Source organism: Amborella trichopoda, chromosome 6 (genome assembly GCF_054954075.1).
Source record: "Amborella trichopoda isolate Santa Cruz 75 chromosome 6, AtrichopodaSantaCruz75HAP2 v2.0, whole genome shotgun sequence".
Lineage (NCBI taxonomy): Eukaryota > Viridiplantae > Streptophyta > Magnoliopsida > Amborellales > Amborellaceae > Amborella > Amborella trichopoda.
In genome coordinates, this window is record NC_142341.1 from 42912747 (window position 1) to 42973861 (window position 61115).

A 61115-nucleotide genomic window follows, 5' to 3' on the forward strand; every position below is an offset into this window, starting at 1 on the left:
ACAATAATGAGTTTACGTGAAACATACCAAAGGGAATGCGGGTTTAGAATGCCTGGTGGTTATGACATGGGCATGCATGGTGGGCCTAGCTCAGACATGCATGGTGGGCCTAACTCAGACATGCATGGCCCAACTCGAGCATGTATGGCAGGCTCAGCTCAAATATGTATGGAGGGGTTAGTGGCAATATGTATCAAGAAGAATCAGACGTTGAAGAAATTGTTTCTAGGTTACCTAGGAGTGCCAATATTGCAGGTCATGGGCGTATAAACTCATTTCTCTCAAAGCCTAAGTCACAACAGATGACCCTAAAATGCATGGTTAAAGGTACAAGAAACATGTTGGGGAGATATGTTGGTAAATGGTTCTACGATAAAGGGATCCCCTTTGATGCAGCCAATAGCCCATATTTTACACCTATGGTCAACGCAATCCAAATAGCAGGGCCCGGGGTAAAACCCCCGACGACATATGAGCTCAGTGGGCCAATATTAGATGAAGAGGTGGAAGAAGTTACAATGTGGATTGAAGAATATAAACAGAGTTGGCCAAGGACATGCATTACTCTCATGAGTAATGGTTGGTTGAATAAAGTTAGCAAAAAGGAGTTTTTAAACTTTTGGCATATTCCCCAAAAGGTACAACTTTTTTGTCTAGCAAAGACATATCAGGGACGAAGAAGGATGCAAACTTCTACGTACGACTATATGATCAGATAGTGAAGGAGGTGAGAGATAAGCATGTAGTCTAGTTTATTACGGACAATGCGCGTGCATGTGTTTCTACGGGGCAGCAAGTTGATGGATAAGAGGAAATATCTAGTATGGACTCCGTGTGTTGCACACAACATCGATTTTATGTTAGAGGAGATCGGTGAGATCAAAATGTGAAGGAGACTCTAGAGGAAGTAAGGTTGGTGTCGAGATTTATATACAACCACTATAAAATTTTATTTCTGTTTATAGAACACTCTAAGAGAAAAAAGATAATCAGGCCTGCCATAACCCGCTTTACGACCGATTATTTAGCTGTGGACTCCATTCGGGAATCTGAAGGTGCATTAAAGAGATTGTTTACCTGTGAGGAGTGGTTAAATGACCACCTCTCGAAGTCCAGTACCAGTATAAAAGTGGACTGCATAGTCTCAAATAGGAGGTTCTGGTCTCGATGTTCCAGTGTTGTAGAGGCCACTGCCCCTTTGGTCACGGTGTAAAGAATGGTGGATGCTGACAAGAAAGCTACCATGGGCATCCTTTATGAAGGTATCGAGAGGGCGAAATTAGCTATTGGGGAGAAGTGTAGTTTTGCTAGCAAAGTGATCGAGATTATAGAAAGGAGGTGGAACACCAAATTAGGCGTCCAATTCATTATGCTGGTAAATATATATTTATATAATTAAAACGTTTCATTTTAAATCATTTTTTTTATGAAATTGTAAATGACATTTTTCTATCTATATATTTTCTAGGTTACTACTTCAACCCAAAATTTTTCTATTTGATACTTGAACATCCCTACAAGATTATGGAAGGAGTCAGATATATTATTGCAAGGTTGGAGAGAAGCCATCGAAACCAAGTAGCAGCAATACAAGAGGTATTATTTAATGTTTAGGTAAGAACTTCATTGAGTTGTTATATTTGTGAAGAATAATGCACTGAAACGAAATATATTTGTTTTAGCTTGCTATGTATAGGGATGCTATAGGATCCTTCAGAATCAGACTTGCCAGGAATTCTCGAACTAAGATGGATCCAGTTTATTCCCTCGCCAATATTTTGTTCATCCATATATTTAATCTTATGAATTGTTCTTGCCCTTACAATGCTTTTTGCATTTTAATCCAGCTGAATGGTGGGAGATATATGGTACTGATGCACCTCACCGAAAGAGGATAGCAATCAAGGTGCTCTCCCAGACATGTTTTGCTACTAGCTGTGAGCACAACTAGAGTACATTCCACTGGTTGCACACTGCTAGGAGGAATCGACTCGCTTCGAAGAAGCTTCATAAACTAGTCTACGTTCATTATAACTTAAATATTTGAGAGCAACAAATAAGAAGGAAGCTTGAAGACTATGGGCCGATAAACTTAGACACAATATTTGTCACAGACACAGCAAACCAATCGGTAGTAGAAGAGGAGGAGCCAGTGTTGCACAAAAGAGCGTTCCTTGAGGCAATCGGTGAGGAAGATCTTGAAGAAGGTGATAAGCAGCATGAAAAAGGAAGCAGCCAGCCAACGTATCCACAATTTGTCGGAGATGTCGATGATATTATACTTAATGAGGGGGAGTGGGAAGGGGGTCTAAGGAAAAATGAGAGAGATGATGATTCTGAGGCCACCCTATCCCAGCCATATTATTCACATATCGAGTCCCAACAGCAACAGTGTAGGGATGAGCACGACAGTGTAAGTGAGCTTGAAAGATGGACAAGCTTTGGGGATTTTGGATTGGGAACACAACAGAACACTAACACTCAGGGATTTGGATATAATCAGACGCATGCTAATATCGATGATTCGTTTTTAAATCGAATCAATGAATTGTCAAACGAATTCAATCAATGGCACCAGCGTGACCAAGAAGAAGAACGACGTTGTCTGTCATTTTATTTTTAGATCGTATATTACTAATTGTATGCTTTATTGTAGTCCATGTATGTTGATATACTTATTCCATGATAATTCTATGTTCATCCTTTTGTGTGATGTAAATTAAATGGTAAATAGTAGTTCATACAGGGAAAAAACATACCAATATTCGCATATTCATGCAAAGAAATGAAAATTCTTAATCGAGTACCCTCATTTCTTATTGAATTCCTAAAAACTAATATTTATAATGAATTTTAATAATTTTTTTGGATTTTTTTGAAGCTTTAATCTGACCGATTCCCGATCCGGATCGTCGATTTACCGATCCGGATTGCTTTTTGAGGTGCCCGATCCGGGTCACCGAACCGCTTTGTAAACCATTGCCATAAACATATTTTATTCATTTTTTATTAATTTTTTTGTACCCAAACAAATTTAAAAGATACATTGTTTCTAAACCTCTCTCTCTCTCTCTTGAGATGATTCCCTTTCTCTCTCCCCCTATCAACCTCCCAAACCTCATCCATCTATCGAATTTTTCAAACTCCCCTCCTATCGCCAACCCTGATCAGGCCATCTCCTATCAGGATGAGGCCTCCATGGCCACTTTTTCTTCTGTTTCTCTCTCTTCTCCTTCACAACCAAAACTTCCTTTTTCTTTCCCCTACCGAAACTCGAAAAGAAACTGCTTAAAAATGAGCATGAAGATGGTTTCTTGTGCTACTGATTTCTCCTACTTTGAATCTCTTTGATGTTAAGAGCCTCTCATAACTGGTAAACCTTGCAATCTTTGAAGGGATCGATTAAGAGAATAGGATAAGCTCTTTGATCTCCCCATTTTAGAGGTGAATCTCTCTATGTTGAAGCTTTTGCACCTCATTTCCTTCAATTTTTTTCTCTCTATAAAATTGACTCTCTTAGTTCCAAGGATGACTTGAACGCGAGAGTGCTCTCTCTCTATCTCTAAACCCCTCTCTTTCTTAACATGATTATTTTTAGTTGCTGTGATTTGGGATAAGAGAGACTATGATTAAGAGAGATGGATTTGGGAGAACATAGGAGAGAGAGATTCGGGGAAGCATGGGGAGAGAGGGATTCAAAGAATCATAGGAGAGAGACGTGGGGAAGCATGGGGAGATAGAAAAAGGATGGAAAAACGAAGAGACAGAGAAGGATCTCCAAAAGTAGAGACAGAGAGGGGTTGGGGAGATTTACATGGAGAGAGATTGAAACACGTGAAGAGAGAGAGATAGAAAAAAGATGTCTTTTTAAATTTGCTTGGGTTAAAAGTTGGAATACAAACAGATAAAGTTATTTTCGGGTTAGAAGATAGGTTTTGAAATTTTGGGTTTGGAAAGAAATGAAAAGTTGAAAATAGGGTCTAAAGAAATATTTTCCCTCTAGTTTAATATTTAATTATAAAATTTAAAGATTAAAACATAGTATGGATCAAACATATCTATGAAATCTTGAAAATCTTGAAAATTGACGGTCCAAACACTATTTCTAAGAATTGAAATCCAGTTTTTTCTCATATCCATGCATCTTTGATGATCAATTTGAGGATATTGAGGCATCAAAATAACCTCTTCTAGTGAAATTTTTGGGGTGGGCTCTAATTTGATTGTTTAGAACCTCGACTCTATATAAAATTTTTCCTAATAGTTTTAGTAAAGTTTTAGGCGCTCCCTCTTCTTAGTAGGTAGCACCGAAAAGAAATATTTCCGACTCTGTCTGGGAACCGAGTGATGCTGCGCGATTGCCTGGTTTCGATGTTTCTTTTTTTTTTTCTTTTCAATTACCTCAATTAGTTTGTGGCTTCAAATTGGTGATTCACCAAGCCAGACCAGTTTCCTATATAGGCGATTAACTTTTAGCCTTACCGGAAGCATAAGATCTTATAATGAGGGGCTGCATATTTTTTGGTAGTGTCTTAAAAACCGACGATTTGTATCCGAATTTGATAATCTGAACTAGGAATCATCTAGGATTAAACTAGTTACATTATGCTATCAATCTCTGCCTGGTACCCCCTTAAAACTTATCGTTTTATTTTCTTTTTATTTTTCTTTTAAACTTAACTATTGTTTTCTTAAGTCTCTCTAAATCCGCAACCCATAAATCACTATTTTGAATTTTAGTTTATTTTTCATATTTACTATTTTTCTAGATTACCTATTTAAAATCTATTTGGACTGATCAGGATTGACAATCCAAAGATCTAACAAAGATATGTAGGGTGGACAATCCACCTGGGTCACCGGTTCCTAAAAATTTAGCTTTTAGGAAACATATTAGTTTGGAATTGACATTTTTTTAATTAAAGGGTGCTTCATGTGTTCAATGATTCTTTTGGGTACTTTAGCATTAGGAATCAAACTTGAAGTGTAGAGTTGCTAGTGTCCACTACTAACTATTCATGACCAAAGCCTGATTTCCAATCCTAGTGAAAGCATAATCATAGGGAATTTTTATGAGAAAAGGGGGAGTTCTTGTAGTCATTTAGATGGGTATTCTAGAGGAAGCAAACCCTATTTTGGTTGGAGTGACTCTTACATATTTGATTCACATGAAACTATGTTTTAGAAAATATTTTTTCATGAAAAAATTCTCTCATGTAGTTAAGTGTGGGAAGATTTTTACATCAATTAGTTGCCAATTGACGTGAAAAGATGCACTAAGACCAATTGATATAAAAACATTCCTAAATTGACTGTATGAGAGAATTTTTTCATGTGAAAAATATTTTTTAGAAAATATTTTCATGCGAGCCAAATGTGCAAAGAGAAAATAACAACAATTTGGTCCTAGCTCCCCGGTGTTTGCGGTCGACTATTTGTTTAGAGAGAGAAAACAAATAGACCAATGTTCGAGAGACGGAGACATCTACAAGTATTGTGGTACCATTCACGTACAATATACGTGTAAGTTATATTCCCATCCATCCAATCTAAATGGGTACACATTTATTATACTTTCTTGCCCAATATTGTTTTATCTTTAATTCTTAGAATATTTGTTGCAAAACTAAATGATTAACTATTTGATATTTTGTTCATGGAAAAAGTTTATATAAGGTTGCAACCTTAAAATGTAGAACTAGGATGCAGCTCAAAATACATCGGAAAAGGCTGTTTAAATGTTGAAAAACCGTCTAATTGAGCATCTCGACATCGAGATGTATGATTAAGAATTATAACACATTATCTAGATCGTCCATTTCAAAATTTTCATATATTTGTAGATCTACTTGATTTTAACCATTTTTAGAGTTTAAACTTTCATAATTAGATATCAAAATAGATTTTGAGATAATCCTAAGAATATTTTACATCAAAATTATACGTTATGATCAAATTCACGTTAATTGGATTGTTTAAGGTTGCAACCTTATGGAAACCACACCATTTATTCATTAAATTGAAATTAACAAAACGATAAATTCACATGAATACCCCCAACTACTGTTATTAAACATTTATTTTTTAAAAAAAAAATTTACATTCACACTCTTCTTTTTCAATTGGTTATTTTATTTTTTATGAATCCTCTTTCAGACTTTCAAAGTCTGAAGTTTACCCTTACAAGAGCAACTTTTTATCCCAAGAGCTTGAGGGTTTTCTCGATGCATAGCTCGGATCTTAAAGAAGCAAAGTTGCTCTAAAAATGAACTGCGGACCTTCAAGGTCCAAAACTTAACCTAATGAATACTAGCTTTCTCCTAGAGATAAATGTTGTTTCAAAACTCAACTTACAAGCCTTCAACTTGGGACTTTCAATATGTGAAATTTCACATCTTATATAATCATCAAAGGTAAAATTTGATAGCTTGAGTGTGTCACAAAGTTCAAGTAAATTTATTTCGAACTTTGAGCTTGATCAATGGAATAAATGCACCCACCCAATTTCACATCCAATGGTCAAGACTAATTGTGACCATCTTGTACCAAAGATAAATGGTCACATTATATGCTTTTCATGTTATACATTATTATATAATAAATGGGTGCGGTTTGTATAGTGCCAAGGATCTAAACAATCAACTTGGAGCCCACCTTCAAATGGTGTCTAGAAGTATGGTTTCAATACTGAAAAGTTTAGTGATAGCCTTAAATTATAATTTCATCTTTAGTTATAAAATTTAAAGTTTCAAAAATAATGTAGATCGTCCAGATCTATGAAAACTTGAAAATCTGAAAAATTGATGGTCCACAAATTAGTTACAAGATGCACTATTTCCAAAACTTGAAATCTATTTTTTTCTCTTATATCCTTGAATCTTGATGTCGAGATGATTAATTTGATGAGGCATTAAAACAACCTCTTCTAGTGAAAGTTTTGAGGTAGGCTCTAATTTGATTGTTTAGAGCTTAGGCTCTATATAAACTTTTTTCATAATATAAAAATTATATAAATAGACTATGTTACTTTTAATGCCGGAGGTCATTATCACTCTTGTCCATTAGATTTCAAATCGGGTAGTTGTGAATGTGTCATTCACTGAGCTAAAAGGACATCCTCAAACGGCCACAAGAATAAAACAAAGGATAGTGATTTCATGCAACGGTTGCATAGTAATATAATGCATCAATCTTCAAAAATTATGTTAAGGCCATTTGTTTGATCCAAATTTTGAAATATAATCTCTTTTCATTCTAATGAACAAACACAAAGGAGAAAATTTTGAAAATGGAATCTAAAAAGTATTTTTTTAGCCCAAATAACATAGGTCGTCCATTTTGATAAGATGGTTAGATCTAGGCATTAAATGGATTTTTTCTTTTTCAATTTTTTCAAATGCCTTTATTATCATTAGATGAACAATGTTAAAAAAAGAAAAAGTGATTTTCAGTTTGTAAAGGCTAATCTTGAAATTCACCAAATGAATGGTCTAGATTCGTTATTGGAGGGGACTCATTTTGACCATATCTAGGGTTCAAATCCAACTTTTTTTTTTAAGGATTGATTATTGAGATGAAGAGAGTGTGTGTGCAAAATTTTGGGTCATACAAATACCTCAAACATGGGTTTCTAGAAGTATGGTGATCACATGCAACGGTTGTATCATAGTATAATGCAACCACATTTCTAGAAACCCATGTTTGTGGTATTTGTATGACTCAAAATTTTGCACACACACTCTCTTCATCTCCATAATAAAAAATATGCTTTTTGTAACGCAAAGGAAAATACTTCTTCAAATTCTGACAAAATCAAGTCGTTCTCTAAGTGCTGTTTTTATTTTATTATTCTTGCAAATTGAAGTGCTTTTCAAATGAATTTGTGAGGCCATCTGGGTCATTAGTTGCAGGGAGATGAGTTTTGTGTGGGTAACCCTATCATGGCTTGGAAGTCTAGGTTTAATCCTAATTATAAATTTTTAAATTTTAAAAAGGTGCAAATTGAGATAAATTTTAAAAATATATAATTCAAATAACTTGTTACAATATGTACTATTTTTATAAAGTAAAATGACAAGCAGAAGACCATTTTTTTGTCTCTAAACTATGGACCAAGTAGGTCAATCATGGGGGAGATGATGCTTAATATTGTTTTTGGAATGAGATGACCTACTCACCTTAGTCATTGGTGAATTGTGAGAAGGGGAAACTGACCATGTTAAAGACATTGAGGAAGTTTGGGTATAATGGATTCATTATTAATCAATTACAAGATTGAAGTTGAAAAGTGGGATAGCTAAAAACATTGGCCTTCATATTCTCAACCCAATCTTCTTACTTGCTTATGTTGTTTTAGTACTTGAGTTATATAACAACATGAGGAAAAGTCTATAAATCAAATTTCAAATCTAGTTATTAGAGTGTCATTGAATAGACTCAGTTCAAAAAATATTTTTCAAACAAATCCCAAGCTATCTAATTTAGCATCTAATTGCTGGTAACTCCTTGTAATAAAAATAAATGGCCTCATAATATACAATCCCATATAGTTGTTACTCTACAAACATGTATTAATGTTATTGCTATAAAACATAGCTCTAAGGTAGGTAACAAAAGGGGAAAGCCTGGCAATGCCCTCTCTATCTCTCTCACTTTAGTGCTGATGCATTCTCTTTCTTACTTTTTTTTATTTTTTTTCTTTTTCTTTTGTTATTACTCTCTCTCTCGTACTTGAGCTTACTCCTTATTCTTGTGTTATCAACCGCCACTTTTGGCACGGTGCTCTTGTTATTTTTCTATTTGTTTGGTAATGAAATAAAGAGATAAATTACAAGTGTATACATACAAAGAAACATAGATTTTAAGTCTTAAAAAATAGTATATTTTACAATACATTATTTGGACCATCTATTTTTAAGATTTTTAAATGTTTATAAATTTGCCTGATCTACATATTTCTATGCTTTAATTTTCATAATTAGAGTTAGAAATAGATTTTGAGGCTATCATAGGGATTGATGGTATCATAATTGCATCTTCTAATAGTGTTGGAGGTGCGCTTTACTTTTTTTTATTTTTTATTTTTGGGTAGGGGGCTTAGGAATCAGACTTGAGTCCAAACCCGATTCCTTTAAGATTAGCGCCTTAAGGAGTCCTTTTAAATGGGAATTATGCCATTTCTAAATGAGAAAAAAAAATAAAACACAAAGAAAGGAACCTCCAAATTACAATAAGGCCAAGTTATTTTTGTAGGTGTGCTTAATTTTTAAGATAACTATTTTCTTGGGGCTGTTGCAAGACTGTGGCTTTTGCCAAGAAGTCTGTTTCCACCCAAGTTTGAAGTGTGATGGCCTGCAAATTAGTTCTTTGAGTCTCGTGAATACTTGAAATAGAGGGTCTAGATAACATGTTATCAAAATTTATTTCTAGAGTTTTGTTTTTATTTATTTATTTTAATTTGTTTAATTTTTTTAAATTTTTATTTTTATTTTAGATCCATAGTTGTTGAAGTCAAGAACCAATGTTGATTCGACCAGTCAAGAACCAATGTTGCTACCAGTATTGTTGACAAGGTTGACAACGTCTTCACTCTAAGTCATTTGTATTCCTAGGATTCTGAAGGTATGCGAGTTTGGTGGTTCAAGTAACTTCCTCTGTAACGTTATTGGGACTCCCGTCGATAATGTTGACAATGATGTTGATGCTTATTCATGTGTAGTTTGTCCCAAATTGGTCGTTATTAATTCCAAATTTTTTATTTAGGATTTTGTTTTACTCTTGTGGCCTTTTGAGGATGTCCTTTTAACCCAGTGAATGACACATGCACAATCACCCAATCTGAAATCAAATAGACAAGAGTGATAATGACCTCATTGTATTAAAAAGAAATAGTCTCTTTATATATTTTTATATTATGAAAGGAATTTATATAGAGCCTAAGTTCTAAACAATCAAATTAGAGCCTACCTCAAAACTTTGACTATAAGAGGTTGTTTTAATGCTCAAATATCATCAAATTGATCATCTCAACATCAAGATACATGGACATGAGAAAAAAATAGACTTCAAGTTTTGGAAATATCTTGTAACTAATTTGTAGACCATCAATTTTTAAGATTTTCAAGTTTTCATAGGTCTGCTCGATCTACACTACTTTAAATTTTATAACTAAAGATGAAAATACCATTTAAGGCTATCACAAAACTTTTCAGTATTGAAACCATATTTCTAGACACTATTTGAAGGTGGGCACCAATTTGATTTTTTAAAGTCTTGGCTCTATACAAACCGCACCCATATATTATATAATAATAAATAACATGAAAATCATATAATGTGACCATTTATCTTTGGTAAAAGATGGTCACAATTAATCTTGTTAATTGGATGTGAAATTGAGTGGCCGCATTTATTCCATTGACCAAGCTCAAAGTTCTAAATACATTTTCTTGAATTTTGTGACACACTCAAGCTATGATTATATAAGATGTGAAATTTCACATCTTGAAAGTCCCAAGTTGAAAGCTTGAAGTTGAGTTTTGAAACAACATTTATCTGTAAGAGAAAACTAGTATTCATTAGGTTAAATTTTGGACCTTGAAGGTCCGCAGTTCATCTTTAGAGCAACTTTACTTCTTTAAGATCCGAGCTATGTGTCGAGAAAACCCTCAAGGTCTTGGGATCCAAAGTTGCTCTTGTAAGGGTAAACTTCAGACTTTGAAAGTCCGAAAGAGGATTCATAAAAAATAAAATAACTAATTGAGAAAGAAGAGTGTGAATGTCATTTGTTTTTTTGAAAAGGAATGTTTAATTACAGCAGTTGGGGGTATCCATGTGAATTTATTTTTTTGTTAATTTCAATTCAACGAATAAAGGGTATGGTTTCCATAAGGTTGCAACCTTAAACAATCCAATTAAGGCGTACCTTCAAATTTGATCATAATGTATAATTTTGATGTAAAATATTCTTAGGATTATGTGAAAATCTATTTTGATATCTAATTATAAAATTTTAAACTTAAAAAATGGTTAAAATCAAGTAGATCTATAAACATATGAAAATTTTGAAAATGGACAGTCTAGATAATGCGTTGCAAGATGCATTATTTCTGGGACTCAAAATCTTTTTTTCTTTCTTAATCATACATCTCGATGTCGAGATGCTCAATCAGAGGGTTTTTCAACATTTAAATAACCTTTTCCGATGTATTTTTGAGGTGCATCCTACTTCTACATTTTAAGGTTGCAACCTTATATAAAATTTTTCCATGGACAAAATATCAAATAGTTAACCATTTAGATTTTTTTAAAATATTCACGTAACTAAAGATAAAGGAAAAAATATCTCTTTAGACCCTATTTTCAACTTTCATTCCTTCCTAAACCCAAAAAACTTCATAACCTATCTTCTAACCCCACAAATAACTTGATTTATTTTTATTCCAAATTTTAGTTCACTCTATAGACTCGTCATGTTCAGAGCCCCTCTCTTCTTCTTCTTACCCACCTTCTCTCAGGGGGGGCGCTAGTGGTGGCGGAGGGCTGGCAGTGGCGCTGGAGGAGGTGCTGGTGGTAGTCGATAGTGAGAGAGGGGTTTGGGAGGTTCGAATCAGCACAGATCATTTTTAGAGAGAGAGAGAGAGCTAGCCGTGGGTTTTTAGAGAGAATTTTTTTTAGAGAGAGAGAAGCAAGAGCGACGCTCAGGCCTGGCGGCGAAAGAATTCATTGAAAACCTGAAGATCTTGGAGGGTGCATTGGGTGACAAGCCCTTCTTTGGAGGGGAGAAATTAGGTTTCGTGGATGTTGCCGTGGTGCCTTTTGTTTGCTGGTTCCATGCCTATGAGGTCCATGGTGGGTTCAGTGTTGCAGCTGAGTACCCCAAAATTGAAGCATGGGCTAAGCATTGCATGGAGAACGATAGCGTTTCAAAGGTTATGCAGGACCCTGAGAAGGTACTCGAGTTTGTGGGGGTTCTCAAGAAGAAATATGGGGTTGAATAGAGAGACGTGTTAGAGAAAGAGAGGGTGTTCATTTGTGTATGTTTTTTGGTTAGGTGAGGAGGCCTTTTTTGTTGTGTTTTAATGGGTGTATGCGACTTTTTGGTAATAAAATGGAAGTAATTGGGGGAGAGGGAGAGGGAATGGGGATCATGTCAGAGGTGTTTAGAAAAATAATGTCTTTTTAAAGTTTGTTTGGGTAAAGAGAATCAGCAAAAAATGAATAGAATATGTTTAAGGAGTTAGGAGATATAATAGAGAAAAATTTGATATAATAAGATAGATTTTGCAACCTTGGATCAACGGAGAAATGAAAGTTGAAAATGAAGTCTACGAAAATAGTTTTCAAAAATGAAACAACATTAGGCAAGAAATTATAATAAAAGTTTATCTATCTAGATTGGATGGACTGGAATACAGTTTACATGCATTATGTACATGAATGGTACCATAATACTTGTGGATGTCTCTGTCTCTCAGACATTTATCTATTTGTTTTCTCTCTCTAAACAAATAGTCGACCGCAAACACCAGGGAGCTGGTGCCAAATTGTTGTTGTTTTCTCTCTGCACGTTTGGTTCGCGTGAAAATATTTTCTAGAAAATATTTTTTACATGAAAACATTATGTCATACAGTCAAATTTAAGAATATTTTTATATCAATTGGTCTTAGTGCATCTTTTCACGTCAATTGGCAACTAATTGATGTAAAAATCTTTCCACTCTACATAAGAGAATTTTTTTATGAAAAAATATTTTATAAAACATGTTTTCATGTGAATTAAACGTGTAAGAGTCACTCCACCCAAAATAGGGTTTTCTCCCTCTAGAATGCCCATCAAAATGACTACAAGAACTCACCCTTTTCTCATATAAATTCCTTAGGCTTATGCTTTCACCAGGATTGGAAATCAGGCTTAGGCTTGAATAATTAGTAGTGGACACTAGGAGCTCTACTCTTCAAGTTTGATTCCTAATGCTAAAGTACCCAAAAGAATCACTAAACACATGAAGCATCCTTTTGGCCTCAGATATCCTATTTTAATTAAAAAAATATCAATTTCAAACTAATACGTTTCCTAAAAGCTAAATTTTTAGGAACCGGTGACCCATGTGGATTGTCCACCCTACATATCTTTGTTAGATCACTGGATTGTCAATCCAGATCAATTCAAATTGATTTTAAATAGGCGATCTAGAAAATAGTAAATATGAAAAATTAAAAAAATTTCAAAATAGTGATTTAGGGGTTGCGGATTTAGAAAGACTTAAGAAAATAATAGATAAGTTTTAAAAAAAAATAAAAAAATAAAATAAAATGATAAGTTTTAAGGGAGAACTAGGCCGAGATTGATAGCATAATGTAACTAGTTTAGTCTTAGATGATTCCTAGTTAAGATTATCAATTTCAGATCCAAATCATTGGTTTTTAAGACTACCAAAAACTATGTAGCCCCTCATTATAAGATCTTATGCTTCCGATAAGGCTAAAAGTTAATTGCCTATATAGAAAACTGGTCTGGCTTGGTGAATCACCAATTTGAATCTACAAACTGGTGAGGTAATTGATAAAAAAAAAACAAAAAAACAAAAAAAAAGAAAAGAAAAAAAAAACAAACAAACATCGAAACCAGGCATTTGAGCAGCATCAGTTGGTTCCTGACAGAGTCGGAAATATTTCTTTTTGGTGCTACCCAATAAGAAGAGGGAGCGCCTAAAACTTAACTAAAACTATTAGGAAAAAGTTTATATAGAGCTGAGGTTGTAAACAATCAAATTAGAGCCCACCCCAAAAATTTCACTAGAAGAGGTTATTTTGATGCCTAAATATCCTCAAATTGGTCATTCGACATCAAAGATGCGTGGACATAAGAAAAAAATGGATTTCAATTTTTAGAAATAGTGCATCTTGTAACGTATTTTTGGACCGTCAATATTCAAGATTTTCAAGATTTCATAGATGTGCTTGATCTATAAAATTTTTGAAGCTTTAAATTTTATAATTAAATATTAAAATATAGAAAAAATATATCTTTGGACCCTATTTTCAACTTTCGTTTATTCTTAAACCCAAAATTTCAAAACCTATCTTCTAACTTCTCAAATAACTTTATCTATTTTTATTCCAACTTTTCACCCAAACAAAATTAAAAAATACATCTTTTTTCTAACTCTCTCTCTTCACGTGTTTCGGTCTCTCTCCATGTAAATCTCCCCAACCCCCCTCTCTCTCTACTTCTCGAGATCTTTCTCTCTATCTTCTTTTTTCCCATCCTTTTTCTCTCTCCCCATGCTTCCCTACATCCTCTCATGCGATTCCCTGAAGCCCTCTTTCCCCATGCTTCCCGGAATCTCTCTCCCCTATATTTTCCCAAATCCATCTCTCTAAATCACAGTCTCTCTCATCCCAAAGCACAACAATTAAAGAGAATCATGTCAAGAGAGAAAGGGGTTTACAGAGCGATAGAGCATCCATGTGTACAGCTCATCCGTAGAATTAAGACAGTAAATTTTTGATAGAGAAAAAACTTGAAAGAAATGAGATGCATAAGCTTTAGCATAGAGAGATCCACCTCAAGAATAGGGAGATCAAAGAGCCTTATCCTATTATCTGAATCGATCCCTTCAGAGATTGTAAGGTTCACTACCTATGAGAGGCTCTCAATGAGATTCGAAGGAGGAGAACCAGTAGCACATGAAACTGTCTTCATGCTCATTTTTGAGCCGCTTCTTTTCGAGGTTTGGTTGGGGAGAGAAAAGGAAGTTTCGGTTGTGAAGGAGAAGAGAGAGAGAAGAGAAAGTCGTCATGGAGGCCCGATCCTGATAGGAGAGGGCATGTTCAAGGTTGGTGAAAGGAGGGGATTTTGAAAAAAATTGAGAGATGGATGGGGTTTGGGAGGTTGATAGGGGGAGAGAGAAAGGGAATCATCTCAAGAGAGAGAGGGGTTTAGAAACAATACTTTTTACTAAATTTATTTGAGTAAAAAAAAAATAGTAAAAAACAAATAAAATATGTTTACGGGATTCGAATATATAATAGAGTGAATTTTTATGTACTAAAATAAGTTTTGCAACATTAGATCAAGGGAGAAATGAAAGTTGAAAATAGAGTATATTGAGATATTTTTCCCAAAATATATTATAAAGCTTTGAATGTTTAGTACTTTGGTGTTATACAAACCGCACCCAAAATATTATTTCACTAAAAGTTCTATAAAAAATTGAAATTATATTTTAACATGTGAAATGAACGATCTCGGCCGTCTGATAAACAGAAAAATTGGGGTCACGTGGTATATTATTTGCTTAAATACAGGGGCAGGTGGGCGCGGACACAAAACTTGAGCTTTCCGAAGAGCAAACCCCAGAACCATAGATCATGCCAAGGCCCTAACACCACATCCACCCATCTATCCGCCATCTTCAGACCGAACACTAACCTTAGATCCACCAATCTCACCTCGGAACAAACCATCTTCAGAGCAAACCCTAACCCTAGATCCACCAATCTCACCCCCAGAAAGCACCATCTTCAGAGCAAACCCTATCCACCTATCTCTCCTCAGAACACGCCATATTCAGACAAAGCCCTCACCCTAGGCCATCACCATCCTCTCCAGAACATCATAGTGATGCGCCATGGGGATCGACTGGATGCGTTAAAGCGCTCGTGGAAGCAAACTGCTCAGAGGCCTTGGGATCCTCCTCTCACCGTTGCAGGAACCTTCAATTCTTTATGGAGTGGAGGAATACTTAGAAAGGAAGGGTTTCAGATCCACAGGGTTCTGGTTTCTCCATTTTTGAGGTGTATTCAAACTGCTTCGGTGGTCATTGCTGCTCTCTGTGCAAGCGAGGAGGGCCTTCATGTGTTCATGACTAAGCTTGGGGCGTTGGAGATTCATCCATCAGAGTTCATGGAGCGCCTTGCTGAGTTCACCAGTAAGAATGAGGTGTTTGATCCTACTAAGATAAATGTATGATGATTCGAGAAAAGCCCTTAAATTTTTTTTTGGGTTTTCTCTCTCTCAAATTTTTAGGTTTGAAATGAACTTAAAACCCATCCAAATTTTGTATCACAGCTTCAAATCCTGTCAACCCCACCTACTACTTTGGTCATTGGAAATCACTTAGAATTAGAGATAACACTTAATATACATATACATGCTAAGGGATACAAAAAGAACCTTTTCTTTTTCAACACTATCTACTGTCGTGAGAAAGCGCTCTTAATTCAGTTCGGTAGAACGTGGGTCTCCAAAATCCGATGTCTTCAAACCAGGATTGAAAGGGACTCTCTCTGATCAAGACCCATCCGTGTCTGGAGCCCAAATCGGGTCTGACAAATTCAGCCGAGGTTCTGATAGACTCGGCCAAGTCCTTAAGCATTAAAAACCAATGGGAACCAGCCATAGTCCATGGTTCGCATGGTTTTGGTTCCTGTCTTGGCATTGTGAGTAACGCGTTGGAAACCAACCATGGTCAGCGGTTCTGTGGTTTTGGTTCTTATCTTGGCAGTCTGAGTAACTTGGGTGAGGCCGAGTTGGATGTGCTGACTTTTGACTCACTGAGAAATACAATCTGTTGAGTTGAGTCTTGTTAACGGGTTCTTCACATTTATAAGTTTTAAGGAAAGGATTGTAAGATTGGCCAAAATTGGGGTTAACCAGGGCATCTTTGTTTGTCTTTCACCTTCTTCTGTCTATTTTTATCTCCATTTGTCTACATCACGAGGTGTTAATGGATATTGAAAGCCTCTTTCTATCTGTCACTTTTCAAAAAAGATAAACAGTGGTGTCTCTAGTAAGTGAGTTCAAGCCAGGTGGGCCAATTTAGGAAAGTTGTCTGACTTTGCGTAGTGCTTTGAACTTGGTAGTGACACAATTCTTGTCTCCTGTATCTTGTTGAATATAATGCAGTTGAACTCTTGAAGGATACATATACAGGACACGCACACACACACAAACAGTTGGTTATTGTTGTTGAAAATTACACTTACACACCTTGCCCGTATTTTGTCCTGCATATTTCGTGATCGGCTTAATTTGATCTTTAGGTGTCCATGAAGTGATAGTGTTTTTTCAATTGGTACTTAACTACATTTGATGAGATACTACTTTCTATGTGTTATGTTCGTCCTTTTGTCTTTTCCCAAAGTTTTCTGCTGATTATCTGTGCATTTTTGTTTCGGTAACGTTGTAAAATTTTGTCATTTTTTCAGCTAAAGCTTGGAAATTTGAAATTTCTTATGTGATGAATTATCATGCCATACCAGTATCAAAATGTAGGTATACCCTGTAAAAGAAATTCCTGCAGATTAATTATGTGATAGAGAAACAAGAATGTAATCGAGCAGAGTATTTTTTTGTTTGGTTTTTGTTCAAGTCCTTCAGAAACTTTCAATGCTGGCACTGTTTTCATTAGCTTTACTTTTCTTTTGCAGGTCTCAATAGAGTATGGACTTTGTGAAGCCTTGTGCGGGTTGTCCATAAAGCCAGAAGTGATTCCTAAAGATGGGAATTGGTTCGCTGATGTTTCTGAGCTTGAAACTTTGTTACCTCAGGGAATTGTTGATCGTTTTGTTGAATGTGTGTACCCAAAGGTCTCTCCTCTCTTTCTTTCTCTCACTTTCCATCTATTTCCTGCTTCATTTTTGTTGTTAATTGGTTGTGTTTGTTTAAAACTGAATCAGTTGATGCTACAGTTCTGTTGTTAATTTTGGTGTTTGTGTAAAATTGAATAGTTGCCGCAATGGGGGGAGAAACAGAAAGTGTGGTGCAGAAGACTCAAAAGCGTCATTCGGTCTCTTGCAGACAAATTCCCCAATGAAAATCTGTTACTCATCACTCATGGTAACCCCTCTCCCTTTCTCTCTCACCCATACACAAAGGCATATCTAGGTTCACCAACGGACAAATCGAACAAAATCAACTTGAATTTGTAAAGTGGAATATCTAATTGCTTTGGGGATAAGCGGTGTGACCTAAAAGTTCAATACACAGAATGAAACAAAAATGGTTTAGTGAATCATCAAAAACCACACCAAAACCGGTGTTAAAGAGACCAAAGAGCTGGGCATAGAGAAGTTGGTGATCCAGTTTCACTTGCCAAGAATATTAGATAGAGAATATACCCCCCCACTCTCTCTCTCTCAGATCTGCGTCTCTTTTGCTTGTCGGTGCAGCTGCAATGGCAGCATTCTCCAAAAAGCCAGTGATCGTTGACAAAGTAGCTTACTGTTCCCATGCATGCCTTCAAAGATCGGCCACTTCTCCTTCTGATTTGGAGGCCCCTAACAAAGAAATCTCGGGGTGTTACCTATTGCATTGAGCGAAAGAGAAAGAACGAAGAACATGCAATAGTGCGGAATACATCCACTAAAAAGAGTCCTCAAAAGTAAATTGGGGGGGGGGGAGGGATAGTGGATGGGCTTGTGGTCTGCTGTTTGTTTTAACTATATTGGATCTCTATGCTCATGCTCTTCTCTATGCTCATGCTCTGTTGAATCATGGGTTTGAGTGTTCTTTTTTTCTTAGTTTTTTGAAAATGTTAACTGGTACAGAAAATGGCCCCGCAACAATGGGGCAGAGGCCCAAATAGAATGGACAGCAAAAAGTTCCCAAAAGCTTAACATCGTCTGTGATTTCAAAATATCCAAGGCCTGGCTCATTTAGTATCCAAATTTATCTTATAAACTGGACCTAATGACTTTCATGTTATTTCTGTCCTGTTATGTTTGGTGATGACTAGGGTGTTCCATTAAACCAAAAGTAATTTGTCTGCCCAATATTGAGAGTAATAGCTAAATGGCACATATATGGAAAATTGGAAATTAGAATGATCATTCTTCCTTATATTGTAAACACAGGTAGAATTTGCAAATTGAATGCATGTTTTAATGCCTGTAACAAGGCAAACGAACTTGGGTGGAGTATTGATGCATTATATAAGACCCCATAAAGCTTTTAAATGAATCTACACTCATTAATTTGGTTTGTTGCTCAATTATGGCGTAAAATACTTGGAAAGAGAGAGAGAAATGAGAGAGAGAAACTATGTTTACTGGACATACATCAACCTAAAGGATCCAAATGCCCATCTAAATCCAAAACAGTAAACAGCCCACCTAAATCCAAAACAAATCCAAAACGGTAAACAAGAAAGCAGAAATTATTAACTAATACAACCTATACGATTTGTATTCAAAACAAAAAGCGCTAATAGGAGTCCAGGGTTGGAGTCGGATAGGTGGGATAAGTGGTCAGCAGCAAGCACTAATTGGAGTCCAGGGTTGGAGTGGGATAAGTGGTCCAGCGTTGGAGGTGGTGCAGAGGAGTCTTTAACTATTATAGAAGCAGAAGGGTTGGAGGTGGTACAGAGGAGTCTTTAACAATCATAAAAGCAGAAAGCACTAATAGGAGTCATTAGGGTCGGAGTCAAATAAGCGGAAGCAGAAAGCACTAATAGGAGTCATTAGGGTCGGAGTCGAATAAGCGGGGTGGTGAAGAAGAGTCTTAACAAACCTAAAACTTCGACGAAGAATCTGATTCCTCCCCTCCACTCGCCCATCCCCATACCCGAACTTGGCCAAAAAACCTATTAACGTGACTCATTTTGGAATCAATGATTCCTCTTTTTCGTCTCCATTTGCTATGGTTCTGGTTCCTCTTATGTCTACCCTTTTGGCTCCTCCTCCTCTATCTCCTCCATTTGCTTTGGTTCCTCTTCTGCTTTCTCTTTCGGCTCCTCCTCCTCCTTCGAGTCCTCTATTTGCTTTGGCTGCTCCAACTCCTCTTGGAAAGGTCTAATTCTATCTCTTTTGGCTCTTCTGATCCTCTTCTGCTTTCTCCTTCGAGTCCTCCTCTATTGCTACGGTTCTTTTTCCATTTGCTCTGGCTGCTCCAACTCCTTTTGCTCTTCCGATATTTTTGGAGTTTTGGGGAGCTTGCCACTTTCTTTATCTGTTCTTTTTTGGATCCATTGTGAGAGAAGATAAAGATAAGAGGAGAGACGGTAGTTCTTTTTTAGTTCCATTGTGAGAGAAGATAAAGATAAGAGGAGAGAAGGTTAAGAGATACGTTCTTTTTTGGGTCCATTGTGAGTGAAGATACAGATGAGAGGAGACAAGGTTTAAGAGATAAAATTGGGGAGGGGAGGGGAGGGGAGGGGAGAGGAGAGAGAAGGGAAAGAATAGAGAGAGAAATGAGAGTAATGAAGAGGATAAGACATACGCATGAGAGATAGGGTCCCCATGCAAATCCTTCTATAAAACCATGGAAGAAGCATGCCAACATGTAAACCATGTCTTCATGGAAGAAACATGTCAACTATGTGTTTATTTACTGAACACTAACTGAGACATGGCAACTATGTGTTTATTTACTGAAATTTTTTGTATATAGAATAGAAGGGTAAAGATATAGAACTTTGAACAAAAAAAAAAAACGGATTTGGAAGCAAAAATGGCGAAGTTTTTTTTGACCTTTTTTTTTTTTTTTTTTTTCTTTTTTGAGAAGTCGTAAAAAAAGCGATTCTAACAATTTTATCAGAGTGATGCGATCTTGTCCTTGAGATTTTCAAAGTAATGAAGTTTAAAATATATTACAATAATATGGTATTTTTATAGAAAAAATCACGTTTTTAAACTATGATTCATATCTACCAAGCAATTCAAATTCTTAAATGGGACATATTGCATTGAGTACTTTATTCATAATAAAGACAATATATAGATCACATGCTATTTTTTAATATTTATTTCAGAAAATATAAATTATAATTTTAAAAACTCAAATTCTATAAAATCTATTAAATAAATAAAGGTGATTGAAATTATATAATCAAGAAAGAATAATAATTAATAAACTGATTTAAATTTAAATCATTACTATTTTTTATTAGAAAGGGCATATATTCCGTGTTTTCAATTATCCGCTGTTTAAAAACCTGGATCAACAACGTGAAACGCCCATCCGGGGAATCGGTTGTTTGGGTTGGTGAGTCACCGACCCGGTCTATGATCCAACCGAAAGAATTTACCAATAAAAAATTACTAGAAAAAATTGAAAAAAAAAAAAATGTGGGGCTGGATTAGCCTGTTCATTGACATAACCGGCATATTCTCTAACTAGCCGTTTCCAATAAGTAGAGGTAATTGCCCTAGTGCCCCGTAAAAATAGATTTGGATGGGGTGATTATTATTCGGATCAACATTATCTTAAAAGCGTTGCAATTCTTTTATCTAGCACTCTTAAGTGTTCAAATTGGTTGCAACTTAGTGTATTCCACCTATGTTCTCGGTATCAAAAGCTTTATTTATAAAAGTGGGTTCCAAAAGAAATTACATTGTTTTAATGTTTAAATTTTAACTTGAATTAATCGTTAATAATTAGAAAATAAACAATTGAATCTTATCCAAAATATAGTGATAACCAAAATTATAATTTGGCAAAGTTTATAATTATTATGTAGTTTAGAAATTCAATGATTTTGTTATTTCCAATTGACTATGTTTTATGAGCAATTATTTCATGCAATGGTTGTATAGTACTATGATTCGACAACCTTCAAAAACTATGGTATGGCCATTTGTTTGATCCAAAATTTGAAATATGCACTCCTTTCATTCTAATGAACAATCACAAAAAAGAAAAATTTGAAAACACAAACTAGAAAGTATTTTTTTAGCCCAATTAACATAGGCCGTTCATTTTTGTGAGATGCTTAGATCTAGGCTTTAGAAGAATTGTTTCATTTCCAATTTTTTTGGATGGCTTTATTATCATTAGATGAACAATGTTAAAAAAAAACAAAATGATTTTGAGTTTATAAAAGTTAAGATCTTAAAATTCACCAAAGGAATGGTCTAGATTCGTTTTTGGAGGGGATCCATTTTGATCATATCTAGGGTTCAAATTGATTTTTCTTTTTCTTTTTTTGATTGATTATTGAGATCAAGAGAGTGATTTTCAGTCATAGAATATTACAAACATAGTTTTCTAGATGTGTCGTTGCATTATATTACGATACAACCGTTGCATAAAATCACTGCCCATGTATATATAGGGAAAAGTTTATATAAGGTTGCAACCTTAAAATATAGAATTGCAGATGCACCTCAAAAATTATCGAAAAGGTTGTTTTAATAATGAAAAATCCTCCATTTGATCATCTCGACATCAAGATGTATGAATATAAAAAAAAGAAAAAAAATTCGAGTCTCAGAAATAGTGCATCTTGCAACATATTATCCAGATCGTCCATTTTTAAGATGTTCATATGTTTATAGATCTCCTTGATTTTAACCATTTTTGGAGTTTAAAATTTTCTAATTAGATATGAAAATAGATTCTAAGATAATACTAATAATTTTTTACAACAAAATTACATGTTATGATAAAATTTGGAGGTGCACCTTAATTGCCTTGTTTAAGGTTGCAACCTTGTAGAAACTATATATATATATATATATATATATATATATATATATATATATATATATATATATATATATATGGAAAAAGTCTTCCCAACGTGTATAGGCGAAAATGAACAGTGACTTCGCTTATCGTCATCACCGTCTAAAGTTTATAGCACAATCATGATTGTCTGGTAGTGTTTCATTTTTCATTTGTTTTTTACAAATCGGAATTATCTGAAATTTAGAGCATGTGTAGATATTAGTGAGGTGCACCTAATAAAAATATATATAAAAATAATTCCTGAAAAATATTTGACCAAAATACCCCCAAAAAGTTTCGGGGGTATTTTGTTCAATTTTTTAATGTAAAATATTTTTTTTTGATATTTTTTGTAGATTCACCTATTTTTTTATGAACACACGTACCAAATTTCAGGTCATTCCGATGTGTAGAAACAAAATGAAAAATGAAACACTACTGAACAATCGTGACCGTACGATGAACTTTGGATAGTGATGAGGGTAGACGAAATCACTGTTCATTTTCGCCTATTAGCGTTTTGTAGTATCTTCATATATATATATATATATATATATATATATATATATATATATATATATATATATATATATATATATAAAGAGAGAGAGAGAGAGAGAGAGAGAGAGAGAGTTTGGAGCATGTGTTCATAAAAAACGAGAGAATCTACGAAAAATATAAAAAAAAATGTTATACATGAAAAAAGTTGACCAAAATAACCCCATAAAGTGTTGGGGGTATTTTGATCAATTTTTTCCATGAATTATTATTTTTATATTTTTATTTGGTGCGCATCATTAAGATGTACAAACACTTCAAATCTTTGATTATTTCGATTTTTTTTAAAAAAATGAAAAATAAAATACTACTGGATAATTGTGACTATGCGAAGAACTTTGAACGGTGATGAGGGTAGAAGAAATCACTGTTCATTTTTACCTATAAGCGTTGGGAATATATATATATAATCTAAACTTCACAACCCTTCAAATTACAAAGGTTCAAGATTGAGAGAGTTGTGAAGCGTTGATTTAGTAATTTTGTAGTCTATTTTTTTAAAAAAGTTACTTTTGTAGGGCAATTTTGTAAATATTACTATAAGACAAATGATACTTTTGTCATCTCCATAAGGGGTAAAGTTTAAATTTTAACTAAAGGACAAAGGGACTCTACAAATAAAGTTTCAGGACACTAACTTCCAAAATGCTATTGTACTTTTGAGCAGTTTGCTTCCACGAGCGCTTCAACACATCTAGTCGATCCCCATGGTGCATCACTATGATGTTCTGGAGTTGATGGTCATGGCCTAGGATGAGGGCTTTCTCTGAATATGGCGTGTTCTGAGGTGAGACAAGTGGATGTAAGGTTAGGGTTTGCTCTGAAGATGGAGCTTTCTGGGTTGAGATTGGTGGATCTAGGGTTAGGGTTTGCTCTAAAGATAGCTTCTTTCGAGGTTAGATTGGTTGATCTAAGGTTAGGGTTTGGTCAGAAGACGGCGGGGAGATGGGTGGATCTAGTGTTAGGGCCTTGGCATGATCCATGGTTCTCGGGTCTGCTCTTGGGAAAGCTAAAGTTTTGTGTCGGGGTCCACCTGCCTCTGTATTTAAACAAATAATATACCATGTGACCCCACTTCTCTTGTTTATTAGCCGATCGGACGGCTGAGATTGTTCATTTCACATGTTAACTTACAGTTTTAATTTTTTATAGAATTTTTAGTGAAATAATATTTTGGGTGTGGTTTGTATAGCGCCAAAGTTTTAAGCAATCAAAGCTTTACAATATATTTTAGGGAAAATATCTCTATAGACCCTATTTTCAACTTTCATTTATCCATTGATCTAAGGTTGCAAAACCTATCTTAGAACATAGAAATTCACTCCATTATATCTTATAACCCTGTAAACATATTTTGTTCATTTTTTACTAATTTTTTTGACCCAGACAAATTTGAAAAAGACATTATTTTCTAAACCCCCCTCTCTTGAGATGATTCCCTTTCTCTCTCCCCCTATCAACCTCCCAAACCCCATCCATCTCTCAATTTTTTTCAAAATCCCCTCTTATCATCAACCCTAGTCAGGCCATCTCCTATCAGCATCAGGCCTCCATGACCACTTTCTCCTCTTTCTCTCTCTTCTCCTTTACAACCGAAACTTCATTTTTCTCTCTCCTATCGAAACTTGAAAAGAAACGGCTCAGAAATGAGCTCGAAGACAGTTTCTTGTGCTACTAATTTCTCCTACTTTGATTCTCATTGATTTTAAGAGCCTCTCATAGCTGATAAACCTTGCAATCTATGAAAGGATCGATTCAGAGAATAGGATAAAGCTCTTTGATCTCCCCATTCTAGAGGTGGATCTCTCTATGTTGAAGCTTTTGCTCCTCATTTTCGTCAATTTTTTTATCTCTCTAAATTTTCTCTCATAGTTCTAAGGATGACCTGTACGTGTGGGTGCTCTCTCTCTCTCTAAACCCCTCTCTCTCTAGACATGATTCCCTGTAGTTGCTGTGATTGGGATGAGAGAGATTGTGATTTAGAGAGAGATGGATTTAGGAAACATAAAAGAGATTGGGGGAAGCATGGGGATAGAGAGAAGGATTCAAGGAATCACAGGAGAGAGAAACAGATGTGAGGAAGCATGGGGAGAGAGAAAAAGGATGGGAAAAATGAAGAGAAAGAGAAGGATTTCAGGAAGTAGAGAGAGAGGGGTTGGGGAGATTTACATGAAGAGATATTGAAACGCATGAAGAGAGAGAGTTAGAAAAAGATATCTTTTTAAATTTGTTTAGGTTAAAAGTTGGAATAAAAATAGATGAAGTTATTTGGAGCGTTAGAAGATAAGTTTTGAAATTTTGGGTTTATGAAGAAATGAAAGTTGAAAATAGGGCTTCTTAAATAGTATAGATCAAGCATATCTATGATATCCTGAAAATCTTGAAAATTGACAGTCCAAAAATACGTTACAAGATACACTATTTTTAAAAATTAAAATCCAAAATTTTTTTATGTCCATGCATCTTTGATGTGGAGATGACCAATTTGAGGATATTTAGGCATCAAAATAACCTATTCTAATGAAATTTTTTTAACCTATTCTAGTGAATTTTTTTTTTGGGTGGGTGGTTGGGAGGGGGGTGGGGGGGCGGCTCTAATTTGATTGTTTAGAACTTTGGCTCTATATAAACTTTTTCCTAATAGTTTTAGTAAATTTTTAGGTGCTCCCTCTTCTTATTGGGTAGCACCGAAAAGAAATATTTCCGACTCTGTCAAAGAACCGAGTGATGTTGCTCGATTGCCTGGTTTCGATGTTTATTTTTTTATTTTATTTTTTCAATTACCTCAGCCAGTTTATGGATCCTAATTGGCGATTCACCAAGTCAGACTAGTTTCCTATATAGGCGATTAACTTTTAGCCTTACCAGAAGCATAAGATCTTATAATGAGGGGCTACATAGTTTTTGGTAGTATCTTAAAAACCGACGGTTTGGTTCAGAATTTGATAATCTGAACTAGGAATCATCTAGGACTAAACTAGTTACATTATGCTATCAATTTCAGCCTGGTTCTCCCTTAAAACTTTTCGTTTTATTTTCTTTTTAATTTTGTTTTAAGCTTATTTATTGATTTCTTATGTCTCTCTAAATATACAACCCATATGTCACTATTTTGAAATTTATTTTATTTTTCATATTTACTATTCTTCTAGATCACTATTTAAAATCTATTTGGATTAATCTGGATTGACAATCTAGTGATCTAACATAGATATGTAGGGTGGACAATCCACCTGGGTCAACGGTCCTAAAAATTTAACTTTTAGGAAACCTATTACTTTGGAATTGACATTTTTCTAATTAAAATAGGATATCTGAGGCCTAAAGGCCAAAAAGGTGCTTCATTTGTTTAGTGATTCTTTGGGTGCTTTAGATTAGGAATGAAACTTGAGGCATAGAGTTGCTAGTGTCCACTACTAACTATTCAGGCCTAAGCGTGATTTCCAATCCTGGTGGAAGCATAACCATAGGGAATTTATATGAGAAAACCCTATTTTGGGTGGAGTGACTCTTACACGTTTGATTCACATGAAAACGTTTTTTTAGAAAATAATTTTTCATGAAAAAATTCATTCATGTGGACAAGTTTAAAAAATAGTTTTGCAAAATTAGTTACCAATTGCCGTGAAAAGATGCACTAAGACCAATTGATATAAAAATATTATGAAACTTGATTGTATGAGAGAATTTTTTCATGTGAAAAATATATTTCAAAAAATATTTTCATGTGAACCAAACGTGCAGAGAGAAAACAACAACAATTCGGCCCCAGCTCCCCGGTGTTTGCGATCGACTATTTGTTTATAGAGAGAAAACAAATACATCAATGTCTAAGAGACAGAGACATCCACAAGTATTGTGGCACCATTAACGTACATAATACATGTAAACTATATTCCCGTCCATCCAATCTAAATGGATAAACATTTATTATAATTTCTTGCCCAATATTGTTTTATCTTTAATTCTTAGAATATTTGTTAAAAATCTAAATGATTAACTATTTGATATTTTGTTCAAGGAAAAAGTTTATATAAGGTTGCAACTTTAAAATGTAAAACTAGGATGCACTTCAAAAATACATCGGAAAAGGTTGGTTAAATGTTGAAAACCCTCTAATTGAGCATCTCGACATCGAGATGCATAATTAAGAAAGAAAAAAGGATTTTGAGTCCCATAAATAATGCATCTTACAACACATTATCTAGACCGTCCATTTTTAAAATTTTCATATATTTATAGATCTACTTGATTTTGACCATTTTTGAAGTATAAAATTTTATAATTAGATATCAAAATAGATTTTGAGATAATCCTAAGAATATTTTAATTCAAAATTATATATTTTGATTAAATTTGAAAGTGCGCTTTAATTGGATTGTTTAAAGTTGCAACCTGATGGAAACCGCACCCCTTATTCATTGAATTGAAATTAACAAAAAGATAAATTTACATGAATACCCCCAACTACTGTTATTAAACATTCCTTTTCAAAAGTTTGTTTGTACATTCACACTCTTCTTTTTCAATTAGTTATTTTATTTTTTATTAATCATCTTTCGGACGATCAAGGTCTGAAGTTTACCCTTACAAGAGAAACTTTGGATCCCGAGACCTTGAGGGTTTTCTCGACACATAGCTAGGATCTTAAAGAAGCAAAGTTGCTCTAAAGATGAACTGCGAACCTTCAAGGTCTAAATTTTAACCTAATGAATACTAGCTTTCTCCTAGAGATAAATGTTATTTCAAAACTCAATTTCAAGCCTTCTACTTGGGACTTTCAAAATGTGAAATTTCACATCTTATATAATCATCAAAGGTGAAATTTGATAGCTTGAGTGTGTCACAAAGTTTAAGAAAAATTATTTCGAACTTTGAGCTTGGCCAATGGAATACATGCAGCCACCCAATTTCACGTCCAATGGTCAAGATTAATTGTGACCATCTTGTACCAAAGATAAATGGTCACATTATATGCTTTTCATGTTATATATTATTATATAATATATGGGTGTAGTTTGTATAGAGCCAACGCTCTAAACAATCAAATTAGAACCCACCTTCAAATAGTGTCTAGAAATATGGTTTCAATACTAAAAAGTTTTATGATAGCCTTAAATTATATTTTCATTTTTAGTTATAAAAATGAAAGTTTCAAAAATACTGTAGATCGAGCAGATCTATGAAAAGTCGAAAATCTTAAAAATTGATGGTCCACAAATTAGTTACAAGATGCACTATTTCCAAAACTTGAAATCCATTTTTTTTCTGATGTCCATGCATCTTGATGTCGAGATGAAGAATTTGATAAAATTTGGGCATTAAAACAACCTCTTCTAGTGAAAGTTTTGAGGTACGTTCTAATTTGATTGTTTAGAGCTTAGGCTCTATATAAAACTTTTACCATAATATAAAAATTATACAAATAGACTATTGACTTTTAATACAAGGAGGTCACTATCACTCTTGTCTATTAGATTTCAAATCGCGTGGTTGTGAATGTGTCATTCTCTAGGCTAAAAGGGCATCCTCAAAAGGCCGCAAGAATAAAACAAAATCCAAAGTAAACAGTTTGAAACTAATAACGACCAATTTGGGAGAAACTTCACATGAATAAGCGACAACATTGTCAACATTATCGACGGGAGTCGCAATAGCGTTAAAGAAGAAGTTACTTGAACCACCAAACTTGCAGACCTTCAGATGCCTCCGAATACAGATGACTTAGAGCGACGACATTGTCAACCATGTCAACAATACAGGTAGCAACATTGGTTCCTGACTGGTCGAATTAAGAAGCCCAACTCCCAGGAAAAAGAGTCAAGGCCCTCCTTAGAACCAACCCATCAAACCCACTTGGCCAAACCCTAAAGGCCAGCACCCTACACCAAATCCTAGACTTTTTGAGCATAAAAAAGCATCCATCTTATATGTAATGCAATCTACTCAAGGACAGTCTTCAACCCCTCTTCACCCTTTGTTATAGCCTCTCTAAGGATCATGTCAAAAAACACAAACCCTAGAATCATTCACATAGTTTATAGCCTCTCTAAGGATCTTGGGGTGCCAGGCTTTAGGGTTGGTGCAATTTGCTCACAAAATGATGAAATTCTCACGACTTCAAGGAGGATGTCTAGCTCTCATTGATATCCTCTCAAACCCATGCAATTTTGACAAGCATGCTTTTGGACATGGAGTGTATGAGGAGATACATGGTAATGAGCAAGAAAAGGTTGAGAGAGAGGCATGAAAGGCTTGTTGGGGGGTTGAGAGAGATGGGGATTGAGTGCTTGGAGGGGGGATCTGGCTTTTTTGCTTTGTGAATTTGAGGCATTTGTTGGAGAGAGAGTTGGGAGGGGGGAGATGAGGCTTTGGGAGGTGGTTTTGAAATATGTTGGCTTGAATGTGTGCCCTGGCTCTTCTTTCCACCATGAGGAACCTGGGTGGTTCAGGGTTTGCTTTGGGAACATGAACCTGATGGCCTTGGATGTCGCTCTTCAAAGGATTAGGGATTATTTCATAGTGCATGGGAAGAGGGTTGAGGGGGTGGGTCTAGAGTTAACAACCCTCTTAAAGGTTCAAGTTAGAAAGGGTTGTGATGGGTGCATTTATCAAAACAATCATTATTTTTTTATTAAAAAATTATTTAACTAGGTAACTTTACCATTAAGCAAACACAAATTTGAAGTTTTTACAAAAATAAAATGGCATTTTGGAAGTTTAGTGTCCTGAAATTTTGTTTGTAGAATGCACTTGTCCTTTAGTTAAAATTTCAATTTTACCCATTATGGAGATAACAAAAGTACCTTTGTCTTGTATTAATATTACAAAATTGCTCACAAAAAAACTTTTTTTAAAAAATAGACTACAAAATTAATAAATCTACCATTCACAACTCTCTTAATCTTGAAGTTTAGATTATCCTTATATATATATATATATATATATATATATATATATATATATATATATATATATATATATATATATATATATATATATATATATATATATATATATATATATATATATATATATATATATATATATATATATATATATAATAGTACCATGGTGTATCATATGTCCTAAAAACCTGATATTGGTTTTGAAAAGTGTAATCTTTTTGGCAGAAACAACTAAGCCTGCCTGGCTTACAGCATGGATAAATGTATTGATATGTTTTATGTGTTGATCAATAGATTCAGAAAATATTAAGACATCATCAATATAGACTATCATGAAATGGTAGTAAGAGTTGAATACATCGTTCATTATTTTTTGAAATTCTGATGGTGCATTCTTTAACCCGAAAGGCATTACATTCCATTCGTATTGTCCAAAGGGTACATTGAATGCAGTCTTGTATTTATCTTGTTCCTGGATCTGGATTTGCCAGTATCCGGATTTCATATCGAATTTTGAAAATATACAAGCTTGAGCAACTCTGTCTAATAAATCTTTTTTATTTGGAATTGGATATCTTATCCATTTTAAAACTTTATTTAGTGGTTTATAATTGATAACCAGTCTAGGAACTCCTCTTTCTTTTTCAGCATTTTTATTCACATAAAAAGCTGCACAACTCCAAGGTGAAGAACTTGGTCGTATGAGCTTTCTCTGTAGGAGTTCTGCTATTTCCTTTCTACACATTTCTAATAAAACAGTATTCATCTGTATTGGCCTAGCTTTAGTAGGGATTTGGCTTTCATTAAAGTTTGATTCATATGGTAGGTTGATACTATGTTTTTTCCTATCCCAAAAAGCATTAGGATGTTCGCTACATATTGATGTTTCTATTTGCTTTTGTATTGATTGAATTTTTTGTTGTGTTGAAGGCATTTGTATTTGCTCTTCAATTACTTTATATTTAACTTCTTGTTTAAGTGTACACATGAATTTTTCTTTGTCTTGTAATTGGCTTTTGACATTGTTTAGCTCTTTTAATTTTGGTTTATGTATGAAATTGAAATGTATTGGAATATTTTGAATTGTTGATGAAATTCCTGTTTCATCAATAGTTATAGGATAGAGCAATGTTAGGAATGGAACTCCTAAGATTACTGATTGGCTTAATCCTTTAACCATAATAAATGGTGTATCAATACATTGATGGTTATTACATACAGAGGCGTTGGATAATTTATATTTGATAAATAATCTACTGCCATCTGCTGTATTTAGTATTTGAGTAGTCTTATCAAAATATTTTGAAGGTACAAGTCCTTCATTTATACAATTGAGATCAACTCCTGAATCTATAAGGGCTGATGTTTCAAAACTATAATTTTTGGCAACAATGATTTTAACTTGGACAAACCATTTTTGTACAACTATTTTATTGATCAAATTGACAGAAGGAATTGGTATTGATGGTACTTCTGAGGATTCAATAGTGTCTATTGGATCTCTAGTTTCTATTGGATTATCTGTGATCAAGTCATTGAATTCTATTTCGTCTGTCTCAGAATCTTGTTGAGACATTTGTTGTAATTCTAGTATTTGAATTCTTCCTTTCAATTGTACTATTTCGGTTTTTATTTCTTTAATCTCTCTTTTGAGTTCTGAGATTGTAGGTTCTTTTTGAGACGCATGTTGATCACTTACTCTTTTAATAATAGCAGAGAAATTATATTCATCTGGATTTTTGATAATCGGTGATTTTGATTTATTTTTGGTAATATTAATAAATTGAGTAATGATAGCTCTTTTTTCATCAAGATCAGTTATTTTATCGATAATATCTAGTATAAAATTATCTTCCTGAGTGAGTGTATGAACATTATGCTGAGGTAATGGACAACTACAGTCTTCTGATGATTCTGTAGTAGTTTCAATATCAGAACTATCTGAACTTATAAGATCAATGTCATTACTATCTATTTCTTCTGTATAAGATTCACTAGAAGTAGAGGAGGAGGAATCATAGGATAATATATTCATTAATTTTGATTTGGTTGTATCATCCAGATTTAATGAGTCTATTTTCTTTTTTAATTTACATTGGTGTTTATAATGTCCTATTTTACCACACTTATAGCATACTGGGAGTTTTTTCCTTTTCTTTGTATTTGGGGAAAATTTATTAATTAATTTTCTCTTGGTTTTTTTATAATAGTCTTTATCCTTATTTTTCTTTTTGGTTTTAATATATTTTTCTTTTTTGTATTTTTTCTTCTTCTTTTTTACGTAATCAGGCATATTTTTTCTATCTAAGTAATAGCCAAATTACTCACAGAAATCTCCAAGTTCTTTTTTCTTTGTGAGCTTTTGTTTATCTATTTGTCTTTTTAATTTCATATCAGTGCATAAGGCTAAGCCTTCTGCACATATTTCTGCGGAGAGTTCTCCGAGTTTATATGATGAATATACTATTATTCCATTATGTTTTTTGCGAAGTCTTTCCTTGACTTTTTCTGCAAATAGATATGGAAGACCAGCTATGAATTTTTCCTTCCAATGGTCTAGCTGGCAATCTTCACGTATTAAAAGTCTTGAGAAAAATACATCCTTATACCATTTATAATGAGATAAAGTAGGACAACGTAAGTTAGAGAGCAGATCCTCTGATCTTGCTGCTAGTAATGAAGTACTGCCTACAAAATGTAGAGTGATTGTATATATCAGGGTATTAACAGCATCACTTTCTGTATATATAACTTCTTGATTTTGTTCATTTCTTCCAATCCATTGTCTAGTATTGTTTAAAATCCTTTGTTTGGTATCATCATCCACATAAAAATCCCACCATCCTCTTAACCATCCTGTGAATCCATTTACTATTGCTTTGGCAACTTCTTGATCATGGTTGCCTGCCATTTTATTTGCAGAGGCATACATGGTCATATGTCTCATGACATCTAATATTTTTAATTCGGATAGTCCATCAATTTGCCAATTAACTATTGACCTTCCTAAATAGGATACAGCCTGTTGTATTGAATCTTCTTCCATTTGAATGTCAACAGGAGTAGGTCTCTTATGATATGGTAAGGCTGTTATGGGTTTCCAATATTTGCCATAAGCTATTTTATTGATGGTGTCCATTAGAGGTGTTGTATCCATAAATGTTTTTTCCTGATTTTGGATTGTATCTTCTATTATGGGTTCTTCCTCTGTGAGCATCATTGTTTCATGCTCAGGTATGATGGCTTTACCTTTGTCAGATGACTCCGGTATTTGGGAAGTGATGGTTGGTGGAGGAATATTGATTTGAGATGAAGGTACTCCTTTCAAATCTAATTGGGATAGTTTGGAGATTAATTGATCCATAAGGGATTTATTATTTTTTCCAATGTGGAATTTATTCTTATTTAACTCAGGAGGTGGTTTGAATAATACTGATTTAGGAATGGGAAATATCGTAGGTACTTCCTTGGATATTATTCTCTCTATTCTTTCAGTTTGCTTTCCAAGTGATTGTAGATATAGATTTGTATAATTATTCTGTTCTACAATATGTGGTATGTATTCTTGTTTTTTATTTATTTCTTTGGGTATGGCTTTATATGGGGTAGCCACTATATCATAGAAGGATGATGAATGTACAGGCTCATTCTTTTTAGGAATGCCTGTTTTAAGTATAATACTTTTCTCAGGTGGATGTGTACTAGCTGTTGTAGTGCCATCAGTACTTATATATGTCTTTTCTTCTATTGTTTGAATTTTTTCAAATGAAGGAATAGGAATATTTTTCTCTAAACATAGATCTCTTAGCCAGTGAAAGAATCCTATATTTAATCTTTCTTTATGTAGAAATTTATTATATTTTTTATGTAGTAATTCCAAAAGTCTAGGTGGTTGAAATCTTTTCAAATACCATTCTCGGATATTTTTATTTTCTTCTGATAAATAATCTTTTTTAATAAAAGCTTTATTTATTTTTCTTTGTTTCCTTTCTAGCTTGGCGGCTAGATAGGCTAATATATATTCTTCTGAATATTGGGTAGTATCATTATCCTCAAGTTGTAATGTACAAACTTGGAAGTCCTGTAATTTTTCTATACTGGGTTCAGTATTAGAAGTTGTGGGATGAGAATTTGTTGTATATGTTGGAATTACAATATTATCTCTAGTTCTATGTGTTCCTTGAAATTGTATATTGGAATTGGAGGAAGACGGATAACTATGACTAGGAGGAGGAGGTAATATAATAACATTTGGGTTGTGAGAAATTGATTTCCTACTTGGTATGTTCTGTTTACTATTTCTCTTCCTATTAATGTCAATATGATCTTGTATTTGTAAATTTGTATTTCGAAATTGTATTTCTACATTTCCATCAGTATGTTCTATGATATGATTGGGAATATGTTGTTGAGGAATTTCTTGTGGTTGATTGGCATTTTGTAATGCCCATGATTGAGGTAAAATTATATCTGACCATTTTATGGTTTTTGGAACTATCATATTAGATTTTTCTATATTTGTTTGAAACAAAATTGTTTGATCCTTTTGGTCAAGTTTTAAGGTGTTGGGACTTAATGTATTCATGACCTTATAATATATTCTATAGACTATAGCAAGATTTTGTGAACCATGGACCATATTAAATCCATGTGTCTTTAGATTTATTGTTAATATGTCTAAGATATTTGGATCATTTAAAGAAACAGAAAAATTGGGAAAAAAGTTAAAATAAATTGGCCCGCTACAGAGGCTGGATTCAACCATGCCTAGTAGAGAGTCAGTGAATATATTGTGTCTTGTATCTCTTAGGCATACAAGCACAGAAGTGTTCAGCCCTGGTCGGGTCAAAGGTTTTACGGCTATTTGAATGAGGCCAATGTGTAAATATTTGTAATTATGTTCTCTATGTTTTTCTATTACTTTCTTCGAGAGTAGGTGAAAGTCTTTTTGATTTTGCGTGACTGATAGACTTTCTTCTACAGTCTTGATGGCATAACCCATCTTAAGTTTAAATGATCCTTTATTATAAACATCATGAATTGGTACCTTAGGAATATTCCAGTTTTGAATATTTTCTTAATATCATTTATTATAATTTGTTCTTTATTCTTAACTCTAAGTTTTGAAGATGAAGGTACAGTTTTACTAGTAAGATTCTTTATGAGATTTGCCATCCGTAGGTTGCGGATAATGACAATCTGGACATTCAGTGGCCTTAGCTTTTTTCCTTAAGCGGCTCTCCTGGCCTTGGCGGTACTTTTCGCATCGGCGTTCACTTGTCTCTTGTCTTAACTCTCAGACCAACTTTCTTGGTGGTCAATCTCACTGGGTTTCTTATAGTAAAATGTATCTTTATCTTAACCTATGGAGTGGAAAGAACAGTTTTACAAATTCTACAGTTATAACTGTTTGCACAGTTCCACTGTGGAATAGTTCTACTGTTGTAATTTGTTTGACAGTGTATCACTGTATGGCTCTGATACCACTTTGCGCCAGGATCTACAACACTGTCTTCTAATTAGTTTTACCTTTATTTTTGGATTTATTTTCAGGTTTCAGGACTATTGCGGATAACAATGATCAGGATGATCAGGGTTATAACAAATATGTAAACAGCAAGCTGTTATATTGGAGTAATGATTGTAAAATTCTGTAATAATTTAGACAGAATAATATGATTCCTATTAAAGGAACTATTGAGATATCAAGTACGATCCACTGAGCGTAACTAGTGTTTCCTATTTTAATATTGAATAAAATTTTAAACTGCATACCAGGCAGGTATAGATAAAATCACACTAGCATCTTATTAATATCCACATCCGTTTACAGAAAATATTACAGGGAAATATTACAGAGAAATATTGCAGCGAAATATAAAAATAAAGCAAAGAGGGATAATAACAGAGAAGAGTAAAGAAAGTAAGAGACTTACTGGGTACATACACAGTAACTGGAAAAGAGTTTCCAGTGGTGAGGACAGTAAGAAGGCAAGTTATTGATATTGCAATCACACATAATTAAGAGTGAGATGAGAGAGAACCTGATTCAGCTATGAGGGCAATGATAGCTGCAAATAGGGACTGTGAGGAGGAACTGTTGCAGAGGTTCGGCTAATGATTGGGTTTCAGGGATGCAGAGTAGGTAAAGGTTCAAGGTCTAATGGTCTGGTTTAAGTGCAGAGGATTAGTTGAGGCTTAGGTTTAAAAGGCAGGTTGCAAAGGTGGACTGCATAAGTTAGAAGGCTTCAGAGGTTGAAGACGGTTTAGAAGTTTTAGGAGGCTTCAGTGGTTTCAGGGAAACTCAGAGTTTCAGGTAACAGGGTTTCCGGTAATAGGTTCAGGAAGACTCAAGGACTTAGGGGAGACTCAGAGGCTTCAGGGACTTCTAGGGTTTGGTTAGGAGAAGAGGAGAGGAGAGAAGTTTTTTGGCCCTGCTGAAGACGAGGGAAGAGCTTCCTTCTTATAGGGATCGAAAGGAATCTCTTCGGCCAACTGGCAACCATTATTGGAAGAGGACAAAGGGAAAAGATGCCTTTGTCGGCAGATGAAGACAAGAGAGGGTGGAACCGCTGTCATGCATTATCAGAGAGATACGAGAGGGTGGAACAGTTGGCAACCGTCACCAGAAGAGGACAGAAGGGGGAAATAGTGTCGGCATGATGCAACAGAGAGGAGAGAGAAAGCTGTCGGTGGAAAACGACAAGGGGGAGAGAGAGGTGCTAGTGGACAAGCATAGGAAGATGCTTTTTGTGCAAAATAAAAAATAAAAAAGTATATATGTACAACGGCTCTTTTGGCCCTATTACAATTGTTTGCTGTTGGTGGTGGGACCCTTGTTTGTCCCATATGCTGTCTTACTATTGTCGTTATTGCTTCTGGACGGTGATGATGATTATTCATGGTCTCTGGCTGAATTCATCTGGATCATCTTCTTCTGGATCTGTTTCTTCTGGATCCTCCTGGCTGAGTTGGAGGTACCTATTGGTGTGCAGTAGAGAGGACTGAACTGTTTCTTCGGAAGATGTGGGTTTTCTTCCTGCTTCAGCAAAGATCTCTTTCATTTGTTTTTCCAGTTCTTCCTTGGAAGCATGTGGGTTGGTTTGAAGCATATTTCTCAAGTAGGTAGGAAAATTGAATGAAGTGTTTGGAGTATTTGGGTTTTCCTGGTATATAGGTGCTTTGGATGGTATTCTTTTTGGAGTGGCCTTGGTGAGATCCATTTGAAAGATATCCCACCATTTTACAGAGATGGTTTTTCCCAATCGTGGGATGTATGTATAATCATTGGAAGTATTGGGTAATATGGTATAATCCCATTTCATAATCCAAGGGATTTGGTATAAGGCCATAAAGTAAAGGTGAGTGTCAACCGAATTATTGATATTATTGTATTGTATAAATTGCTCCTGCAACTCCTTAAAAGCAGGAGGTAAAATCATAGCAGTTGATCCCCACACAAAATACCAGTTTTGAAACCAAGTGGGGAACCTTTAAAAAATTGGTAGCCGGAACTGTAAATACCAGCTATGAGTATTATTAGGGTTTTGATAATAGAAAAATTTGTGCCAAGCTTCTATATACTCAGCATATTTGAAATATTTATAAGAAAATTCAGGATTTTATAATTTCTTTCCTTGTGCGGGATTAGAACCCCACTCCGTATAGGGAAGAAGCTTTTTGATCTGTACTTTTGAATAGGCTATGATTCGGGTATTCTGTTGAAAGTAGTGGACAACAGAGATGGACCCTGTTTCCATTAGAATAGCTTCGTAATACTCTCGGGTCTTAACCCCATTAATAGGATTAAGATGATTTAAAAGATATAATGGTGCAAGCTTGCTTGGATCCATGTGAACCTGATGTTCATCAATGGTAATGTCCATTAAAAAGGCTCTTTCGATATATTCTGATCTGGGAATATTGGTAGGAAGAGTGGATTTGGACTGGGCTGGTGAGAATGTAGGGATTGAAGTTCGAGCTTCTGGGTATGTAATTTGATGAATTGGTGATTGGGATGGTGAGCGAATATTCAGGGGTGAAGGTTCCCCTTCATATGGAACTATAGAATGCATGGGTTGTTTTCCCCTGCGAGTATTGCCTCGGGAGCCCATATTTAAGGATGAAAGATCCTTATCAGATAAATTATCTTGGAATAATTGAAGTGTAAGTGAAAGTGGTGATTCGTCGTTGGCGTCAGTGTTGCCTCCCCTGCAAAAATTCACGGGTCAGAAAATTGGGTAAAGAATTGGAAGACCCGGGAAGATGTTCAATTGAAAAGTCAAAGGCAGATAGAATAGCCTGCCAGCGGGCAAATATTTGTTTGGAAATCAAATTTTTAACATCTTTTTGCAGAATATCTTTGGCGGCTTTGCAATCTGTTCGTATAAGAAAATGTTGATTTAAAACATCGCTTTGAAATTTTGTAACACAATGGACTATGGCTAGTAATTCTTTTTTAACCATAGAATAGTTTAATTGAGTGGAATTCCAAGCCTTGGATGTGTAACGTAATAATTGTTCTTTGGAATCAATTTGTTGTTTTAATATTCCACCAAGTCCTTTATCCGATGCATCACATTCAATTATTTTGAAAGCAGTGGGATGAGGAAGAGAAAGGCATTCAAAGGTTTTGACCTTACTCTTTATTACCTTTATTGCTTGAGTATGGATGTCAGACCAAGGAGGAGGATTCTTCTTGAGTCTATCATATAAGGGTTTAGAATCCAAAGCAAGATTAGGATAGAAATGAATACTGTTTTATTAGAAATGTGTAGAAAAGAAATAGCAGAACTCCTACAGAGAAAGCTCATACGACCAAGTTCTTCACCTTGGAGTTGTGCAGCTTTTTATGTGAATAAAAATGCTGAAAAAGAAAGAGGAGTTCCTAGACTGGTTATCAATTATAAACCACTAAATAAAGTTTTAAAATGGATAAGATATCCAATTCCAAATAAAAAAGATTTATTAGACAGAGTTGCTCAAGCTTGTATATATACCAGGAAAACCCAAATACTCCAAACACTTCATTCGATTTTCCTACCTACTTGAGAAATATGCTTCAAACCAACCCACATGCTTCCAAGGAAGAACTGGAAAAACAAATGAAAGAGATCTTTGCTGAAGCAGGAAGAAAACCCACATCTTCCGAAGAAACAGTTCAGTCCTCTCCACTGCACACCAATAGGTACCTCCAACTCAGCCAGGAGGATCCAGAAGAAACAGATCCAGAAGAAACAGATCCAGAAGAAGATGATCCAGAGACCATGAATAATCATCATCACCGTCCAGAAGCAATAACGACAATAGTAAGACAGCATATGGGACAAACAAGGGTCCCACCACCAACAGCAAACAATTGTAATAGGGCCAAAAGAGCCGCTGTACATAGATACTTTTTTATTTTTTATTTTGCACAAAAAGCATCTTCCTATGCTTGTCCACTAGCACCTCTCTCTCCCCCTTGTCGTTTTCCACCGACAGCTTTCTCTCTCCTCTCTGTTGCATCATGCCGACACTATTTCCCCCTTCTGTCCTCTTCTGGTGACGGTTGCCAGCTGTTCCACCCTCTCTTATCTCTCTGATAATGCATGACAGCTGTTCCACCCTCTCTTGTCTTCATCTGCCGACAAAGGCATCTTTTCCCTTTGTCCTCTTCCAATAATGGTTGCCAGTTGGCCGAAGAGATTCCTTTCGATCCTTATAAGAAGGAAGCTCTTCCCTCGTCTTCAGCAGAGCCAAAAACTTCTCTCCTCTCCTCTTCTCCTATCCAAACCCTAGAAGTCCCTGAAGCCTCTGAGTTTTCCCTGAAGACCCTGAAGTCCTTAAGTCTCCTTGAAGCCTCTGAGTCTCCCCTAAGTCCTTGAGTCTTCTTGAACCTATTACTGGAAACCCTGTTACCTGAAACTCTGAGTTTCTTTGAAACCACTGAAGCCTCCTAAAACTTCTAAACCGCCTTCAACCTCTGAAGCCTTCTGACCTATGCAGTCCACCTTTGCAACCTGCCTTTTAAACCTAAGCCTCAACTAATCCTCTGCACTTAAACCAGACCATTAGACCTTGAACCTTTACCTACTCTGCATCCCTGAAACCCAATCATTAGTCGAACCTCTGCAACAGTTCCTCCTCACAGTCCCTATTTGCAGCTATCATTGCCCTCATAGCTGAATCAGGTTCTCTCTCATCTCACTCTTAATTATGTGTGATTGCAATATCAATAACTTGCCTTCTTACTGTCCTCACCACTGGAAACTCTTTTCCAGTTACTGTGTATGTACCCAGTAAGTCTCTTACTTTCTTTACTCTTCTCTGTTATTATCCCTCTTTGCTTTATTTTTATATTTCCCTGCAATATTTCTCTGTAATATTTCCCTGTAATATTTTCTGTAAACAGATGTGGATATTAATAAGATGCTAGTGTGATTTTATCTATACCTGCCTGGTATGCAGTTTAAAATTTTGTTCAATATTAAAATAGGAAACACTAGTTACGCTCAGTGGATCGTACTTGATATCTCAATAGTTCCTTTAATAGGAATCATATTATTCTGTCTAAATTATTACAGAATTTTACAATCATTAATCCAATATAACAGCTTGCTGTTTACATATTTGTTATAACCCTGATCATCTTGATCATTGTTATCCGCAATAGTCCTGAAACCTGAAAATAAATCCAAAAATAAAGATAAAACTAATTAGAAGACAGTGTTGTAGATCCTGGCGCAAAGTGGTATCAGAGCCATACATTGATACACTGTCAAACAAATTACAACAGTAGAACTATTCCACAGTGGAACTGTGCAAACAGTTATAACTGTAGAATTTGTAAAACTGTTCTTTCCACTCCATAGGTTAAGATAAAGATACATTTTACTATAAGAAACCCAGTGAGATTGACCACCAAGAAAGTTGGTCCGAGAGTTAAGACAAGAGACAAGTGAACGCCGATGCGAAAAGTACCGCCAAGGCCAGGAGAGCCGCTTAGGGAAAAAAGCTAAGGCCACTGAATGTCCAGATTGTCATTATCCGCAACCTACGGATGGCAAATCTCATAAAGAATCTTACTAGTAAAACTGTACCTTCATCTTCAAAACTTAGAGTTAAGAATAAAGAACAAATTATTATAAATGATATTGAAGAAAATATTCAAAACTAGAATATTCCTAAGGTACCAATTCATGATGTTTATAATAAAGGATCATTTAAACTTAAGATGGGTTATGCCATCAAGACTGTAGAAGAAAGTCTATCAGTCACGCAAAATCAAGAAGACTTTCACCTACTCTCGAAGAAAGTAATAGAAAAACATAGAGAACATAATTACAAATATTTACACATTGGCCTCATTCAAATAGCCGTAAAACCTTTGACCCGACCAGGGCTGAACACTTCTGTGCTTGTATGCCTAAGAGATACAAGACACAATATATTCACTGACTCTCTACTAGACATGGTTGAATCCAGCCTCTGTAGCGGGCCAATTTATTTTAACTGTTTTCCCAATTTTTCTGTTTCTTTAAATGATCCAAATATCTTAGACATATTAACAATAAATCTAAAGACACATGGATTTAATATGGTCCATGGTTCACAAAATCTTGCTATAGTCTATAGAATATATTATAAGGTCATGAATACATTAAGTCCCAACACCTTAAAACTTGACCAAAAGGATCAAACAATTTTGTTTCAAACAAATATAGAAAAATCTAATATGATAGTTCCAAAAACCATAAAATGGTCAGATATAATTTTACCTCAATCATGGGCATTACAAAATGCCAATCAACCACAAGAAATTCCTCAACAACATATTCCCAATCATATCATAGAACATACTGATGGAAATGTAGAAATACAATTTCGAAATACAAATTTACAAATACAAGATGATATTGACATTAATAGGAAGAGAAATAGTAAACAGAACATACCAAGTAGGAAATCAACTTCTCACAACCCAAATGTTATTATATTACCTCCTCCTCCTAGTCATAGTCATCCGTCTTCCTCCAATTCCAATATACAATTTCAAGGAACACATAGAACTAGAGATAATATTGTAATTCCAACATATACAACAAATTCTCATCCCACAACTTCTAATACTGAACCCAGTATAGAAGAATTACAGGACTTCCAAGTTTGTACATTACAACTTGAGGATAATGATACTACCCAATATTCAGAAGAATATATAGCAGCCTATCTAGCCGCCAAGCTAGAAAGGAAACAAAGAAAAATAAATAAAGCTTTTATTAAAAAAGATTATTTATCAGAAGAAAATAAAAATATCCGAGAATGGTATTTGAAAAGATTTCAACCACCTAGACTTTTGGAATTACTACATAAAAAATATAATAAATTTCTACATAAAGAAAGATTAAATATAGGATTCTTTCACTGGCTAAGAGATCTATGTTTAGAGAAAAATATTCCTATTCCTTCATTTGAAAAAATTCAAACAATAGAAGAAAAGACATATATAAGTACTGATGGCACTACAACAGCTAGTACACATCCACCTGAGAAAAGTATTATACTTAAAACAGGCATTCCTAAAAAGAATGAGCCTGTACATTCCTCATCCTTCTATGATATAGTGGCTACCCCATATAAAGCCATACCCAAAGAAATAAATAAAAAACAAGAATACATACCACATATTGTAGAACAGAATAATTATACAAATCTATATCTACAATCACTTGGAAAGCAAACTGAAAGAATAGAGAGAATAGTATCCAAGGAAGTACCTACGATATTTCCCATTCCTAAATCAGTATTATTCAAACCACCTCCTGAGTTAAATAAGAATAAATTCCACATTGGAAAAAATAATAAATCCCTTATGGATCAATTAATCTCCAAACTATCCCAATTAGATTTGAAAGGAGTACCTTCATCTCAAATCAATATTCCTCCACCAACCATCACTTCCCAAATACCGGAGTCATCTGACAAGGGTAAAGCCATCATACCTGAGCATGAAACAATGATGCTCACAGAGGAAGAACCCATAATAGAAGATACAATCCAAAATCAGGAAAAAACATTTATGGATACAACACCTCTAATGGACACCATCAATAAAATAGCTTATGGCAAATATTGGAAACCCATAACAGCCTTACCATATCATAAGAGACCTACTCCTGTTGACATTCAAATGGAAGAAGATTCAATACAACAGGCTGTATCCTATTTAGGAAGGTCAATAGTTAATTGGCAAATTGATGGACTATCCGAATTAAAAATATTAGATGTCATGAGACATATGACCATGTATGCCTCTGCAAATAAAATGGCAGGCAACCATGATCAAGAAGTTGCCAAAGCAATAGTAAATGGATTCACAGGATGGTTAAGAGGATGGTGGGATTTTTATGTGGATGATGATACCAAACAAAGGATTTTAAACAATACTAGACAATGGATTGGAAGAAATGAACAAAATCAAGAAGTTATATATACAGAAAGTGATGCTGTTAATACCCTGATATATACAATCACTCTACATTTTGTAGGCAGTACTTCATTACTAGCAGCAAGATCAGAGGATCTGCTCTCTAACTTACGCTGTCCTACTTTATCTCATTATAAATGGTATAAGGATGTATTTTTCTCAAGACTTTTAATACGTGAAGATTGCCAGCTAGACCATTGGAAGGAAAAATTCATAGCTGGTCTTCCATATCTATTTGCAGAAAAAGTCAAGGAAAGACTTCGCAAAAAACATAATGGAATAATAGTATATTCATCATATACACTCGGAGAACTCTCCGCAGAAATATGTGCAGAAGGCTTAGCCTTATGCACTGATATGAAATTAAAAAGACAAATAGATAAACAAAAGCTCACAAAGAAAAAAGAACTTGGAGATTTCTGTGAGTAATTTGGCTATTACTTAGATAGAAAAAATATGCCTGATTACGTAAAAAAGAAGAAGAAAAAATACAAAAAAGAAAAATATATTAAAACCAAAAAGAAAAATAAGGATAAAGACTATTATAAAAAAACCAAGAGAAAATTAATTAATAAATTTTCCCCAAATACAAAGAAAAGGAAAAAACTCCCAGTATGCTATAAGTGTGGTAAAATAGGACATTATAAACACCAATGTAAATTAAAAAAGAAAATAGACTCATTAAATCTGGATGATACAACCAAATCAAAATTAATGAATATATTATCCTATGATTCCTCCTCCTCTACTTCTAGTGAATCTTATACAGAAGAAATAGATAGTAATGACATTGATCTTATAAGTTCAGATAGTTCTGATATTGAAACTACTACAGAATCATCAGAAGACTGTAGTTGTCCATTACCTCAGCATAATGTTCATACACTCACTCAGGAAGATAATTTTATACTAGATATTATCGATAAAATAACTGATCCTGATGAAAAAAGAGCTATCATTACTCAATTTATTAATATTACCAAAAATAAATCAAAATCACCGATTATCAAAAATCCAGATGAATATAATTTCTCTGCTATTATTAAAAGAGTAAGTGATCAACATGCGTCTCAAAAAGAACCTACAATCTCAGAACTCAAAAGAGAGATTAAAGAAATAAAAACCGAAATAGTACAATTGAAAGGAAGAATTCAAATACTAGAATTACAACAAATGTCTCAACAAGATTCTGAGACAGACGAAATAGAATTCAATGACTTGATCACAGATAATCCAATAGAAACTAGAGATCCAATAGACACTATTGAATCCTCAGAAGTACCATCAATACCAATTCCTTCTGTCAATTTGATCAATAAAATAGTTGTACAAAAATGGTTTGTCCAAGTTAAAATCATTGTTGCCAAAAATTATAGTTTTGAAACATCAGCCTTTATAGATTCAGGAGTTGATCTCAATTGTTTAAATGAAGGACTTGTACCTTCAAAATATTTTGATAAGACTACTCAAATACTAAATACAGCAGATGGCAGTAGATTATTTATCAAATATAAATTATCCAACGCCTCTGTATGTAATAACCATCAATGTATTGATACACCATTTATTATGGTTAAAGGATTAAGCCAATCAGTAATCTTAGGAGTTCCATTCCTAACATTGCTCTATCCTATAACTATTGATGAAACAGGAATTTCATCAACAATTCAAAATATTCCAATACATTTCAATTTCATACATAAACCAAAATTAAAAGAGCTAAACAATGTCAAAAGCCAATTACAAGACAAAGAAAAATTCCTGTGTACACTTAAACAAGAAGTTAAATATAAAGTAATTGAAGAGCAAATACAAATGCCTTCAACACAACAAAAAATTCAATCAATACAAAAGCAAATAGAAACATCAATATGTAGCGAACATCCTAATGCTTTTTGGGATAGGAAAAAACATAGTATCAACCTACCATATGAATCAAACTTTAATGAAAGCCAAATCCCTACTAAAGCTAGGCCAATACAGATGAATACTGTTTTATTAGAAATGTGTAGAAAAGAAATAGCAGAACTCCTACAGAGAAAGCTCATACGACCAAGATCTTCACCTTGGAGTTGTGCAGCTTTTTATGTGAATAAAAATGCTGAAAAAGAAAGAGGAGTTCCTAGACTGGTTATCAATTATAAACCACTAAATAAAGTTTTAAAATGGATAAGATATCCAATTCCAAATAAAAAAGATTTATTAGACAGAGTTGCTCAAGCTTGTATATTTTCAAAATTCGATATGAAATCCGGATACTGGCAAATCCAGATCCAGGAACAAGATAAATACAAGACTGCATTCAATGTACCCTTTGGACAATACGAATGGAATGTAATGCCTTTCGGGTTAAAGAATGCACCATCAGAATTTCAAAAAATAACATCGCTTTGAAATTTTGTAACACAATGGACTATGACTAGTAATTCTTTTTTAACCATAGAATAGTTTAATTGAGTGGAATTCCAAGCCTTGGATGTGTAACGTAATAATTGTTCTTTGGAATCAATTTGTTGTTTTAATATTCCACCAAGTCCTTTATCCGATGCATCACATTCAATTATTTTGAAAGCAGTGGGATGAGGAAGAGAAAGGCACTCAAGGGTTTTGACCTTACTCTTTATTACCTTTATTGCTTGAGTATGGATGTCAGACCAAGGAGGAGGATTCTTCTTGAGTCTATCATATAAGGGTTTAGAATCCAAAGCAAGATTAGGATAGAAATCACTAACATAATTGTGATGATGTCTTAATATTTTCTGAATCTATTGATCAACACATAAAACATATCAATACATTTATCCATGCTGTAAGCCAGGCAGGCTTAGTTGTTTCTGCCAAAAAGATTACACTTTTCAAAACCAATATCAGGTTTTTAGGACATATGATACACCATGGTACTATTATCCCAATAGATACATCTATAGCTTTTGCTGATAAATTTCCTGATAAGATTCTTGACAAAACAGAACTATATATATATATATATATATATATATATATATATATATATATATATATATATATATATATAAAGAGTGAGAGAGAGAGAGTTTGGAGCATGTGTTCTTAAAAAATGGACGAATCTACAAAAAATATCAAAAATATATTTTACATTAAAAAAATTGACCAAAATAACCCCAAAAATATTTGGGTTTATCTTTGTTATTTTTTTCATGAATTATTTTTTTTATATATTTTTATTTGGTGCATCTCACTAAGATGTACATACGCTCCAAATTTTAGGTCATTCCGAATTGTAGAAAAAAATGAAAAATGGAATACTACTGGACAATCATGACCGTGCGATGAACTTTGAACGATGATGCGGGTATGTGAAATCACTGTTCATTTTTCGCCTATAGGCATATAGAAAATGTCTTCCCAAAGCCTATAGGTAAAAATGAACAGTGATTTCGCCTACCCTCATCACCGTTCAAAGTTCATCGCATGGTCATGATTGTCCGGTAGTATTTCATTTTTCATTTTTTTTTCTACAAGTCGGAATGACCTGAAATTTGGAACTTGTATATATCTTAGTGAGGTGCACCTAATAAAAATATATAAAAAAAAATAGCAAAACAAAATTGACCAAAATACCATCAAAACTTTCAAGGGTATTTTGGTTTATTTTTTTCATGTAAAATATTTTTTGTAGATTCGCCTATTTTTTATGAATACACACTCCAAATTTATAGTCATTCCGATTTGTCACAATGAATTTTGAACCGTTTTGTAGTATCTTCCATATATATATATATATATATATATATATATATATATGAATTGTAAACTATGTTATTCTTTTTCTTCTTCTCCTCCTCCTCTCTCGTTGAAGATCAAAATACCTTGTAGTAGAGCCTTTAGTTCGTCTTCTTTCTTCTAAGAGAGATAATGTTGTGACCTAGTGAGAGAGAGGGGGAAAGAGATAGGGTTAGAGGGATTGAGAGAGAGTGCATGGGAGGACGACAGAGAGAATGTGGAAAAAGACAAGGATAATGGGATTATGGAGACAGAGAGGAGAACTAGAGAAGCACGGAATGCCTAACCTTGATTTTCACCATCCAGAGTGATTTGCAGCAACAAAACAGATGGTCTAGATTTTGTTGATGTTCTGTGGAGTTTTAGTGACAAAAACGATGAATATTTGGAGAACCAATGGATGATCAGCAAAAATGAGGGTGTGGCTTTTCCAAATGAGACTAAATTGCAATTTGAAGGGAAATCAAACAGACCTCAAGAGTCTGATAATTTAGAAATCTCCACTCCCACTCACATGCTTCTATTTATTTGGCCCGGCCGAGCTTTCATTAGGCCAGCGCCGGCCCCATGGGCATTAAGGCCGGGATAGGGATAGGGATAGGGCTAGGGCTAGGGCTAGGGCTAGGGCTGGCCCCGCCCTTTGCCAGCTGTGCAGCTTGGTGCTTCCAAACAAAATACAGGTTGCTTAGGGTGGAGGTACCATGAGTACCACTATTCAAAGAAAGTACAAGTTGCTTAGGGTGGAGGTATCATTGGAGACCACGAGTGCCACTGTTCCTTTGTGTTTGGGCGAACAATTTTGTCATTAAATCAAAAAATTCTTGATAGTACATTAGTGGTTATAATTTTTCTTTTCTTGGCAGTACATTGACAGAAATGGAACTCAAGTCGTCTTGTTGTGTGATACCCCTCCGTCTTGACCACTTAGCCTCGCGCCCAATTACACAAATTGATTAGTTCGTGTAACCAAGAGGTGCCAAATTCATAGATAAGCTCCGCTAGGAGATGGTGGCCATGGTGATGCGCAATACATAGTAATAGAATGTCACAGACAGAAGGAAATAGAGTGTCGATGCTCTTGCCAACCTCGAACGTATGGACCAGATATCAAGGCCTTGGTTCAAAGATGTGTAATCTGGTTTTCAAGGTTACATATAGACAGTACTTCCTCATATTCTGATACAAAGTTTAAGTATACTATGAATATAAAAAAGGAAATTAAAGCTGATTTTGGAAATGGGTAATTGTATTTTATTATTATTGATTTAAATCCCTATAGCAACCATATATCCTAGGCTTTTATCAGATGTCAGTGAATATTCAAGACTAATGAAATTTTCAAGACCCCAAACTATGTTCTCGGAATGTAAATTTCTTAAATGGACAGAAAACAAAGTTGCCATTGGAATTATTGCAACACAGAGACATACATGGCAATTGTTACAGAGTAAAATGAAAATCTGTTTGGTCACAGTGAATGACAATAAGTAAGAAACACATCTTCCAATCATATGAAGCTGGAAACGATTTTTTGCCCCCGTTGCTGTTTTAAAATTGATAGCAAGTTTACAACATTCTGCAGAAATAATATCAGGTGTGTTTCCTTAAGTTCAGTAACAATGAGGCCTAATCTCATGAGAGCGAGCCGAGAGAGAGCACAAGGACCCTTCCTAAAGGCACCTCCAAGCAGAAACAGAGTGCAATGGTGTGCCCTTCCACCCAACTGTCAAAGCCTTTCCATTCATTTCCAATGTGCAAGAATCAGCATGCCTATGATTCTTCACTATAAGACTTGCCTGATACAAGGCATCTTGGCTAAGCTCAACCTCTTCAAAACCCAACCTCTTTAAAAATAGCTTCCACACATCAACCCCAACATGCCTGATTTTTCTTTCTCCTCCCTCTCTCCCCACCATGCTTCGAATCCCTGTACCCATGCACACTCTCTCTATCACCAATCGATTCACATCATCGGAGTCGAAGAAGGCATCCAGAGAATCGCAATAAGCACCGTTATAGAACAAAACCTCAGTGAATCTCTTCACGAATGATGGAGAATTGTGCTTCCCTTCCACCTCTGTGATTACCATTATATCGGGACGCAAGCTGCTGATAACTTTGACAAGATTCTCCAAATAGTGGGGCTTAACTAGCATGCTGCTTAGCACTATAGGTGCATAAACAGCAACCCATTCTCCATCTTCCATTGGCAATTTCTCTCGTATCTCTTTTCCCATGTCAGAGACAACAACCAGATTGAATACGAAGGGAAGTTTAAGAGTTTGTGCGAACCCGAGAAGCCGGTTACCTGCTTCTTCCATCCGCGTTCTGGAATTTCCCACCATGGTTATTTTTAGAAGCTCAACAGGGTGATCAAGCCTTGCTGCAAGGCTCTGCATTAGCACGGTCCAGTGCATCCCTGTTCTCACCTTAAGGTCAATCAAATGAATTCTTGTTGAAGAGGCCATTGCATCAAGCATAGCTTGAATTGCTGTGAATTGAAGGACTTTCACAAAAGGGACTACCTGGAAAAATACCATTGCAGCAGGGTGAAAACCCATTGATATACTCTCTTCATCTTCATTCTCTTGTGTGATAGTCGGGTTCTGAGATTTTACCCCCGTTTCTCTCTCTAAAATCTCCCAAAGGGCATCGGTGAAATAGAGGACTAGTCTCTGAACTGGGTTTCCAACTGGTGAGGACTCGAAATCGCAGACCATGAGAAGGCTCTTTGCTCTATCAAATTGCTTGTGTTCGATCTTTTCAGCTGAGGATAACAGCAAGTGGATTAGCTCTATGTTATTGATGTCTTCATTGTTGATGTTCGATAGATGGGGATTGAATTGAAGAGAGAGGTTTTTACCACTGTAGAGGTATTGTTCCCCCGCTATCCTAATTACTTCCTGTGTGGAGAGCCTTCTCCCTCTTAGAGTTGGGTTCTTGAGTTTTGTAACCTCTTTAATTTCAGTGCTATTGCAAAGGGGTTTTGTCAAACTACTGTATGATTTTAGAATCTCTAAAGCAGTTAGTGATATTGGGTACCTCTGTGCTTTCTTATTCTCAGGAATTTCTACCTGCACATTGTCATAGTTCGAAAACTGTGGATTTCTGTGGGGTCTTGATGCTCCTATTCCTTCGCCTTCTTCTTCTACTTCAGGTATTTCAGGTTTCATGGTGAAATTACAGAGATTTTCTGGTTGATAGGAGTTGTAAGTGGAACTAAGGAATATTGTCTGAGAACCCTTGATAGTTATGGGGCTAGCTTGAGCTTTGGAGTCATCAAAAGTTACAGAGGTTCTTGGTACTTGGAAACTTACAAAATTTGATTGAATGTGAGAAAATTAAAGAGAGACGGAGGAATCAATGTGAGAGAGAGAGAGAGAGAGCGTGTTTTGAAAAGTTAATTTCCACATTAATCCATAACAAATTGGACACTTTGGTTAATTCTTAAAAATCTTTGGGTGAGGAAGCGAGGAGAGGTCCCCTACCGAGCGCAGGAATCCGGGGGGATTTGGGCCGCACCTTCTATTATTATTATTATTATTATTGTTATTTTTAATAGAGTTAGAGACCTCACCACGGTTCGACAGTATTTCCATCAAGGCTCTAGGTCATTCTCCAATGTCAATATAAATTATTTTCCAATACATATGAGATTTTATTTTATTTTACGAAAAAGTTAAAATAACTCTTGGCCTTATGAAAAAAAGGAAGAGTACAACCTCACATCAAAATTTTTAAATTAATAATCTCGAACATTATATTTGTGAAGAAAATTAAGATTTCAAGTCATAAAAAGTCTTCTATCTTGTGACGCATTATCTAGACCATCTCTTTTCAATTGTTCACAATTCTATAAGATTTGTAATCTTTTTGAGCCACAAATATCATAATGGATGGTTGACATAGAGCCATTGTAGAGATTTCTCATAACCATAGTATTTTTTGGATGAGGTTTTGAGATGAGGCATTACTTTTGTTTTGTTTTTTTTTCTTTTTTCATAAAGTCTAAGCCTTGTAGATGCTGCATCCTTTTTTTCATGACAATAAATTTTTAGATATTACCTTATCAAGTCATATTGAAATAGTGTACAAAAAATCCACTCATTCAAGGTACTCAGCACTTGGCCAAGCCAAGTAACTCACCCAAATCTAGGTAATTCGTGAGTTAGTACACCATAAAAAGAAATGAAAAAAAAGAAAAAAAAAAAGCTTAATAAATTTATTTTAAAAATAATAAAAATTAGATCAAATTATGTACATACCATATCGGGGTCTATTACTGGTGTCTCATTTGCCCAATATTACGAGCACCACCGGCACCCTCACAGCGTGTTTTTTGGCCATAAAAACAACATGGGGCTATTTCACGGATTGCTACATCAGTCGGAGCACACGTAAGACTCGCATAATTCATATGCAAAGCTACCCAAGGAATTGAAGAAATTATTCTCGTATGGAGGACCCCTAATGAGAATATGTGTGGTTGCATCGAATTGAAGATAAAGCGGTGTAAACAATTTTAATTTGTGAGTCATTTAATGCAAATAAATTAAAATTTGATTTCAGGTTCTTATCAAGAAAAATGTATCATCAGCAATTGAAAAACAAGAAAAAAAAAATTAGGGTTTTGTGGTTCTAGATAGTCGTCCCATATCTAAAACACCGGACAACAAAGAGTATTTACCTTAAAAATAGCCCCCTGTCCATCGTTTTCAGGAGCAACTTAAGAAAAAAAATGCCTTGGGGGTGGAGGGGGTTGCCCGTAATATTGGATAAATGAGACACCAAATGGTAATAGACCACCCACCCCTCATATGGTCCGTACAAAATTTTTGCTAAAAATGAAAATAATTATTAGAATCATTACGATAATAAATATGATGAAAAAATGTTATAAAAGATGGATTATTGAAAAATGGATTTACACCTTGAATATGTTAAAAAAATTTAAACAAAAGTGAAAACTATGAAAGCTCCCAAATGTTTTTAAAAGCTAACAAAATTCTTCTAAAGAAGTATTGTCTTATCTTTTATATTTTTCTACATTTTTTTTTTTGTTTGTTAGTATTTGTTTGCGCTTGGTGACTTGTACACGTAACTTGCCAGTAACGCACCTTGCTCATAGGCTGAAGCCAAAGTACTCAGCCGAGTCTGAGTGGGCTTGGTTGAGTCTTGCCCATTACTTGAAATTATATACAAAGAAGCAAAATAAAACCTTGAGTATATAAGAGGAATTTTTTGTTAAATGCTTTGTTTTATCTGAAATTTGTCAAATTACCCATAACAGATTAACAATATGATGTTGCGCGCGGAAGCTCTAAACTAGATGGGTTGATTTTTAGCAGTATGAGAATTAAAGCATGAAACACCGGCCACAAGAATACAAAGATTTACATGGTTCACCTCAAAAGGCCTACATCCATGGGCACGACAAATGGAAATCTGCTATACCAATGAAAGTTGTATCAAATATTTTGGAACATTGAGTTACCTCTCTAACAATAAAACTCAGTCGAACAAACTTTTTTATTGTTGCTCTCCCAAATGACACCACTACCTATATCTCATCTTTATTCCATATGTAGACCATTGTCTAGGAAGAAAACTTTGTAGCACTTAAGATTTTCTCTAATTAAAAAAGAAAACCACTCAAAATCTTCATGGGAACCGCTTCTCTATAATAAATAAGTCTCTCAATCTGCAAGAGTCGGCACCATAGCGATGTTTCTCTCTATAGGAAACTCTCTTCTCTAACATATAACATGTGTTTTCCTTATGTGGGTAATTTTGGATATCACCATATCTAACCTATAACACTCTTCCTCTAACTTTTGATTTAACTTCAAAATACTTATAAAACAATACTTAGCCTTGAGTTGAAAAAGTTCCAAAGGTAAATTTTTAAGTGGATGATATTTGCATAAGGTTGCAACCTTAAACAATCAAAGTAAGACACACTTCCAAACTTTGTCATAAGATGTAATTTTGGTGTCGAAAATTTTTAGAATGGCCCGAAAATCCATTTTCACCGGTAATTATAATTTTTAAACTCTAAAAATGATTCAAATCAAGCACATCTATAAATGCGTGAAAATCTGGAATATAAACGGTCTAGATAATGTATTATAAGATGTACCATTTGGGGGATTTGAAATCTTTTTTTGTTTCATATTCATACAACTTGGTGTCGAGATGTTCAATTAGATGTTTTTCAACATCAAAGTACTTATTGATTTTTGAGATGCACCTTAATTTTAGGTATCAACCTTATAGATACTTTTTCCATATTAAATTATTCTTTTCTTGTAAACATTTAATAAATTTCCTTTTCTTATTCGTCAAATCTATCTCCCTCATCTCAATTCATCGATGGATTCCATACCATTTTGCAGTTCCTTTAATTGCCTTGATTTCCTAGCTAGTGATTTACCGTACACCAAATTCAAACTACTTGTTGTGATGACTACAAAGATACCCGTAATGATAAAACTACTGAGAAAAAGTTATTTAAGCAGAAGGCCCTAAACAATCACGCACCCAAAAAATTCATTAGAAAAAGTTGTTTCGATGCTCAAAAATTCTCAAATCGATCGTATCGACGTCAAGAGATACAGATATGAGAAAAATAGATTTAAAGTCTTAGAAATAGTGCATCTTACATTTTTTACACTGTCAATTTTAAAAATTTTTAAGTGTTCGTAGATTTGCTCAAACTATGCTATTTTTTAAGCTTTAAGTTTTATAATTAAAGATAGAAATGAATTTTTTGGTCATCAAAAAGATTTTCAATAATAATACAATGTCTTTCGACACTATTTGAACTTGAGCTTTACTTTGATTGTTTAGAGGCCCAGCCTTATACAAACAGCACCTTATAACTATTATTCAATTAATTTAATAATCTTCATCTTCAATACATTGTACATCTCCATGGAGCATCATCCAGGCATTCGAGGACAAATAAAATACTAAAAAATAAAAATGAAATAGTCAATTAATTGGACATAAAATTTCTATTGGCCGATATGCTTCCAACGTCCAAACTAGTGATACTTCCTTACAATAAGAATACAATGAGATATCCACCATATGCTTGATTCTCAATGAAAAAAACAAATAAAAAGGAAAAAACAAAATGTAGAATTAGGACCAGGGGAATTAAAATCATAATGGACAATCACTAGGTAGTTTGTTAATTCGTTGTTTTATTCTCTTTCATTATCTTAATGAAATTATCACACTTGTTCAAAAAAAAAAAGAAAAAAAAAAAAAGGTAGTTTGTTGGTTTAGAATGATCGAAGGTCATTTATATAATGATAGGGGGATTTGTGGCATGAAAAAATATGCGGTTTGTTATTATTTTACAGGAAAATTATCAAACTACTTATAAGAGATGAATATTTTAATATTTTATTATTTGATTTTAAAATATATATAAAAAAATATATGATTTTGGATTCGAATAATTGCAAATAGAACCAAAATTGAATAGTTCATCTCGTATTAGTATTTTTATAAATTTTCCTCATTTTATTACAAAGATAGAATGCATTTTCCCTAAAAGAGAAGAAAGGAGAGAGACGCCTCGTGCTTTTTTTTAGTCACATTGTAGAACTTGAACTTTGGATGCTATGTTACAATTTATTAGATAAATAACTCAAAAATTTAAAACATAAAAACCCTCATTAATTATAAATTAGGACATAAATTATCAATCCGTACAAATTACAAAACATTTTATATCTTAATGGAGAGCTCATAATTTAAAGGGTGCAGTTTGTATAGAGCATAGGCTCTAAACAATTAAATTAGAGCCTACCTTCAAATAGTATCGAGAATTGTGGTTTCATTATTGGAAATCTTTGTGATAGCCTTAAAATATATTTTCATATTTATTTATAAAATTTAAAGCGTGAAAAATAGTGTAGATCGATAGATTTATTAAAACTTTAAAATCTTGAAAATTGACGGTCCAAAATTACGTTTCAAAATACACTATTTCCAAAACTTAAAATCTATTTTTTTCTCATGTCCATGCATCTTGATGTCAAGATGATCAATTTGACGATATTTGGGCATTAAAATAACATCTTCTAGTGAAATGTTTGAGGTACTTAAATTTGATTATTTAGAACCTTGGCTCTATATAAACTTCTCCCTGATTTAAATATGAATATTTCAAACTTGGGCCTAGCTTCACCAAAGCTACTACAACCACAGATTAGAACTTATTTTTTTTTATTACAGTTTTTTCCAATTAGTTGGGTATGATTAAGAAATAAATTAGAGTGAACAAATCACATAAGAAAGTAAGGGGCCGTTTGGGTACTTGAAAATTTATTACAGAGAAACATATTACAAGAAAATATGAGGTTTACCGTGTTTGGGTATGCTTCAACTGTAAAACAATAGAAATAAATTACACAAGATTTTTCCAAAATATGTGAAATCTATTACGTACAGGATGGCTGTAAAATCCATTACGCGTTTAATGAGTAATCTACGTATGCGTGTCTCTTGCCAAAAAAATTCCTCTATCTTTGTGATTCTCCCTCTCTCCTACACACATTCTTTTTGTCGCCATTCTCCCTCTCTCCTGCACACATCTAATATCTCCAGCCATTCTCTATCTCTCCTACGCATATCTATTTCTACTTTGTCTCTCTAAACTTTACCTTTTATTTGCATACTCGGTCTATTCGATATGCGTACCTGGTCTATTATCACATCCCCAACCTTGCCTTATCTCTCAAGGGCTTTCACACCTCTGCACTCTCTCTCTATAGCTCTCACTGCATTCTCTCTATGCACTGGGGCTCTAACATCTCTGCACTCTCTCAGAGGGCTCTCACTGTGTGCAAGTCCTTTTACCCCCAATTTGGGGGGTAGCCCTCATGATCAGCTGTCATATTATTATATTATTAATACTTTTATTTCTCTCCTTAGAATGACGATGATGTTATTATTAGCAAATCTTTTTGAAATAGTGTGATGATTACTTTAATTATGGTATTTCAGTGGAATTTTGTGACAAAAAAAAAGAAATGATATTTTATAGACAAGTGCTGGTACAATATTAGTAAAATACTCGTAATGCATTTCTTATATTTCTTCTAGACATACCCAAACAGTAACAATGTATTTACCAAGTTGTATCTAAATACTACCCAAACTATTAGGCCCCAATTGGGCTTACCAATTTTATCTGAAGTGTCCTTTGTCCTCGTACATTAAAAGAGTGATGGGCATCCCAGCTTGGTTGGGGTGCCAATGTTTTGCACCACGTACTCCCAAAACGTCTAAAACTCTTGAACTATTGCGTGCAAAAAATCATGTTTTTCCTATATTTCAAGAAAAGGGAAATTCTTTGATATGAGTATTACTGCTTTGACTCTATAGCTTTACATGAAGAGCACATGTCTTATGCTTCTGCAGGAGTATATTTTGCATTTACTCCCTGGTCCAAAACACTTATTTAGACAGAATTTTTTTAATTTTAAATTTTTGGAACCATATAAGAATTATTAGATGATTATTTTAAAATAAAACTTAAATTTATTTTTTTTTTGACACTTAGATCTAGTCTTTTTAAAAATTGAATGGTCTCACCCCACTCTTGAGGCACTAGGTTTTCCGAGTGCATAGAGAGTATATTTGGATTTTTTTTGAGTTGAGATTAGTCTATGGGTTGTGAAGATTACATCCCCAAAGTTTGAGATCTAAAAAATACCTCTTGTATGTGTTTTGTCTGAGGGAGTAAATGGATAGTATACTCCCATAGGACTAGGAAGTATTTTTGCTTACATGATTGCCCATAGAGGTAAATGATAGTCGTTCTTTAAATGATTATTAGTGTGTCGAATCCCGGCTGAAAGTCTCTTTTTTTTTTAATGCAGCATATCTTTTTCTAATGTCTTTTCGTATTGGGTGCATTTTGTGTAAGTTGCGAACCTTAATAAATAAATAATAAATAATAAATAATAAATAAATCAAAGTAAGAAGAAACTCGGGGCAAAGTATTATTGAGAAGATTTAAGAGTTAAGAACTTGAATGCCTACATGAAATGAAACTCAGTGTTTTAAAATCCAATAATATACATCAGATCAGTAACTACTAATTTGGATTGAGAATCGGCCCAAACCAAACTAGTTCTAAGAAGGTATCGGTACGCGGACCTCCCTATCATGTTTTTTTACTTTTCAAATTTTATTAGGCTTATCTAATGTTTTCTTAGCCACTGCATCCCCACCTTCATGATGGGTAAATCCATCCCTACAAACCCATACTTTAATTTTTATTTCCATTTTTAATATTTTCGTATCACCAATTCAAACCGATCTAGATCGGTGATCCAGTGATTGAACATAGATTTATGGGTGGACAATCCCCCCATCTAATCTTTGTTTATTTATTTAATATTTTCTTCTTGCTCCAGTTGGTATCACAGCGAAGAGGATCCAACCATTACAATGCACCAATACCTAATCGCATGCCACAAACCTAAGAAGGCCTAACCAAAGTCATGGAATATTTTGAAGCGAAATTTGTGAAATAAATTAGCATTTGCAACGATTGGAGAGTAACTTTCATCAAGAATACAATGCTCCTAACTATATAGATATTACAATATTAGGGTGCCAATCCCTACCATCACGAGCAAATTTGTGGGCAAGATCATCATCCTATAGAACGTCCATGAGATCTCGACACTAAAGTTAATTTCATTCTAAGCTCCATATAAAGGCCTTTATTGATTGGTTGAGTACAGTTGAAATTTTTTGAATGGAGTGAATTGCCAAATGAGCGTAAAGTTAAACTTATTGCAACCAAGCTCCGCAAATATGCTGCGGCTTGGTAGGAACAATTCAACAATCCGGACTTCATAGTGGAAAGGCAAAAAAAAAACTATTAACAAAAGATGAAAAAAAATTGAAAGAAAATTTTCTTTATGTGGATCATGAGAAAATTTTCTTCTAAGATCTCTAAAATCTTCGATGGAATGAAAACAAAATAGATGGTTATAGGTGGAATTTTATAGACTTGTAGCTTGAAACAACCTCCAAGAGATTGTAAAACAACAAGTTGCTCAATATGTAAATGGGCTTCAATCAACCATTAGAGATGGGGTCTTATAGACCTTAAGTTAAAGCTTTTTAAATTGCCTTATGAGTAGAGATCAAGTTCCAATAAAGCATTGATAAGCATTTTTTTACCCCAAAAAAGGTCTCATGCCAACCAAAAATCATTGAAAGAAAAAAAGATACTTTAAAGGTTACTTATTATTAATGTAATGAAACGTGATACTATATATGAATACCCCAAAAGAAGAAGAAGATGGATGTGCACTTCACTAAGAAGTGGAAGAAGTTCAAGATGAAGATAAAGTTCCAAAAATATTCCTACACAATGACGAGGGGATGTTCTTTGAATCAAATTAGACTTTTAACACTCAAGGTCGAGCTTCTCTGAGCAATGATGCAAATAAAATGAGGAAATTTAAAAAATTGCTTTTATTTTATATTTAGGTTAGAACTTTTTTTTCATATGGGATAGACGATGGTGGGCATTAAAATCCTTTTTATTTTTTTGGCGCATGAGTTGTTTAAAATATTGTAGGATTAGCAATTGGGTGTTTGAGATATACTTGGTTTTAATAACCTTAGGTAAGGGATGTGGCGGTTGAGTTTTTAGGATATGTTACATTTTATTTAACGTGATATTGAGGGAGAGATAGGGAGTAGAGGGAAATGTGGGAAAAGATAGGATTTTATGGGGTTATTATGTTTTTTTTTTCCTTTCATGAGTTCTCTTTGTTTGTATTTAAAATGGGAAACCTTTATATGAAAGGAAGGCAAATTGAGTAAAAAAAAAGTTTTTTTTGATCTTGTGAAAAGATCTTTAAGTGGACTCCTTCGCATACATATAAAAAAAATATAATCTTTCAGCCTTTTAATTTTTATTTTTATTTTTATTTTATTTTATTTAATATTTATCTTTGTGCGTCACCTTCACTTGCACCCAATTTAATAGAAAAAATGACATAATGAAACATTTATTTATTGAATGGTGAAATTATCAAGTATGACTTCATTAATCTTGTTTAAGCCTCATGTTAGGGTTAGCCTGGGTCTTGCAGCCCTAACGATCCTTGGGCAGCCTAGCCTACCCTATTATTGGATCTAATCAGGCTAGACTTTGGCCAGTAGGCTCGGTCATGAAAGATTTTTTTTTTTTTATAGAGTAATATAGAAGAGATGAAAATTAAAATAGTAAGGATGGATTTGAATGTGAATGATAAGGACTAGCATGCATGTACACATGATCATTCAAACACAACTCATTATTTATAGGGAAAATTTCGTACAGGCCCTTAATTCAACATCTTATTTCACGATACACCCTCATTCTATTTTTCTTTCAAGCGGTATAAAAAAACTCTCAAGTATTTTATCGTACACTCTCATCTTTTCTCTTCCACATTTATTCACTTTTGGCCACAAAAACTAGCCCCAACAAATTGTTTTATTTCATCTCAATCCAAAAGCCTTTTTAACCCTATTTTAAAAAAGGCTTTTGGATCGAGATGGAATAAAACAATTTTTTGGGGCTAGTTTTTGTGGCCAAAATTGAATAAACGTGGGAGCAAAGAGATGAAAGGGTATGGTGAAATGTTCGAGGGTTTTTTTATGCCACTTGAAAAGAAATAGACGGAGGGTCTACCGTGAAATAAGATGTAGAGTTAGAGGTCTGTACACTATGTTCCCTTATTTATATATTACTTTATATAATAAGTATAAGAAAAGGCACACTAAGGCTATCTCGCTTTGGTACATTGAGGTCACAATTACCTTAACCACTTGAAGTGGAATTGGGCGGTTGGGGCTGTGCTGCAGACTAGTCTCAATGCCTAATTTTTTTCTTTTCAAACTTTGCAACACCTCCCTAAGTTCTCAAACTTCACATTAATTACTAGATAATAATGTACCATCTCATACCTAAAGCATACGGTCTTATAGTATACAATACTTAAATATAATTTTCCTCCACATATGTATTACAATATTTATATGAAATGCAAGATTTGTGATAATAGAGTAGAATTGAGGAAGTAATTAAGATTGACTGCAAAAAATACTAAAAAAACCACACATTCGATATCTTGTGTCGATAATCTAGGAAAATGGAGAGATTGAGGAAGATATCGCACATAAAATTAGAGTTGGGTGCACGAAGTGGAGATATACAAACAAAATTTTATGTTATCGCTTTATACGATTGAAACTGCATGAAAAGTTCTACAGGACAGTTGTTAGACCAACTTTACTTTATGAGATGAAATGTTGGGCAGTCAAAAAATATCATACTCATAAGATGGGTGTAGCTGGGATGAGGATATTGAGATGAACGAGTAGGAAAACAAAAAGGGATAAACTTCTATATGAATACATTTATGAGAACTTAGGCTTGACTTTGATAAATGATGAGATGGGAGAAAATAGACTTAGATAGGCTGAACATTTATAACGTAGATTCAATACAATACCTGTTAGGTTTTGTCAGTTGGTTCAAGGGAAAAGTTAAAAAATGGTAAGGGCATGCCTAAAAGGACATGATCAGAAGTAGTAAAAAAGGATATGAGACTTTGGCGTCACTGAGGATATGACCCTTGATAGAGCAGAATGACATACCAAGTTTCATATAACCGATCCTAAATAGTTAAAAAAAAGCTCTATTAATGGTGATGATGATGATATTTACTACAATATCTCTCAATTAAACAAAAAAAACTCAACTCTCTCTCTCTCTCTCTCTCTTCCTCTCACACATCAAGTAGAACTTCATTGAGAGAATGAAAAGAGTGTAAATATGAGAGTACAGAAAGAAAAGATCAGCACAAAAATATAATAGAATAAACAAAACTGTAAGTGTTCCTAGTTCAGAATTCAATGATAATGTCCCTCT

The 61115-nt window shown here is 34.4% G+C and overlaps 2 protein-coding genes and 1 pseudogene across 9 annotated transcripts; 2 read left to right on the forward strand and 1 right to left on the reverse strand.

Moving 5' to 3' along the window:
- The first annotated feature begins 15589 nt into the window (after positions 1-15589).
- On the forward strand, positions 15590-35634 carry LOC18438700 (uncharacterized). Of its 8 annotated transcripts, none has more exons than XM_088870970.1 (5): positions 15590-15970; positions 17215-17277; positions 17437-17595; positions 17737-17845; positions 18178-18618. In XM_088870970.1, the coding sequence occupies exons 2-5, from the start codon at positions 17257-17259 to the stop codon at positions 18321-18323; spliced, it is 435 nt and encodes a 144-aa protein (XP_088727096.1). In that variant the 5' UTR covers positions 15590-15970; positions 17215-17256; the 3' UTR covers positions 18324-18618. The 8 variants fall into 8 exon arrangements, 7 of the variants coding, with proteins under 7 accessions (XP_088727096.1, XP_088727095.1, XP_088727094.1 ...); XM_088870969.1 differs by having other exon boundaries at positions 15590-15946; XM_088870968.1 differs by having other exon boundaries at positions 15590-15935.
- Positions 23784-30180, forward strand: LOC148781789 (1-aminocyclopropane-1-carboxylate synthase 1 pseudogene; annotated as a pseudogene).
- Positions 35635-48529: 12895 nt separating the features above from the next.
- LOC18438701 (scarecrow-like protein 18) lies at positions 48530-51359 on the reverse strand. Its single transcript, XM_088870971.1, has one exon. It carries the CDS (start codon positions 50320-50322, stop codon positions 48820-48822), a length of 1503 nt encoding a protein of 500 aa, XP_088727097.1. The 5' UTR covers positions 50323-51359; the 3' UTR covers positions 48530-48819.
- Positions 51360-61115: the final 9756 nt, after the last annotated feature.

Excerpts from the sequence above, each read along its gene's own strand:
- LOC18438701 (XM_088870971.1), bottom strand. The coding sequence starts at position 50,322 with ATGAAACCTGAAATACCTGAAGTAGAAGAAGAAGGCGAAGGAATAGGA.
- LOC18438700 (XM_020670131.2), top strand. The coding sequence starts at position 15,629 with ATGCGCCATGGGGATCGACTGGATGCGTTAAAGCGCTCGTGGAAGCAA. Across the intron at positions 15,971-17,436 it reads TTGATCCTACTAAGATAAAT|GTCTCAATAGAGTATGGACT; the intron begins GTATGATGATTC and ends TTTCTTTTGCAG. Across the intron at positions 17,846-18,177 it reads TCTGTTACTCATCACTCATG|CTGCAATGGCAGCATTCTCC; the intron begins GTAACCCCTCTC and ends TTGTCGGTGCAG.